The 72089-nt window shown below is 43.8% G+C and overlaps 1 protein-coding gene across 1 annotated transcript; it reads left to right on the forward strand.

Annotated features, from left to right (window-relative positions):
- The first annotated feature begins 19400 nt into the window (after window positions 1–19400).
- On the forward strand, window positions 19401–58488 carry OCIAD2 (OCIA domain containing 2). Its single transcript, XM_077477509.1, has 7 exons — window positions 19401–19584; window positions 34924–35005; window positions 36827–36880; window positions 41857–41904; window positions 44530–44686; window positions 47572–47689; window positions 57998–58488. Exons 1-6 carry the CDS (start codon window positions 19531–19533, stop codon window positions 47681–47683), a joined length of 507 nt encoding a protein of 168 aa, XP_077333635.1. The 5' UTR covers window positions 19401–19530; the 3' UTR covers window positions 47684–47689; window positions 57998–58488.
- Window positions 58489–72089: the final 13601 nt, after the last annotated feature.

The following is a 72089-nucleotide window of genomic DNA, read 5'->3' on the forward strand; positions in this document are numbered from 1 at the left end:
CACCCACCATAGCCAGCATCAGTATTAGTATTTTCTTTTGTTTTTTGTTTTTATTTCCCCTGTTTCAAGCATTGGAACCAATAAACTTTCTTGAATTGACCACTGATGTTAGTAGACACTTCTCTCACTGGTCACCAATGTAAGTAGGAACCTTCCCTGCTGACCAATGTAAGCAATATTTCCTATCCCTACTGATCACCAATGTAAAGCTAGCCATACACTTATAAAAAATCATCCAGTTCAGCAGGGACCAGATGAATTTCCATCAGTGTGTGACTATTCCCCCTGAACAGTTGACTGATCGACTTCTGTCAAGGGACATTTTGGAAAATGTTCCTTGATTAATGGCTGCATCCAATCAGCTACCCCAGCTGGCTGAGTGAAAATAAACTAATTGTGTCTGACCCGTTTAAGTGGGCACTCCTTCCAATATAAAGGGACACTTCTCCTACTGCCCGCCAATGTAAGGAGATTTTTCTTTGTCCCACTGACCGCCAATATAGGAGGGCACATCTTTTCCCACTGACCACTAATATTAGGTAAAAACATGCACTAATATTAGGGAGCGCTACTTTCACATCCCCCAGCCTGAATGAATAAAGCGGCTGTACTGCTGCCCACCAAGGGGAGGGGGGCTATGAGTGGGCAGCAACTGCAGCACAGTGAACATGTTACTTGTTCCACCCTAAAATCGGATGGAACATGTAACATGTTCCCAAAGGTGAACTTATCCTTTAAAGCAGAATAATTTGTTTAGCCCTAGCACCAACCCCCCTCCTTCTCCCACAGTTAAATAAAAAAAAACATTTTAAGTGCTCTTCTACTATTTTGTGCTGTAGGGCAGCACTTTCTCCTTTCTCATCTAGGTGGGAATGATGTTGCACTTTATTCCATGCATGCACAGACTGATGTGTTGAAGGGCTTTGCCTGGCCTTTGGGAACCAACAGACACCTTCGGCACATCTGCATATGTGTGGGTTTTTTGGCACACATGTGTGAGGATGGTACAGTTAAAGAGATGCCTTTGGCATATCTCCACACGTCCCAGACCCTCAGAGATGTTGGTGCTGGTGAGGGGCAGTGAGGCCGGCATTAAGGGTACTTTAAAGACGAACTCCAAACCCCCCAAAAAAGTACAAATACTGTAGCTGCTGACTTTGAATATTAAACCACTTCCCTGTCCAGGCACCCAGCGATAATATCTGAGGAAACTAGTGTTGATTGGCTAGGGAAACATGTCAGCGTGACATCAGCATGTCGGCTGGGGGATTGCCTGTTTGCTGCACATGTGAAGTAGGAAGATGGAAAAGGAACGACGGCTTGTAATCCAATGATTGGGACCAAAAAACCTGCATGAACGGCACTTTATACACAATGAAAAACCTCAAGGCGCCAGGATATCGGCTCATCCTGAGCATGTGTTAATCTGGTCTGATGGGTAGAGGTACAGTGAAACAACTAAGATGTAAGACATGGTGAGGGTTTCTTGAAATATGTCTATTTACACAACTGTGTTTGTTCCTGTCCCCGGTTTTCAGCCTCCCCATCTGACGGCCTTTGGAGATGTATCCACACTGTTAAAGTGACTCAATGCCTAAGCCTGCTTCTTTTGATTATTTCAGCTTCAATATAATTACTTCCCTGCTTCACCAGGTGTAATCTGTCTAGTTATTCCAAATCCAAAGGGACTGATCATAATCCATTTGTGGACAGCAATAACAATACCCTTTGTGTTTTTTGAGTACACGGCAGCTAAGAACTCACCAATTCACCTAACACCACCCACATCTATATGGGTTTTTTGACTCAATATTTTTATTCTACAACCAAGTTGCTCTGTAACTGCATCAGTACTATAATTTTGGCTTATGAGAATTGAGCTTTATACTACTATTTAAAGTGGTTGTAAACCCATTACAACCACTTTAACCTACAGGTAAGCCTAGATTAAGGCTTACCTGTAGGTGCAGGCAATATCTCCTAAACCTAAAAGGTTTAGGAGATATTGCCTGCACCTACAGGTAAGCCTAAACCTAAAAGGTTTAGGAGATATTTGCAGGAATAGCTGCACCAATGTCTATGGCACATGCACCGTAGACATCGGGCGCAGGCGCACCGAGCGTGCCATTTGTAACTGCGATCATGCCGTTAGTGGCGGCACCAGCACGCATGCACGGTAGTGACGTCATCGCGGCTCCGGCCAGTCACAGCGCCGGAGCCGCCATACCCAGAAGTCCCTCCGGGATAGATGGTGGCGTCAGAGGAGGTGAACGAGGGTCGATGCCAGGGCTTCGATCTAAGGTAAGTAATTACTAGCTCATTATGCCTTTGCCTTGCAGGGTGTATATATTTTTTTTTAAGAGGCTTTACTTCCTCTTTAAGTCTGCAATAACTAGTGCTAATGTTTTACTAAAGTGATTGTTTCAATTTAAGTACTGTGAATGTGGGTGTGAATGTAATGCGCAGCTGCGATTCCCCTTCTTTTTAACATTTGACAACATAGTCCTATTTTTAAACTACCTGTGTGGTAAACTGTTAGTCCCCTGTTTTTCATTAACTTGTATGTGCTTTTTCAATATAATTAAACTTTTTTGAATCAATCACTGTGTCCTAAAAGCTGTCCTCTTGGGAGAACTATGTTCTCTTTGTTGTTATATGCGTCTAATGCCGCGTACACACAATCAGACTCAAAAGTCTGGCGGACCTAGAAATAAGTTTTGACTCAAAATTGTCCGGCGGACAATCCGGCAGTCTGTGTGCTAGTCCGCCAGACTTTTAAATGAACGGACTTGCCCGCACACTGAGAAAAGTCTGTTCATTTTGAACGCGGCTCCAGGTAGACGGAACTAGCGCAGGAGGTCAATGTCGCCGCCTCCATCGGCGAGATTGACACCCCGCTAGCCCTGTCACCTGGTATGGACTTAAAGGGGAAGCCCTATGCTGAAAAACTGGCGTGGGGGTCCCCCCAAAGTCGATATCAGACCCTTATCCGAGCACGCAGCCTAGCTGGTCAGGAAAGGGGGGGGACGAGCAAGGGGACGAGCTAGTTCCCCCACCCCAAGGCACCTTGTCCCCATGTTGATGAGGACAAGGGCCTCTTCCTGACAACCCTGGCCGTTGGTTGTCGGGGTATGTGGGCGGGGGCTTATCGGAATCCGGGAGCCCCTTTAATAAGGGGGCCCCTAGATACCGGCCCCCCATCCTATGTGAAGGAGTATGGGGTACCATGTACCCCTACCCATTCACCTGGTAAAAAAAAGTACAAGAAAAAAAACACAACACATGTTTTTAAAATAATTTATTGCACAGCTCCGATGGTCTTCCGTCTTGGAGGGTCTTCCTGCTGGACTTCTCCACTATTTTCTGCTAGCTCCTTTACTAGCAGAGGAGTCCGGCTTTCTTCTTCGTCACCGCGCTGCCAGGCGATCAATATATTTTTCTACAGGCATTCAGTGGTGTCCTCACCCGAGCCAAATCATCCATCGGCTATCAGGTCCTGGTGTCGCTATCTTGACTAAAGGGAAACCGGCAGTGAAGCCATGTGGCTTCACAGCTGGTTTTACTTCTGCACATGCACGAAGTGCGCAGTGTTTTGTGAATGGGCCGTAGTCTTCTGGGACCTGTGAAGTGTCCTAGAAGGCTGCGGGGGAAGATAGGGGGTGAATGTTTGGCTCAGTTCGCCATGGCAAACTGAGCTGGTTGTGGGAGCGGGTACCTGTCAAAACCAGGTACCTCCCCCCCAAAAAATGTGGCAAATGTGGCAGCGGAACGGGGGGACGAGGCAGACAAGAGGAGCTCCCCTTTAAGTTCAATATTAATTTGTTATACATTACTCTAATAACAGTGTGGTCTTTATTCAAGATGTAATATTGTCAGGTTGTATATGACGATTACAGTGTTACGTTGTTTACAGTGATTGGGTTATTTCAGGTGAGGATATATAATTATGGGTTTTCATTTCTTTACAAGAGTTGCAGAGAACATTGTCCTTCACTGTATTTTACTTCCTACTCACACTCCCTACACACTGCAAGGCAGCATGACTTGCACTTTTCCTGCTGGTCCCAACGAATGCATGTATGCTCTGCCAATAACATGACTTGGAACTAGTGCTCACAGAAATCTCTTTCATGCACCCAGAGAATGAAAGAAGAAGTGTTTTCTACTTTTCATGAACGATCCCCATTTGTTTTATGTATAACTAAAAGTAATTATTTTTTATTTTTTTAGTTTTTAGTTTTGAGTGGAGAAATTGGAACACCTATAAGGGTTTTTATTGCTGTCTGTTCCCCTCTCTTTTTATCCTATTTAAGTGTAAAGAGACTTCAATTGCTCAACCTGAGTGTGTTAATTAATTGATTAAGTGAACAATCAAGGTTCACACAATGAATAGTGAATAAATAAATAAATTAATGTTCTTACTAATGATTATTTAGTGACCTGGTGCACCACACTACCCTATTACCTTCACGGTGAATCAAAATATCAATAAATACGAAAAAAAAGTAACAAAGAATCAATCAACTACTAGGTTCAAACCAATGTTCATAATATATCCAAATGTCCATAGACCATGCTATATAGGAGTGTTAGATTAATGTAGCAAAGAGTCAGTTATTATGACACAAATGGTCAAGAATCCTTTCCGATGTAGCAAGGATAGCCAAATGATACACAATGTAGCAGAGATTCTTTTTCCTTCCTCACACAAAAGCACCACACATTAATTCAATCCAGAAAATATCAGCCAAGGAAGTGAAATCTGACCAGATGGCCGCTTACCAGATCCATAGGATCTCAAATAATAGAGATCGTATGGGCATGTATGAGGGTAGATCCTCCACACTGGGCGATATTTTCTTCCAATTCCTCTGTATGGATCATCCACTCCCCTGGTATAAGCAGAAGGCGATGTCTCCTCCATGCAGTGCTCATCTAGTTACCGTACTCTCTGTTTCAAAGACCCTGAGCATGCTGTATCCCTCTCATGTAACCGTATGGGGCAGAGAAAAAACTTTATGGTGCAGTACTTTTTAAAAACCAAACCTTCTTTATTCCAATATTAAAAAAGTGATTCCACACATAACTGACATCCAATTTCTGGAAAAAATCGGTGTATCAATATAAAAAATTGCAGCTGTGGCTCAAGCCAGCCAGCTGCACCGTACGCCTGGTCCTATAGCTCTATCCGACGCGTTTCTCCATATGAGGCTTCAACTGGGAAAGGAGCACCACTTTTTTACAGAAATTGGATGTCAGTTACGTGTGGAATCACTTTTTTAATATAGTGTAATATATAGGGTTTGGAGGAAGTTACCACAGAGCACGGCAGGGGATGTGGACATTCGACACTTCCAGACATGTGGAATATAAAAATCCAGGTGGCCATTGCTATTTAGCTTTTGAACAGAACAAACAGAGGAACAGAACAAAAACATGAGGAACAGAACAGGTAAGTATAAAGCCTCTACTTTTACAGGACCTGCTTTCTTATGTTTGTTTGACACAGTGATACTTTGGGGAAGAGATATTCTAAGCATACATTTACAAAAGTAATGGAGTGGTCTTTAGGACAGTGACACAATGCATTGGTGTCGCAGTGTCTCCTGTCGTGCTTGGTATAAAGAATTACTGCTAGCACTGACAGTGATAAGAGAAAACAGTAATAATAGCAGTGAATTCTGTCCTCTTGTCCTTCTCATTGCTTCTGGTTTCATAAGGTTTGTCTTTGCAATGATGCAATGAAAGTAATACGTTTTTACAAATCCAGAGTGAAGCGTGACCATAAGTTATCTTTAAACTACAACCAGTGATATAATTGAAAGAAAAATAATGTGAAGGGAATTTGAGACTTAAAGCAAAATTATGGCCTGGTAAGGTCGTGTATCTCCATCCCTATCAATATAATAATAAAAAAGGCACCCGTGCATGGGCTAGTGGGCTGGGGGGAAGAGTTGAGACTTTAAATGAAACTCATGGTTTGCAAGCAGCAGAAGGTGGATAAATAAGCTGTTTAATAATTCATTCATATATATATATATATATATATATATATATATATATAGTAACTAAAATAGGTGATAACACTGGTGTACAATGATCAACATATATATTGCAAGTATCATATGCAAGATTGGTAGAATAAGTAATACAGGTAATAATATTAATAGAAACAATATTACTGAATAAAAAACAAGGGACCACCAATAACTGGAAGAACAGACAATTATTACACGGTAAAGCCTGCATAATCTCTGGCCTCTAAATTCCTCTAAAAAGGAATGTTCCACAAACAGGGTGCACTGTGTAAATGGGAAATCTGGTGGCTTGATGCGTTTCGTGGTTCAAGACCACTCATCAGGAGCAGACATGGCATGGTTCTGAAATTGTAGTAACATAAAAGGTCAACATAATTAAAGTGGGTACAAAAGGGGCAAATAACCCCCCCCCCCCCGGCTGGATCAAGGTACTCACCGGAGTGGCTTTTGTTGGTGGTCAGGAGCCGAAAGTAGTAATCCATCCGGGATCACCGTAACCGGGAGCTGAGACGGGCAGCCCGGCCGCGGCGACCAGACAAAGAACAGAACAAAAATATGGAGGAACAGAACAGGTAAGTGTAGCACTGACCCCCGAAGGAGCTGCTGGTTTGATTTGGGGTTACCGTTACCTCACCTGCTTGCTTCTCTGTCTTGGGGATCCCGTGGTAAATGGCCCAAAGAATGCTGACACTGAATCCTCTTTTGGGTTATTTATTTGGAAAAATAAAGTCTCTTAATGGAGGGTAGAGGGTTAGGGGTGAGTTCAGGCACTTAAATTGCAAGGTGAAAGTATTAAGAGAATCCAGAGAATAAAACTGTTCCACAACTGGATTCAACAACCCCCGGATAGACCTCTCTCACTAGGCCTAGCAGCCGGTGGGGTGCTGAGTAAAGTCTCTGCCACAGACTTGTGAGATACACTTGAGCGTTACTGAGGGATCTGGATAAATTTAAAGAACTGACATACGGTACCAGTTTCTTTCAGCCGATCCGGCAATACTATATGAGTGTTGATCCAGGCTGAGTTCTTCAACTAAGCCTCCAGGCTCCTTCAGAGAAACCAGCCTTGCGCACTGTCTTCTCCTGAAAGAGTCCTCCCCTGGGGTTCTTCAGTTGCTGGGCCTCTCCCTTTTGCTGAGATGGCACCAGACCATCCCTGGATCAGTAGGCCCCGACATTCGCTCTGGCCTATCCCTTCAGTTGCGTCACCTCGGGCCAGCCAGCCCGAGACACAGGATGCATAGTTCCGCACCCCAGGCCAGGAGGGCCATGGGACTGGGTAATGAGGACCATCAGAACCCAACAGACAGTAAATAATACATGGCATTGGTACCTTAAATACCACCCCCCAGAATGCACAGCAGGAAAACACTCCCACTGGGCTGGTTCAGAGAGATAAGGGGCATTCAATGCATCCAGCTAGACTGCATTTCTACTCTTGCCGACGGTGACAGCGACACCTGCGGTTAAGGAGAACCCAGTGCAACCCAGCTGGACTGGTACTGAAACCAGAAATTTTGAGAAATAATCCCGAAGCCCAACTGTGGCTTCAGGCAACTTAACTTTACAAAAACAATAGCGCCTGCTCGTCAGGAGCCAGCGCTACATAAGTATAAAACCTCTACTTTTGCAGGACCTGCTTTCTTATGTTTGTTTCACACAGTGATACTTTGGGGAAGAGATATTCTAAGCATACATTTACAAAAGTAATGGAGTGGTCTTTAGGACGGTGACACAATACATTGGTGTTGCAGTGTCTCCTGTCATGCTTGGTATAAAGAATTACTGCTAGCACTGACAATGATAAGAGAAAACACTAATAAGAGCAGTGAATTCTGTCCTCTTGTCCTTCTCATTGCTTCTGGTTTCAAAAGGTTTGTCTTTAGAATGATGCAATGAAAGTAATAAGTTTTTTACAAATCCAGAGTGAAGTGTGACTATAAGGCCGTGTACACACGCGCGGACTGTTCGCCCAACTTTGTCCGTCCAACAGTTTCGGCAAACAGTCCGCTCAAACTTAGCATGGACGGACATGGCCACACACGACGGACGAACAGTTTGCTGAAACCGTGCGCGATGACGTGAACGGCACGTACGACGGGACGAAAAATACGACGTCCTATACACTGCATTATAGCTTTCGGCGTGAAAATCCTTTCTGAGCATGCGCGCAACTTTGTTTGACGAACAAGCCTACACACGGGCGGACTGTTCGCTCAAACAAGGTTTCAGCGGACAGTTTTTCGGAAATTCCGAAAAACCTTGTCCGTCCAACTGTCCGCTGAAACTGTCCGCTGAAAGCCCACACACGAGCGGACTGTCCGCCCAAACACTGTTCAGCGGACAAGGTTGGGCGAACAGTCCGCCCGTGTGTACGCGGCCTTAGTCATCTTTAAACTACAACCAGTGATACAATTGAAAGAAATAGGCACGATGCAGCTTCTGTATTTTTTAAATAAGGTATTTTTTTATTTTATATATGCACAATTGCCTGTGTAAGGTAGGGTGACCAGACGTCCCCGGTTTCCGGGGACAGTCCCCGGATTGAGGCCACTATCCTCAGAGCCCCTCTGTCCCCAGTTTTGTCCCCGGATTCAGGGACAATCCTGGGCGGGTGCACCGCGAGCTGTTGCAGGGGAGAGGGGGTGCCCAGGGCCAGCCCTATCATGGGTCCCACTAGGGTGTCTCGCACAGGGAGGGGGCGAACGCCACCGTATTATAGAGAGTGGGGATCTCCCGCTTACTCAGCTGTCGGGTGAAGTCCCACCTCCTGGGCCGGCTCCTATGATAGGCAGCACACTGGTGATGTCTATCATATGAGGCGGGATTTCGCCTGAGGACAGCAGACTTGTGGGGTAAACAGGAGGTCCCTGCTCTGTATAATCCGTCTCCTCTCCTCGCTCGCTAAGCACTGATCACAGGTAAGGCTGGGCTGCTGGGCACTGAACAGATTGTACTTTAAAATGTATGGTTTTCCCTTTTATGAACAAGAATATAACGACGCTATGGAGTTGTGCTGGTATAATAATGCTATGGGGCTGGTATTAAATGATTTTCAGATATAACGTATATATCATACAATTACTCTATAAACACATACCACATACAGTACACTGCATATATCATTTGAGGAAAATATGCTTATAAAATAGTTTAGCATTTGCCAATTAAAAAAGAAAAGAAGAAAATGTCCCCGGATTTCATTAAAAAAATCTGGTCACCTTAGTGTAAGGTTTGGTGTATATAGATTGTTTCTTTATTGACCATCTAGCTATAAGTGTATAACTATGGTATTTTTGAAACAGGCTGGCTGTAGCCCAAGGCCCAAGCAGTGATCAGCATATATGACCCGCATTTATAGATGTAAAGACATTCATGTCCTAGAAGACATCTCTCAAAAATGTAGCACAACGGCAAACGTAAACTTGTAACTTCTTCTGAAACTACCAATTAGCTGGCTGTCATGTTTGATGACTAAGGAGGAGCTAAGGTTCTGGCCGTACTCAGTTCAGCCCAAACACCTGGGAAACTGTCACATGATAGCAGGTCGCCGTCCGAATGGAATTCCATGCCACAGATGACAAAGCGATATTGGTGACATCATTGACCGAACATGGCCACATGATCATATTTGGTCAGTGACATTGCCATTAAGTCCTTGATGACCCAGTGACTTCACGGTCTATATCACTGACTTGGAACACGTTCTGACCTGACATTGACCTTCATGATCTCTGTGCTCATTCCAGATCAGTGATGGAAACAGCCAGGCGTCTAACATTTTCAAAGGAAGTAAGAAATGCCAGCTTCTTACGTCTTTCATTTCAAGCAATTTTAAATGTAGTTCATGTTACTACCCCTCGTTTGTCTTTATTCCAGGGTCTTGTTTAGACTGGGAGAGAGAGAGAGAGACAGAAGTAGGGAAAACCATTTATGTTACAGGGTATATGGGTTAATAGCAGTGTTCATTTTGGCAGCTAATTTTGATTTAGTTTTAGTCTTAGGACTAAAATGGAATTTTAGTTTTAGTCCCATTTTTGTCTTCTGCAATTGTTTTAGTTTTAGTCGTATTTAATCAACTAAATCTCCAGTACATTTTAGTCAACTCTTACGTTTTAGTGGACTAAAATCTCCAGTACATTTTAGTCAACTAAAACAAATTTTAGTCATCTAAAACCAAATGGGTGTAATTAAATAAATAATGCATTAGTTACAATTTTTCTACGATTTCCAAACTCATTATATACTGCTGGAGTGAAAAATGGAATGTTATTTATTATGGTATTGAGGTATGAACATGCACTACAGACCAGTGTTAATTTTGAAGTCAAAGTTCAATTTAGTTTTAGTCTAAGCCCTTGTACACATGGTCGGAGATTCCGACGGAATGTGTCCTATTGGACCGTTTTGTCGGATATTCCGACTGTGTGTGGTCCCCATCGGACTGTTTCCGTCGGAATATCCGACGGACCAACTTTTCCAACTTGCCGGTAAAATTTTCCGACAAAATGCTCCGAACGGACATACTCCGATCATGTGTAGCCTACTCCCACGGACAAAGTGCCATGCATGCTCAGATCATTCCTAGACCAAAGCTATTGGCTACTAGCCTGAATGTAGTCCATTCATAACGAAATAACGTTATCACGTTATGTACAATCGGATTTTCCAACAACTTTGTCCGACCGTGTGTATGCAACATCACTTCCGGACCTCTTCCGGAATTAATCCGTCAGAATTACTCTGACGGATTTGGTTGTCGGAATCTCCGACCGTGTGCACAAGGGCTTAGTCTTTTGACTAAAATGGCATTTTAGTTTTAGTCCTATTTAGTCTTTTGACTAAAAGGCCATTTTAGTTTTAGTCATATTTTAGTCGACTAAAATAATATTCATTTAGTCTACTAAAATGTTTTAGTCGTTTTAGTTGACAGAATTAACACTGGTTAACAGGAGGAAAGAGTAAAGTGAGCATAAAAATAGTTTGCTGCTACTTTTTCAATGTCCAGCCAGCAGGCCCAGGATTTATTCTTGATTGGGCTGTGCTGCTGTTACAATAGAGATCAAAGGATCTAGCTGTGATGTCTGGCAGGGGTACCTGAATCACAAGATAGGCTGCACAAACTGACAAATAGAAAAAAAGGAAGGGATGATGGCGCAAAAACTAACTGAATGTCATAAAATGGATAAGTGACTAAAAAAAGGGGAGGCGCAGGGTAAATATATAATGTATATGGTGAATCCAACATAAGTTCAAATAAGTTCAAATAGGCACCGTAGGCTGCAACCTTGGGAGTAGAAGCAACTCTGAGATGACAAAGAAAAAGAGACCAGGTGTGCCAAACTAAGTGCAGTATAAAAATAACTATTTAATAAAATAAAAAGCAAGACAAATGGCTACTCACAGAAGAAGAATAAGGTAAATACAGGCATCTAATACATGATCCAGGAGGCAAGTACTTCAACGGTCCAAGGTGCTGTCCATTGATGTGGAGGTAGCTGGATACAGATGGTATGAAGGAAAAGATGCTTGTAAATAAGCTGGCGGTATAGCTATATATACGCTAAAGCAGGGGTGCCCAACCAGTGGCCCGTGGAGCCCCTGATGTGGCCCGCAACCTCCTTCTGTGGGATGGCAGATTGGCAAGCCCAGATCATGGGTTGCAGACCCGGCATCCCAGAGTATCCGTGTTAATGAAGCCGGCAAAGCAAGCAGCTGTTGAGCAGAGCTGTATAAGCTGATGCTTCCTGTACAGCGCCGTCTCTTGCCACAGGTGGAGTGATACCAAATGCACCCTGCAGGGGACAGCAACAGCAGGCGATACTTGAATGGAAAACTGTTATTAAAGGTCAGTTTATTACTAAAATTGCAGTGTTTATATGGGAATATCTGCGCAGTGGTTAATGAGCTGCTTTCAAACTGATCCGCAGGTACAGTGCACCTTCAGGTTACCTGCACTGAGGCATAGACTTCTGTTATTACCTGGGGGTTTGGTGAGCTTTCAGAAAGTGCACCACAGCTGCAGGATATAATAGAAGTCTAGGGCAAAGTGTAGCAAAGACACAGGTGCACTGTGCTGCATTAGTGTGAAAGGCCCCTTTCACACAATCAGTCCGACTCAATCGGACCCTCCATTCACCTCTATGAAACGGCAGATGTAAACAGATTTGTGTCCTCTTACACCCGCCTACCTCCAATCTGATTTGCTAAAAAATAAAATAAAATAACAGAAGGGGATCAATCCTCTTCCATCAGGGTGGGTCGGAGGTCCCATAGAGTAGAGTGGGCTGTGTCCGTATCCGCTCTACACGGACCTGTCATCCGCCTGCTCTGCTCATTGTGGCCCGCGACCGGTTACCAAGTCGCTTAAGTGGCCCTTGCTCTTCAAAAGGTTGGGCACCCCTGCTCTAAAGCAGTCCAGAAAGCCAGGAGGTACAGCATACGAGCGTACTAGGCATCAAATGGAAACCGGAAGCCGGAACTGGAAATGTGCTCCAGCCTGGAACGCAAACAACGAGGACCGGAAGTCACATAATTCAGGCAGCCAATAGGATGACGAGTTTCACAGCATCCACTGTTTCATCAGATCCGGCTAACCAGAGGGGAGAACATGACTAAATAAGCTTACTGACAATGAGTACACATTGGCCTTGGAGTCACTTTTCCTCAACAGATAACTGCCATCCTGTCCATTGGTAAGCAAAATAGCTTCTGCTGAATGCCGGGTCAGATTTTCATGAAACCACCAAATCTTCCACTCTAGGTCCTCAAGACCGTAGGTCTGCATTGGACGTGATGATGCCAAAGGATAGTACCTTTGTCAGGTAAATAGTTCTCATATGTTCCCTCTGTATGTAGTTGCTTGTCTGGAGTTCTATTGTAAATTAAACCTGCGCAAAACAAAATAAAGCTGGCAACCTTCTTAAAATACTATTTGCCTGGTTGTCTCAATCTTCAATTATTTCCCAGAGATGAAATTAGCATGCAGATTAAAAGGTCAAAATTAAATCAGAACTCCTAACCTGCATACTTGCACCAGATCAGAGTCTTAGGCAATATTAAAACCACTGTATCGGTATAACAACCAGGCAAATACATTTTTTATAAGATTCATGTCAGCAATGGTAGCGTCCATGTTCTCTCTATAAAGGTTTCATTTATTACCTCAAACTTTCTTTTTCTTAATATCTCTCAAACTCTTTAAGCAACTTGGATATAAATATTAGGAAAAAAAATGTTGGTGAGCCTTCTATCTTTTGAGGTCAGCCCAAACCCCCCTTTGCCACATAAATAAAAATGGCCTTGAATAACACAACAACACAATTTTTTTATGCTGCCCAGTGACATACACTTCCTTGCTTTTCCATATGCGCAGCCCTGACCTGTACTACTGGAATGTCCATGTCTGGTTTTTGTCCTGCTGAAGACAGTGATCCAAAAGGCAGGTACATTAATATCAGATGGTTTTGTATTGGCCTAGAACAGAGATATGCAATTAGTGGACCTCCAGCTATTGCAGAACTACAAGTCCCATGAGGCATAGCAAAACTCTGACAGCCACAAGCATGACACCCAGAGGCAGAGGCATGATGGGACTTGTAGTTTTGCAACTGCTGGAGGTCCGCTAATTGCATATCCCTGGCCTAGAACATTGCGGCAAAGGAAATGTGATGTGTAGGTCTGCATTATTCCCAGAGCTATTCCTAATGATAGAAGAAGGAAGAAGAATTAACATTTGTAACCTAATGCTGATTAATATGTTACATGTTGTAATGTTGTTATTATATGTCTGTCAATCTATTCTGTTAATTAACACATTGATACAAATTGGAAGAAAAAAAAATTATTTTTAGCAGATCATTTGCATGCATAACATGTAAAATCTCCAATTTTCACAAAGTAAACCAATGAATGATATTCTCAGCTAACATATTTGTGGCAAATGCCATGATTGATTAATGGTTGTTGCAGCACAAGGTTTAGCACAAAGGAATGTAGACAGGGATTATATTCTGCAAAGACAATGTTGGAGCCCTCTATATTAAAGCAAGCAAGTAAAGGTATGCCCCAACAAGTCATATTTGTCAACTTTGTCATGGTTGTGTTAGCTTAGAACAGTTTACATTGTTAAAGGTTTGTTTTAAATTGTCCCATATGTTGCCAAGCCCATGTCTTGAGCCAACACCCTTTTTCATAGCTGCCATACCTTATTTTGACCCTTATTTGTCAGTAGATCTCAAAAAGGGTATATATCTTTATTCTACTGTTGCACAAATCTAATTTAAACCTACACTGAAAGGGCAACAAAAGTCTATTTTATCTATAAGATAACGTTAAAAATTAAGGCTATTCACAAACCCTGAGATTATCCAAAGCCTATCCAAAGCCTGGCCTGATTTTTTTTTTCAGTATCCATAAGGGCTTGGAGCCAAGAAACAGTACTAACCTTAAGGAGTGCCATCTATAGCGAAAGTATGAATTAGCTTCATGGAGAAATGTTTTTGATAAAAAAGAGAAGATTTTACTCCTCCTCCAAACAATGGGTTCTTTGTTCTATTCCAGGGGTCTCCAAACTTTCTAAAGAAAATGTAAGTTTACTGTCCTTCAGACTTTAGGGAGCCTGAAATGTTTCCAGTGGCAGTAAACCATGCCCAGTTGGTGTCAGTGGGAAGAATAGTTTCCCATTTTTCTTGTCAGGGGAAGGAATTATACCTAATCGTCGGTGTCAGTGGAAGCAATAGTGCCCCATTGTTGGTGTTAGTGGCAGGAATAATGCCTCAAGGGCCAGATAAAGGCAAGCAAATGGCCACATCTGGCCTCAAGGCTGCAGTTTGGAGACCACTGTTGTACTCCATTTTGTTTTCAAGGCTTCCCTGTTATGGATAGATGGTGAGATCTTCTTCATTAAAGTAGTCTTATCTACATGACTAATAATCTTACTGGGGGCATGTGCAATAAATAATGACAATAGTGGATCCCACAGCTAGAGACGTTGTGTGAAAGCTACCGCCTGTTAAACATCTGACAGCAGATGGAGGTGGCAATCAAGGGAGCCCCACAACAGGCATGCTCAGTAAAGTTATACATGGAAAGAGGCATCAGTTTTCTCTTCCCTTTCTCCATTGGCACTCATATATGCATAGGGCCTAGACACTCAATAGAAACGCCCGCAAATTGGGCTTCTGACAGTGGAGCAGCTGACAGCTTGTATTGGATCAAGTAAAGAAGGCACTATCCCCATTTAGTGTTTTATTGACGAATGGAAACATGGAGACTGCCATAGCTGCCCTTCTTCTGGAAAATTGTAGTTAGTGATGCAGAATAAGTATGCAGATAAGCACTTTTCTTCAACTTACCTGATATATATAGTATTTCCATGTTGCTGAGTATTAAAATGATTTAATCAGCTTACCATTTTCAGAAGAAGGTCAGTACTGTCAGTGTATGTCTCTCTCTTGACAGGTTAAATGTATTTGTGTGAACGTTTATGATAATTTACATGAACCAGAACGTTCCCATACCTGTTATATTCCCTTTGTCTCCTCTCCAAGCAGCACCTGAAGGGCAAATCACCAGACCCAAAGCAGTTTCACATGATGGTGAGTGTACATAGTCCCTAGGTAGGTCTTGATTCTTGTGCATGGCCTGTTTGTGTGTTTAGATCTTTGGTGTGAAGCAGAACTCTACCAAGGAGAAAAAACATTACTGCAAGATGTGTCTCTGCTACAAATGTAAGAATAGGGTAAAAGATATACCCCACAACTGTCCTGGATTCCATTGAACTGTCCTGAAATTTTAACTTAATTCTGACATCCTACAGATCTGAGCCATGACTGTCATTCCAACACTCAACTCCAAACCTATGCACATAGTTCTGGTGGTGTGGTCATAGCACAGGCAGTGGCATGCGACAAAGAGCAGCATGTAGATTAGTAGGCGATCTACTGCTCTACCTCTTGCCGCTTACTATTGCTGTGGAGAAGGGAAAACCCTATATGCATCAATGCCTGGGAATGGGGGGTGGGATTGATTCACTGACCATCAATGCCTGGGAAGTCGGTTGGGAGCATGTTTCTCCCACTGACAAACAGTGCCTTGGGAAGGGGGATTTTCTTCCACCGATTCTAGTGCTGGGTTGATTTTTCCTTCTGTGGATGCTGGGAGGGGGGGCTCTTCGTCCCGCTGATATTAATGCTGGAGGGTGGATTCTTCCTCCACTGATGCTGATTGAATTATTTTTCCCACTGATGTTACTGATGGTGAATCCTTACACCCACTGATCTTGGGTATTTGTTGCTTTAGCCTCATACACATGATCGGACTTGGTACAAACTTTCCCCTGGATTTTTGTACAAAGGGCGTCGGCCGTGAACTTGTATTGCATGCACACGGCAGGACTTTTTCAGCCAACTTTCACCAAATCATGTGGTTTTTCTGCTCTTTACCGCCACCTTTGGTCAACTTCTGTATTGTTGTCTGATTTTTGCATTGGTTCTGAGCATGCGTGTTTGTACTTTGTACAAAAGTCCTATGGTTTTCTTTACACACGATCGGACTTTGCTCCATCTGACTTTTGTTGCCGGAAAGTTTGTCTGTTCTCACCGCCACAAAAAGTCAGATGAAAACCTAAAAAGTTTGTCCGATGGAGCGTACACACGGTTGGATGTTGCCTTAAAACAGCTAATTTGCATGTTTGTTGTCAAAAAGTCAGATCGTGTGTATGGGCCTTTTCATTGACAATGCCTTTGCATATTTAATGGCAGCTGCTTTACTGATGTCAGGACATGTTTTCCTCCCACTGACCAGCAGACGGCACTATGTTACATACACCTGGCGTTTGTATTTGTATCTTGTGCTGTGTGTTCTACTCCTGATCCCTGCATTCCATAAGCTGTTTTGTACACTGGACTTTCTTGTCAGAGAATTAGTGCAGGTAATCACCTCCCCATCTTGTCTTTCCCCATCTGTTAGAGCAAAGCTGGAAGTAAGGGTTTATTCACACATGTTTTGTCAAACTACATTCATCTGAATTGATCAATGCAGGTTAAATACAAGGACGCAGCAAATGCTTTTGCTGTCTATGTGTCCACTTCACACCAAGCAAATGTGTTGGGGTGCGTAAGGAAAAATTCAGACATACTGCATCTTTTTGTAGCGCAGCACATGAAATGCGCCACAACGCACTTTAGTGCATTGCAACACATATCTGCACAAAGATAAATAAAGTGTAAGCTTTGTTTCTATACGCACAGGGCCCTAAATGCCGTTACCACTTGGTACAATGTTCTGCCCCATCCAGCTGCAGTCTGCCATAGACTTTGACAGGCTGCATGTAGTGGAGCTGGGTGCTGCTGCTGTCCCTTGGAGGTACACGCTGCAAATTTTATGAAAGTGTTTTTTTTTCTCCAAAAAAATGTCTTTAACTGGTGGCCCTCCAGTTGTTGCGAAACTACAAGTCCCATCATGCCTCTGCCTGTGGGAGTCATTCTTGTAACTGTCAGACATGCAATGCCTCATGGGACTAGGGGTAGTTTTGCAACATCTGAAGGGCCGCCAGTTTGAGAACCCTGCCCTAGAGTCTCTGCTAAAAAAAAATATAGATTTATATATAATGTTTTGGGTTTCTGAGTAATTTTATAGCAAACAAATAATGATTTTTACATGTAGGAGAGAAGAACCAGAATTGTCTTGGGTGGCAAGTGGTTAAAGGGCAGACAAATATATTTTTAAAGGGCCATTTACATGGGCCGAATGTCGGGCATTTCAATAGAATAGGGCATGACCGAAAAAAAGGTCTGCAGATAGGCACCCGACCAGCGCTCCCAGCCGAAGGCTGGGAGCACTCACCAGTGTGTTCTGGCGGGGGGGCCGTCCCCCTGTCAGAACACAATAGCTCAGCGGAGGAGATCACTGTACTGACATTTGATTGTTAGTACAGCATCTCCTCCTGAGCTCTTCAGTTATTTTTTTTTTTTTTTTTCAGTCCACTGGGTTGAATGAAAAAAATTTATAGTGTGTACCAGGCTTAAGGCTGGCCATACATTATACAATTTTCTTTAGATTTACCAAAACCATATAATATGAGGTCAAACCTAAACACTTTCAATTTGTATGCAATCAGGCAGGCCCTGTTGCACTATATAGTTGAAGGTAAATCTAAAGGAAATTGAATAAGAAAATTGTATACCGTATGGCCAGCTTAAAGCCTCGTACACATGATCGACATTTGTCCGAAGGGCGCGTGCCTGGATTTTGTCTTGCATACTAACGCCACACAATTGTCAGCCAACAAACACGAACATAGTGATATACTACATGGAATTTCAGCTCTTGAGCGCTACCCTCTGGGCACCTTCTGCTAATGTTGTGTTTGGTGAGCACTGATTCCGAGCATGCATGTTTGTACTTTGGACTTTTGTGTGACGGACTTGTGTACACATGATACGAAAATCTGACAACAGACCGTTGTCCGCCAAAAATTTACTAGCCTGCTAGCCAACATTTGTTGGCCGAAAGTTGGACAACAATTGTCTGAAGGAGCTTACTAACGGTCAGATTTAGGCAAACAGTCTGTCATCACACAATCCCCTGCCGAAAATCCAATCGTGTGTACGAGGCTTAAAGAGGAAATAAACCCTGATAGGTTTTACTTCCTCTTTTGCTCCCCGCAAGGCCTGCAAATTAAAAGCATAATGGGCTAGTATGCATTGCATACTAGCCCGTTATATAACGCTTACCTGCAAATGAAGCCCACGCTGTCCCCTGTGCAGGCTGCGTCCATCTTCACCCCTCTTCTTTCCGGAGCCGCAAACTCCGGCTCTGTGGCTGGTCAGTCACGGCACACGCTGGGGGAAGAAGTGGCGCGATGGTCCATCTCTTCACAGCGCATGCGCTTATGACGACATCGGCAGGCTACAAGTGAAATATCTCCTAAAAGGCAGGCGTTTAGGAGATATTTCCACTACCTATAGGTAAGCCTTATTCTAGGCTTAACTATAGGTAAAAGTAAGACAAAAGGGTTTGCAACAACTTTAAGGCCCCTTTCACACTGAGGTGCTTGTAAACTGCGAGTAAAACACTGAGCACTTTTGAAGAGCTTTCCATTCATTTCAATGGAGAGGGGGAGGTTTTTCACCACCCTGCCAGCACACTGCTCCAGTGTGAAATAATTCATAGATTTTTAATGAAAATAGGTTTTGGAGAGCTTTTCAGGCACTTTTTTTGTGTGTAAAAGCACCTCATTGTGAAAGGGGTCTAAGTCCCCCTATATAGTATTAACTATAGATTGCTAGTATTTCCCTTGTCAGGCCCTCAGCTCAGTTTATAAGCGTCATTGAGAATGGGGCGTAGACAGCCTCCTTCACTTCCCACATGTAAACACAGGCAGCTGCCAGAGTTTAAAAATCAGTCTGTAGCTCACCATTAGCAGAGCGCAAGGAAAGGTCTTTTTATTGTCCTACAATCGTTTCATTTTTTCGAATCTACTAGAAGTATGGCAGAGCAAGTACCAACCCAGGGAACAGACCCTCTACCCACGGGCCCTAAAGTAAGTATTACTATCAATAGATGCTTCGTTCTGTTTGTATGCAGTCGTACAAAGTAGATTTAGACAAACAGGCATACTTCACATATATTTTTAAATCTGCCTGAAAAAAATGGCCTTTCCAGCCTAAAACTCTTCGTTGGATTCATTCGCTTATCTGCATCTTGTTGTCTTTGGATATTTGAGCCTCATTCACACAGGCACTGAGACCTGTAATGTGTGACTGGGCCATGTGTTTATGCGACTTGAGTCGCCAGGCGCTCTGTGCTGGCAGCGTGTTCAAGTCTTTGGGAACACAGCGGCTGCTCAGACACAGTCGCTTGTCCTAATTTGACAGGCATACAGGTGTGTGGCCCCGAATGCACATGGTCTGCGTTTTTAGGGCTGCACACCTTTTAAATTGGGGCAAGCGGCATCTTAATACATGGGCTGCTTGTACACTGTACCTGGCGGCCAATGCTGCATAAACCCACTCATGGACTATGGATCTCAGACCCGTGTGAATGAGGCCTTAAAGTAATGAAATGAATGAACAGAGTCAGTGGTAAGTGAATTTAAGCATGCTTGGGATAAACCTAGATCTATAGTTGGGAAAAGAGGGGGGGTTGAACAGGCTTGATGGATCGCTTGGTGTTTTTTGGCATCTTCTGTGTTTCTATGTTAAAATTGGGGGGGGGGGCATAATCAATTTTATAGAGCTTGGTTGGATATGCATTCAGAAGCTAACCGCCATTAATCACCTGAATGCTTCCTAAACCTGACATTGTGCAACTATTTGTGTTTAGCCTGTCGGATAGAGATGGCGATCAAGCTCCGCTGACACCTCTGACATTGATTTATCAGGGGCAATCAATAGCGACTGGCTAGTCACCATGTCTGCTGGTACCCCACAAATTTTAGCCAGATAAGGAGACTGTCTTCTAAGGGCTATGCGCCCCTGTACGGTTACTAAACTACTAACAAGTCACTACAATAATGTAAACAACGCTATGGGGGTTATTTATGAAAAGCAAATCCACTTGGTAGTGCAGTTACTAGGGATGAGCTCAGGCGTGTTCGCATTGGACCACGTGTAGAGCCCGCCAGGAAGTCGGCGCAGCGCTGCGCTAATCACAGGCAGCGAGACATTGCCCGATCTCTGCAGCCGCACATCAGGGCAATGTCTCACTGCTTGTAACTAGCGCAGCGCTGACTTCCTGGCGGGCTCTGCACCTGGTCCATGCGAACACGCCTGAGCTCATCCCTAGCAGTAACTGGAAATCTGAGGGGTATAAATGAGTGGAAGCTCTGCTGATTTTATCATCCAATCATGTGTAAGCTAAAATGCTGTGTGGTTTTTTTATTTTATTTTTTTTTTTTTTTCCCTCACATGTCCCTCTTGGATCTACAGCGATTGCACTTTCAGTACAAAGTAGATTTTCCTTTAGTAAATAACCCCCTGTGTATCATACATATAATGTCATCTGCATACAGTCTTGTGTGTACATTTGATTTCTCAGATGTACTGGGGAAAAAAGAAAACAGTTAAACTCTAAAATTTCATGTCATAATTTATGAAAAACAAACCACACTTAAGTCACGAAGGCCTTGTACAAGCATGCACTCGTACACGTAGTTTCTATTTGAGTGCAAACCTGCGGTCATGTGCTATTGTTCTCTAATTTTTATAACGGAGGGAGGGGGTTGGGGGGCGCGTGAGGGAAAATGAAGAGGCTAAAATACTACCTGTGTTTTTTTTTTAGATTATGATTCAAGTTTATGGACAATTAGATGATTAGGAAATGCAACAATGTGAACTAAAATATTGATACCAAATCTGATTTATTTATGCTAGACTCTCATAGGAATATGTTGTTGATGTTATTATTGGACCCTTTTTTTTTTGCTGATGTTTTCATATGCACAAATCTCCTAAAACGTGTTCTTTAGGCTGGGTTCACACTGCTGCGGGGGGAGATCCGGATGTGATTCGCACAGCAAATCACATCCGATCTCCGTAGCACTGCGAGTTCAGCCATACAGATAGTATGGCTGAACTCGCAGCTGTCCCGCAGCAAACTCGCACAGGACCCTTTTTTGGGTCCGCAACGGAATCGGATCGCATGGGGGTTCACACCATGCGATCCGATTCCTGTGCGAGTCGGCAGATCGCACTGCGATATGCCGACGGATCTGGGGGTGTCATTAACATAACATTGACACCCCCAGCCGTCCGCATAGGGCAGTGTGAACTGCCGGCGGGAGGTGAGCGATGCGGGAAAACGCCGCGGATTCGCGGCGTTCCCGCATCGCAATAGTGTGAACCTAGCCTTAGTAGGTATATTTCACAGGCTCTGGAAGTTCACACTTTGCTTAGAACTCTCAAGCTGCGTACACACGATTGGACTTTCCTACGGAAATGTTCGATGACAGGCTGTTGGCGGTAAATCCGACTGTGTGTATGCTCCATCAGACAATTGTTGTCAGATTTGTTTGTTGGCTAGCAGGTTTTCAAATTTTCCGCGGACAAATGTGTGTTGTCAGATTTTCCGAGCGTGTGTACACAAGTCCGTCGGAGAAAAGTCCAAAGTACAAACACGCATGCTCGGAAGCAAGGACGAGCCAGAAGCAGTTGGTCTTGTAAACTAGCGTTCATAATGGAGAATTAACGTTCGTGGCATGGCAAAATCTGAAATCTCCAAATGTAGTGCACATTCTTTTCTTTAATGGGATAATAATGAAGTTATTGCAAACAAATTTTCAAAGGCTTTTTTCTTTAGTGATATCAAAAATATTATACTTTTTTGGGTAAGTTACCACAACGCCATTATCCCCTAGTTTTTAAGATCAAAGATACAAGGTTGGTGTCCCTTGTCAATTTTATATTATATTTTTTTAAAATGTAACTGCCTACTCCCAAACTGTCATTTGAAGTAAAACGCATAGCCGAGTATTATTCTCCACTATTTTTTTTTTTTTTTTTTTTATTGTGCAATAATAAAAAAAAATAAAAAATGTAAATAAAAAATTAGACACGCTATCTGCCAATAGGACGTAACCAAAAAGTGTATTCTATGCATCCAAAAATATACCAAATCAAATCATTATTCAACCAAAAAAAAAAAAAAAATGTCAAGGCAATAACTCCAAGGACAATAATAAATAACATGTTATCTCCTCCGATTCCGCAACATGTCTGGTTGACGAACAGCCGTTCAGGAATGAACTGAAAAGAGCGAAAAGAAAAGCGAGAATCAACACTCGCCAAACTTCTACTAACACGAAATTAGCAGAAGGAGCCCAAAGGGTGGCGCTAAAAAGCTGGAAAACCACATAGTATGTCACTATGTTCGTAATTGTTGGCCAACAATTGTGTGTATGCAAGGCAAGACAACTTTGGGCCAACGCCCTTCGAACAAAATTCCACAGTTTTGTTGGTGAACAATCTGTTCGTGGGTACGTGGCTTTAGACTCACTTCTACACTCAGCAATCCAATTTAGGTGGAAGCCAGTTAACCACTTTCAGACCGGACCATTTTGCTGGTCAATGACCAGAGGTCTTTTTACAATTTGGCACTGCGCTGCTTTAACTGGTAATTGCGCGGTCATGCAATGTTGTACCCAAACAAAATTTGCGTCCTTTTCTTCCCACAAATAGAGCTTTCTTTTGATGGTATTTGATTGCCTCTGCGATTTTTATTTTTTGCGATATAAACGTAAAAAGACCGCACATTTTGAAAAAAATATGATATTTTCTACTTTTTGTTATTAGAAAAATCCAATAAACTCAATTTTAGTCATACATTTAGGCCAAAATGTATTCAGCCACATGTCTTTGGTAAAAAAAAAAAGTCAATAACTGTATATTTATTGGTTTGCGCAAAAGTTGTCACATCTACAAACTAAGGTACGTTTTCTGGAATTTACGCAGCTTTTAGTTTACGACTGCCTATCTCATTTCTTGAGGTGCTAAAATGGCAGGGCAGTACAAAACCCCCCCCAAATGACCCCATTTTGGAAAGTAGACCCCCTAAGGAAATTGATAAGAGGCATGTTGAGCCCATTGAATATTTTATTTTTTTGCCTCAAGCGATTGAATAATGACAATTTTTTTTTTTTTTTTTTTTTTACACAAAGTTGTCACTAAATGATATATTGCTCACACATGCTATGGGCATATGTGAAATGACACCCCAAAATAAATTCTGCTGCCTCTCCTGAGTAAGGGGATACCACATATGTGGGACTTTTTGGGAGCCTAGCCGCGTACGGGGCCCCGAAAACCAAGCACCGCCTTCAGGCTTTCTAAGGGCGTAAATTTTTGATTTCACTTCTCACTACCTATTACAGTTTTGAAGGCCATAAAATGCCAAGATGGCACAAAACCCCCACAAATGACCCCATTTTAGAAAGTAGACACCCCAAGCTATTTGCTGAGAGGCATGTTGAGTCCATGGAATATTTTATATTTTGCCACAAGTTGCGGGAAAATTACAAACTTTTATTTTTATTTTTTCACAAAGTTGTCACTAAATTATATATTGCTCACACATGCTATGGGCATATGTGAAATGACACCCCAAAATAAATTCTGCTGCTTCTCCTGAGTACGGGGATACCACATATGTGGGACTTTTTGGGAGCCTAGCCGCGTACGGGGCCCCGAAAACCAAGCACCGCCTTCAGGCTTTCTAAGGGCGTAAATTTTTGACTTCAATCCTCACTACCTATTACAGTTTTGAAGGCCATAAAATGCCAAGATGGCACAAACCCCCCCCCCCCCCCCAATGACCCCATTTTGGAAAGTAGACACCCCTAAATTTAGGGGTACACTAGTGAGACTCACAGGTAAAAAAGCACCTAGGCTGTCAGCGACTGTATCAAAACGCTACAAGAAAAACTGTTAGCGATCGCAGGGATCAGGCCTGACTCTGCGAACGCTGCAGTTATGCGTGTTGTGTTTTGTAAGTGACAGTGATCAATCGATACTGCACTTGGGTGGGCTGGTCTGGGCTTGGCGGAGGGGCTAAACGCAGGTGCTAGCAGGTATCTGGGCTGATCCCGCTAACCATGCGTTTTGGGAAACCTAAACTGCTGGCGACGCTAATATAGATCTGATCAGATACTATATTACTAAGGGAGGTGTATGCTTTGTGCGTGGGTGTTAGCGGTACTGGCACTAACCTGACGCTGCCTGGGGCGACGCAGACCTTATCTGACCCTCAAACTTATATCACCCGCCGGGTGATCAGGGGGTTAAACCTTTATTAGGTAATAAATGGCGGGTGCCCTGAAACTATAAAAAAAATAACTAACCAACCAGCGTCACCTGTAACAGTTATATGGTGATCACTGGTGAAAGGGTTAACTAGGGGGCAATCAGGGGGCTTTATGCGGTAGTATATGGGGGTCCCTGGCGCTATAAAAAGCTGCGGCGAACCTAAATACCTACCTGCCTAACTAGCGTCACCTGTGACACTAATACAGCGATCAGAAAAATGATCGCTTATTAGGCTGGGTTCACACTGGAGCGATGCAGGAACGCCACGAATCCGCGGCGGGTTCCCGCATCGCATGCCTCCCGGTGGCAGTTCACACTGCCCTATGCGAACTGCTGGGAGTGTCAGTGAAATGTTAATGACACCCCCAGATCAGTTCGCATATCGCAGTGCGATCTGCAAACTCGGATCGCATGGTGTGAACACCCATGCGATCCGATTCTGCTGCGGACCAAAAAAAGGGTCCCGTGCGAATTTGCGGCGGGTGCGACGCAAATTCAGCCATACTATCTGTATGGCTGAACTCGAATCGCACAGAGATCGGATGTGATTTGCAGTGCAGTGCGAATCACATCCGTTCTCATAAACCGCTGCAATGTGAACCCAGCCTTAGTGACACCGGCGACGGGGGGTGATCACGGGGTTAAACCTTTATTGGGGGGGTACCTTAGAACTAAAGGGGGCTAACCCTAACTGCCCTAACAGTTATTACAGTCACAAATGACACCAATGCAAAAAAAAAATAAAAAATGCAATTGGTGTCACTGTGACTGGGGGGGCAGGGGTGATTGGGGGGGGTGAAGGGGGGGTGAGAGTGTGCCTGGCATGTTCTACTGTGTAGTGTCGTGTTGGTGCAACTCACCGATCCTCTCTCCTCGGTGCCGGAACGAAAAATACCGACACGGAGGAGAGATTACATCACTTCCTCTGCCTGTGTTTACATTACAGGAGAGGAAGTGATGTCACGCCTCACTTCCATTCGTCAGGAGCGATCGCGAGGGGGTGGCCATGAACGAATGGCCGCCCCCTCATCCCGGATCGCTCCTGAACGGATACCGACCGCCGCTGGCACCGGGGGGGGGCCCGATCGGGCCCCCCACCCACGGGAAGGCAGGGACGTACAGGTACGCCCATATGCCTGCCCGTGCCATTCTGTCGACCTATATCGTCGTGCGGCGGTCGGCAAGTGGTTAACATGCTTAGTGTAGAACTAAAGGCAAATTTTTTATTTTCCTCCGTGTCCCATTGCAGAGATTTCCTTTCACTTCCTGTCCTGTATTCAAACAGGAAGTGAGGAAATCTCTGCAAATTAAAGAAATTCTTTGGAGACCCCCTGGTCACCAGGACCATTGTCCCTATTGGAAGATGTCCCCTTTAACTTTTCTGGGGAGGGAGAAGAACCAGAGGTAGAAGATATCAACGGAGGGAGAAGAACCGTTGGAGCTACGACAGGGCACATTCTTAATTTTTAATAAAGGACTTTATATCAACCTTAGTGGAGATCCACCTGTCTAATTACACACCTTAATATAAAAAAGGAAAAATGTTTTTGTAAATTGTGATTAACCACTTCCCGACCGACGTACGCTGATGTACGTCGGCAGAATGGCACGGGCAGGCATATTGGCATACTGGTACGTCCAATTTGAAATGCCGCCCTGCCATCGCGAGCGCGCCGCCGGCATACCTGCGATTGTCTCACGGGGCGGCTGAACTGGGAGATGTCGTTGTAAACAGCATCTCCCCGTTCTGCCTAGCAACAAGTGACGCTGATCTCTGCTCCATGTGATTGGAGCAGAGATCAGTGTTCACTAAAAGAAAGCCCAGCCCCCAACAGTTAGTAACACGCCCCTAGGAACACTTAACCCTTACACTGCCACCCACTGGTTAACCCCTTCACTGCCAGTGTCATTTACACAGGAATCATTGCATTTGTATAGCAGTGATTGCTGTATAAATGACAATGGTCCCAAAAATGTCCGCTGTGCCTGCCATAATGTCGCAGTCACAATAAAAATCGCTGATTGCCGCCATTACTAGTAAAAAAAAAAAAAATAATTTATAAAAATGCCATAAAACTATCCCCTACTTTTGTAAACGCTATAACTTTTGCCCAAACCAATCAATAATCGCTTATTGGGATTTTTTTTTTTTTTTTTTACCAAAAATATGTAGAAGAATACGTATCGGCCTAAACTGAGGGAAAAAATGTTTTTTTTATATATTTTTGGGGGATATTTATTATAACAAAAGGTAAAAAATAATGCGTTTTTTTTTTTTTTTTTTTTTGTCACTCTATTTTTGTTTATAGCGCAAAACATAAAAACCGCAGGGGTGATCAAATACCACCAAAAGAAAGCTTTATTTGTGGGGAAAAAAAAGACGTCAATTTTGTGTGGGAGCCATGTCGCACCACCGCGCAATTGTCAGTTAAAGCGACGCAATGCCGACTGGCAAAAAGTGGTCTGGTCTTAAGTCAGCAAAATGGTCCGGTCTGTAAGTGGTTAAATGAAGCCCATAAAGTCTGTACAAAAAAAAGCACTTCAAGGCAGCTCACTCGGTGGAGATTTAGAAGCAGAACTGGAATAGGAGAGAGAGCACAAAAAAGGGCCACTCTACGTGCAGTATGAAACAATTTATTTGAGCACAGGATTTACTGAACACGTAAAAGTATGTGACGGGTAGGCATATCAGCAAAATAAGCTGTCCGGTGGGGGGAGTCCAGGGAATCCAGAAGAGGGTCCATCCAAGGCAAAGACATGGAGCGGGTTGCGCCGGTGCATGCCAGCGTTTCCTGGTCCTCAGAAGCACAAGATGGCGGTGTATACACGAGTCACTTGCGGTCAGCTGGGTAGTCAGTAACAGGTGATGCATTTGCAGAGCATGCGCTCCTTTTTCAGGCCTGATGGGGGGCGGGGCATTTTGGTTATGGGCTTTATAGGTTATGCTGTCAGAGTTCCTGGGTCCTAAAGACCATAGCGGTAAAGCAGCAAGGAACTCGGAATTTATTTAACCACTTAAGCCCTGAATCATTTGGCTGCCAAAAGACCAGAGCACTTTGTGATTCGGCACTGCGTCGCTTCAACTGACAATTGTGCGTCGTGGTTCCCAAACAAAATTGATGTTGGTTCCCCCCCACAAATAGAGCTTTCTTTTGTTTGTTTTTTTGTTTTTTGCGCTGTATAAATAAATAGCGACAATTTTGAAAAAACACACAATTTTTTTACTTTTTGCTATAATAACCGCAAAAAATAGATAAAAAAAACTTTTTTTTTTTTTTTTCCTCGGCTTAGGTCGTTACATATTCTTCTAGATAATTTTTTGTAAAAAAAATTGCAATAAGCGTATATTGATTTGGTTTGCGCAAAAGTTATAGTGTCTACAAAACAAGGAGAAGGTTTTATGGCATTTTTTTTATTACCTTTTTTTTTTTTTTTTTTTGTGACTGCGACATTATGATGGACAGATCAGACACTTTTTATGTGATTTTTGAGACTATTCACATTTATACAGCGATCAGTGCAATTAAAAATGCATTGATTACTGTGTAAATGTGACTGGCAGTGAAGTGGGGGTTAACCACTAGGTGGCAATTGAAATCAGACATTGTTTTGCCAGATTTTCTTCTAGTGTGTACCCCACTTTAAGCTGACAATACATGGTTAGATTTTCCTTTTGAACTTTACCGAAAGTCTGAAATCTTTCGTCGGAGCCTTCAATGCTGCCATTTCATTCAAAGACCCTTGCTATTTAAATGGATTCTCAGACATACAGTATTAAACAGGTTTGGTTAATTGTCCAGGAAATCCATTAAATATTGCAAAACGTTACAAGAGAGAGAATATATAAATCGAGTTTTTCGTCCACAGAAACATTTGCATTCTCTTATACATTCCTATACCATGCATGATTTGTTTAAAAGAATGAATGTTCGTGATCACATCAATTCTATTGTTGGAAGAAACTTTTCCTACTGTATGTTCATTGCAATAACAATGATTTTTTTTTTCCCAACTAAGGACCACCTTAATAGTCAGAATTTCATCCATTTCGATAAGAAACAAGACATATTTTCTATCTTTCACCTTCACAATTTTTCTCATCACTACAGCTGAAACGATCGTTAGTCTGTCCCTATTAACCATTAGAAAGCCAAATGCATGTTTTGAAAACTAACATTTTTCAAAAGACATTCTAACCATGGGCAGCTTAAATTGGATGTAAACCCGATTTTCATAAAATCTTGACCTAGGCACATGTATCTGTCGTGTTTTTTTCTTATCCATCTCCAAAGCCATAAGTCCCCTTTCTGCTGTTTCGTTCCTCTGTTATCAGCATGATAACTTCTGACAAGTTCACCCAGGTGGAAGATGAAACCAGTCTGAAATGTGTGTTGGGGTGGGTGCTATAAATAGATTAGCAGAGAGCTTGTTTTGTCACAGCACATCTCTGAAAGTATCTTTGTTCTTCTGCCTATGTGGCTCTCATACAGTGTATGCCAAGACTACACTCCTCCTGCTGAATGAGGAATTAAAAATTCTACCACGATGTAAGAGTTAGCTACCATAATTTCGGTATCCTCTTCAAGAGCGGGTGGTCGGCTTTGCTTTCAGATAAAAATGATCTACGTGGTGGATTCGCCGCAAGATCACTTTTATCGGTGGCAGGAGAGGGGCCTTCCGATGCCCTCTGCCGCTTACCAGAGCCGGCAGCACCGACAGAGGTGACCAGATCCTTCTCCCTGTGTGGTATGAAGTTGAGTGAAGGGAAGATGGGCCCCCACCCAGCTCCATACGATTGTAGATCATTGTACATCAAAAGTCACGTCATCCCATAGCTCTTAAAGTAACTTTTTTTTTTTTTTTTTTTGCATTTTTGTGTAAATATGTGATCTGGGGTCTCTCACAGTTAAGAGGTCCTGCCATGTGTTTTTTTTTTTTTCCTCTCTATTACAAGGGATGTTTTACTTATGGTGTGATAAAGTATTGCCGATCGCCATTTTATTCTTTAGGGTGTTTGCATGAAAAAAAAAAAAAAAAATTATATTATATAATATAATTTTTTTTTTTTTTTTTTTTTTCATGCAAACACCCTAAAGAATAAAATGGCGGATATATATATATATATATATATTTATTATAAACCTTTTAGTTCTAGTCTAGAAAACTGGAATCATGCTGTTCCATTTGGTGTAAATGTTTAACCAGTACAATGATTATGTGGGAACTGGGTTAAATGCGGTCAGTGCCTCTTCATGTTATATTTTTCCCTTTTTACACTGTGTCGCAACCTTTTACACACTTCAGCTCACTGTAGTAAAGGGTGTGAACCTTTGTGTTCTAGTGTCCTCATACACAGAGCTGAAAGGCAAGCATTCAACCATAACCTGACACGTCATAAAGCTGACTATACGCTGAGTGAATTTCAGCAGCTTCCAAAAAATAAAAATGGACAAAATTTTGGGTGGCCTTGTTGACAGTTTGCTGTCTGGTTCAATGTGAAGTGGAAGGGTGTCAACTAAACAAGAACTGCAGCCAATGGGTGCTGCTGTTCGGGTATTCAGACAGCCGCTGGCGCCAATATACTACTTTAATTCTTCCCCACTAGGATACTTATGCCAAAAGTTGGATACACACTATATATATATATATATATATATATATATATATATATATATATATATATATATATATATATATATTTATTTTTTCAGATTTACCAAAACTATATAATATGAGGTCAAACCTAAACACTTTCTATTTGTATGCTATCTGGCAGGTCCTTGCATTACATAGTTGAAGGTAAATCTAAAGGAAACCGAACAAGAAGTTTTATAGTGTGTATCCAGCTTAACACAGACAGGAGAGTTGCAAACCAACTTTATGCACCATCTAAAAAATTACAATTAATTTCCATAAACCTGCTCATGTGCACAGGTGTACATTCCAAAGCGTAGCTCTTGAGTTTTCTGGGATTTATACAACTGCCGTATAAAACCCATGAACAGCCATTTTAATATGGATGGCAATACAGCTGCAGCTGTGTCTCCCACATAGATGTGTGCTCAGGGTGTGCCGTTGCCCCTGCTTCCCATTTCTCCTCTCCTCTCCTGAGTGGGGAAGGAGCTGGTAAATATTTCACTAACCGGCCTGCTTTTCTGAATGAACACGGTGAGCAATCTGTACTGATCACTCCAGTCTTCTTAAAGCAGAAGTAAACCCATCCATAAAACAGTTTAATTTCCGGGGCATGCCGGAAATGTAACACTCCCATTGGTTGTGCTCTCAATCAAACTGTTAAACCATCCAATGGCTGGTGTCATGACTGATCACATGTGCAGCATCATGAATGAATGAAATACTTGTATATAGCGCACAATGCTAACTGAATCGCCTCATGGTAGTATTATATTAAACGGAGGCAAAGATGGCAGCTTCCTTGGCTGAAAATGATAGGGGGGTTTAATTGCACTTTAACTGAAGCATAGTAAACTATGTTTGCTGCAGAGAAAGGGGCTGGGGAATCTCTGTCCTCAGTTTCTTTCTGTCTCAAAAGTGAGACATCAGGGGTCTGTTTTAGACCAGGGATCTCCAAACTATGGCCCTCCAGCTGTTGCTACACTGCATATCCCATGAGGCATTTGAAAACTGACATTCAAAGACACCATCCACTGTTCTGCTGATATGCACGCATTTGTGTTTGTACCCTGAGATGCACACCCTAATGCAATAGGTTAGACATACCTGTGTTCTCCCAGGTGGGAAAATATATTACATTGGATATCTGAAAGGGTCCATGTGCGTGAAGCCTTAGTGTTTAGGTCTTTCTATAAATATATATCTGGCATTCTCCCAACATCCCCAGAACAAATCTTCACTGCCTACTGGAAATATGGAAACGATGAGTCATATAAGCCATACCTTCCCATTTTGTCCCTGATTTGGATGGACTGTCCCTGTCTGGTCTAGTTTCTGAGAAGACAGCAAATGTTTGGTGGCTGGTGATGGTACTTCCGTAGATGAATCCTTAGTCTGGCGCATGATGCACCCTACCAAGCGGTTGGGTCTCTATCTTCAGGCCCACTGCAGAACCGAACCGAACCGAACCAAACCGAAAGTGATTTGCCTCTGGCCATGAGGGGCGCAGAACCCACACTACAATACAATCAGCTTGCAGTTCCCACATGCTAACATGGCCCTGCATTGGATGCAATGATGCAGAAGGACAGTCTACTACAGGAGCATGGAAGAGCACTATCTGCCAGGGGAGTGCTTTCAGGCCTGTTGCACACAGTACTGATGTTTGAGAATTTCTGGAAGTAATTTCAGGTGTTTGTGTTGCACGTGTAGCGATACCCCCGAAGGGGCTGCTTAACCACTTGCCGCCCACCTTATAACAAATTGACGGTGGCAAAGTGGTTGCATAATCCTGATCGGACGTCATATGACGTGATCAGGATTATGAGCCACTGGGCCCCCCCGGGGGCGCGCATCTCGGCGATCGTTGTTGCGGGGTGTCAGTCTGACACCCTGCAACTACGATCTCGGTAAAGAGTCTCCGACGGACCACGTGATCAGCCATGTCCAATCACCAGGATTTCCAGTCAGTGCCACAATGATGCCAATCAGTGCCCATAATGGATGCCAATCAGTGTCCACAATGGGCATCACTGATTGGCATGCATTATTGTTTGGCACTGGCATCCATTAGTATAGTATAATACAATGCTGCCTATCAGTTCCCATCTGTGCCGCCTACCCATGCCCATCAGTGTCGCCCATCAGTGTCGCCCATCAGTGTCGCCCATCAGTGCCACATATCAGTGTCCATCAATGCCACCTCATCGGTGCCACCTCATCGGTGCCCATCATTGCCCATCAGTGTAACCCCATCAGTGCCCATCAGTGAAGGAGAAAACTTACTTATTTGCAAAGTTTTGAAACTAAAACAAAAAAAACAACATTTTTTTTTTCAAAATTTTCGGTATTTTTTTAATTTGTTTAGCAAAAAATAAAAACCGTAGAGGTGATCAAATACCACCAAAAGAAAGCTCTATTTGTGGGAAATTTTGCTCAAAATTGGTCTGGGCAGGAAGGTGTTTAAGTGCCCGGTATTGAAGTGGTTAAGTATTGTTACTCTGCCTCTCAACCCTAATAGTGTAAGTGCAATAAGAAACATAAAGCCAATGTTTTGGCGAAATAACTAGTAGGGAAGAATCTGGCCTGCTATTTACCATCCTTCTAGTTGGTCATTACATTTTGTTCTATTGTCGATATGTGATCAATTGCTTTGTATTTATGGCTCCCTTTTTTAATCATATTGTATAAATAAAAAGTCTCTTATATAAATGGTTTTTGTTGAATTGTCTGTGGCTCTGTGATAATCCCCTCCTCGTTGCTCTAAATTGTTCCTGAGTAGTGGGGCCAAACAACACAGCTGGCCGAGACTATCAAGTGAAACAGACATGATTTTGTTCAACAAGGTGAGAGGATAATGGTGTCTGTATACAGTGTCCCAGAAATGGATAGCCTTATCCCTTATCCGTGTGGTAATACAAATGTCAGCAAGATGACATCTAGCAATGTTTTCTGTATACAGTGTTCAAATAACTCTTTCTGTAGTGCAGGGTCTGTTCCCTGCAGATGGGCAAAATTCCCTATCACTCAATCCTGTGATCAAGGCCCAAATGAATGCCCTAGAACAGACAGGCTCTCTTGGCAACCCAACTGGTCACCTCACACTAACGATTCACCGTCAGTGCAGGTGCGCCTCAATATGCACCTGGGATCACCTTCTCTCAGGCTGGATGTCCCGACTGGTGGAGGAGGCCGGAATCATGGAGAGAGATCATCTGAGAGACAGAACCTCTCCCTCAGGTCTGGTCTCTCTACTCCCTCCTCGCTGACTGAACTTTTTCTCAGGACACCAAATATAGTCTTTTACTTTCCTGTCAGCAGAGCATCCGGGGCTCTTTGTAGTTCCTTCTTGAAAACCAGGCTATAGAGCCACTTTGTGAGGGAACTGCATGTCCCAGAATCCTGCAGCTTAGTAAAGTCTCTCCGATTGGCTGTTGTAACTGTGCTTTTAATTGGCTTATATCTTCTTGCCCATAGGGGCACAAGAGAGGCTACTGAATGTACAGCTCTGTGTATGTCAGCTCATATTACAACAAACTCAGTAAGTGAGAAAAGGGGGTGAAAATCCCCCTTACTGCTGGCAGGCAACTCTTCCTAACTCAAGCTGGAAAGCCTGTGTACATTGTTCCGGCCAGCTTGGTATCGTGGGTTATAGAGTGAGGCACCCGCTACACACGTATACCTTATTTAGGCAAAATCTATTAAATATTCAAAGTATTTGTGCATTTGCATGTACCGGTGCAAAATACTGACCTGGAAAGCAGATTTTTCTATTTATTTATTTAATTTAATCCAGCGGGCTGAATAGAAAAAAAAAAAACAGAGGAGCTTCATGTGCTATCTATCCAATGTTAGCTCAGCGGGGAGATCGATGTACTATTGTGTTCTGACAGGGGGCCATTGGCTATAAGCGCTGGTTGGATGCCAATCTGCTGGTTTTCCAGAATCCCCTTTCATCAGAAGCTGGCAATCCAATGGATACTTTCAGACAGGCTGATGTACACAAGGGCTGAATATCAGCTAGTTTCTGTTGAACTGGTGTTCTGTCAGATTTCGTAACTGCCATCTTTGTACACCTGCACTCGCCCACACTAAGCCTACAGTTTGAAATTGCCAAGCGGACATCTATTTACACTGAAATCTTGCATTTCACACTTATTTTACCACTAACCTTCCGTGGGTGTAAAGATGTCCGTTTGGTGACTTCAGAATTTGACCCAATACACACTTCTGCAAATTTTTGTCTTCAGATTTACCAAAATTTGCACCATGTTACACTCTAAAGATGGGTGCAACATTGTGCCAAAGATTGTTATCCTTTACATGGAGACGATGTGTTTATAGCATATGCCAGCATTGCAAAGAATAGCACAATGTGCTATGATTACATACTATGAATACATCATGTATATTAATTGAAAATTTATTTATTTTTTTTCCTCCCACAGAAGTGTCCCTTTACACCTGAACAAAGGCATGAAATTAAAAAAATCATGAAGGAATGCAAAGAAGAAAGCTTTTGGTACAGAGGTAATTTATACACGTGATATAGTATGTTTAACCACTTTCAGACCGGACCAATTTGCTGGTCAAAGACCAGACCACTTTTTGCGATTCGGCACTGCGTCGCTTTAACTGACAATTGCGCGGTCGTGCGACGTGGCTCCCAAACAAAATTAACGTCCTTTTTTTTCCCACAAATAGAGCTTTCTTTTGGTGGTATTTGATCACCCCTGCGGTTTTTATTTTTTGCGCTATAAACAAAAATGGAGCGATAATTTTGAAAAAAACGCATTATTTTTTACTTTTTGTAATAATAAATATCCCCCAAAAATATATAAACATTTTTTTTCCCTCAGTTTAGGCCGATACGTATTCTTCTACATATTTTTGGTAAAAAAAAATCGCAATAAGCGATTATTGATTGGTTTGCGCAAAAGTTATAGCGTTTACAAAATAGGGATAGTTTTATAGCATTTTTATTAATAATTTTTTATTATTTTTTATTTTATTTTTACTAGTAATGGCGGCGATCTGCGATTTTTATTGTGACTGCGACATTGTGGGGGACCCATCGGACATTTTTGACACATTTTTGGGACCATTGTCATTTATACAGTAATCACTGCTATATAAATGCAGTGATTCCTGTGTAAATGACACTGGCAGTGAAAGGGTTAACCAGTGGGTGGCAGTGTAGGGGTTAAGTGTTCCTAGGGGTGTGTTACTAACTGTGGGGGGGTTGGGCTTTCATTTAGTGTACACTGATCTCTGCTCCAATCACATGGAGCAGAGATCAGCGTCACTAGTTGCTAGGCAGAATGGAAAAATGTTGTTTATACAGCATTTCCTCCATTCGGCCGCTCCGTAAGTCGATCGCGGGGATGCCCGCGGCGATCGAGTCCGCGGGTCCCGTGACCGGACTCACGGGGGTCCTGACCAGCGCGGGAGCGCGCCGCCGGCGGCGCGCTCCCGATGGCACGCCGGCAACGAATATTGGACGTACATATATGCCTGCCCGTGCCATTCTGTCGACGTACATCGTCGTGCGCTGGTCGGGAAGTGGTTAATGCATAGTTGACAATTTTCGGTAACAAACTCAATGGTCAGATCAGCCAGAGGTAAGGTTCCAGTTACTGGTAGTTACAGTGTAACTAAAGGCAAAACTCCCCCCCCCCCCCCCCCTTTTATCTATTTATTTTTGAGGTTTTTATGGCTCTCTGTTTCCCTGTTAGGGGGATTCACCCTCCTATTTTGCCTTTTTAACCAAAATTCAAAAAGAATCCTAACTTTTTGGGTTGTCACCAGAACAGAAATATATGGGAAATCCTCCATTGGTGGCAACTCACTTTGGAGGGATTCCCTCTTACTTCCTATTTTTCTAACCATGTAGTGCAAGGGCCTGCATGACTGCATAAAAATTGAATGTGCTTAGATTTGACCTCATATTATTATATATGGTTTTGGTAAATCTAAAGGAAAGTTGTACAAGAAAATTGTATAATGTATGGCCAGCCTAAGTGAGACACAGATGGCAAAATAAAGCTGATGTGGTTATAGCCCTCCCTTACTCCATCCAAAATGGGGGGGGGGGGGGGGGGGGGGAGAGAGAGAATTTTTAATTTGACTTTTTTTATTTTTATTTTTTTGTTCTACTTTAATTACTTGTGGGACTTATTTTATGGGGATAAAACCTAACAATGATTGCCAGACCAACTGGTAGGGGTCAGATGAGCTGTGGGGTATACTCCATACTGGTGATTGCATGATTGTGCAAATTAGATTTCATTGTTTATTATTACATTCCTTTGGCTATTTAATTCTTATAGATACCTCCTTTTTTCTTAACAGCTCTGCCTTTGTCTCTTGGTAGCATGCTTGCCACTCAGGGCCTCGTTTACAAAGGTGAGTAAATCATGTGCAATAAAACGTCATCATTTGTATTGGAGGGTTGTCAAGCACACATTGACTAACGGGAGGTATCCATCACATATTAAAGCTGTCCTCCACCCTGAAGTGGAAGTTCCGCTCATCTGATTTCCCCCCCGGTGCCACAATCGGCACCTCTCAGGGGGGAGGGGGGTACAGTTACCTGGATAATCCAGGTATCTGCACCCACTTCCACGACAAGACCACCGCAGATGGGGCCCCCCCCCCCCCCCCCGTTGTGTTCTGGGAAACAGACAGTTCCCAGGACACAGCGGGGACCAGCAGAGACGTGCAGCGCGACTCGCGCATGCGCAGTAGGGAACCGGGCAGTGAAGCCGCAATGCTTCACTTCCCGATTCCCTGACAGAGGATGGCGGCAGGGGCAGCAGAGAGACGAGCGATTGCTCGTCATCTGCCGCCGACATCGCTGGACCCTGGGACAGCTAAGTGTCAATTTATTAAAAGTCAGCAGCTGCAATATTTGTAGCTGCTGGCTTTTAATATTTTTTTTTTAAAGGTGCAGAACCACTTTAAGTATATTTTTGGCCAAAAAAAAAAATTGAATAAAGCCGTACATTCTTGCAATACATGCAAGTGTCATCAATGTTTTATCTGTGTGTCATCAGCCATGCCAGACCAAAGAACATATCCTCTTTATGTTATAGGGATGAGTAGGAAGGGGTGAAGTATTCTCTTGGGGGTTGATTTATAAAGCATTTGGATAGCCATTTGCCCAGCGAAAAGTGCATGTACATTCATTTTTCATGAATGGGGCAAAGAATGAGTGAAAATAGGACTACATGCTATATACAGTAGGGGGAACGAATGCACAAGCCACAAGGGGAAAAATAGATAAGAAATCAACCTAGCAATGCAGCAGCCAACATAAAAGTGGTCTCACACCAGACAATGATAAAAGGTAAAGATATGTAGCACTGACCCCGGAAAGAGCGTCTGGTTATTTATTTTTAATTTTTTTTGGGCTTACCGTTACCTTCTTGACCTTGTGTGTGTGTGTGTGTGTCTAGGGGTTTCCCGAGGTAGATGCCCCAACGAACTACAGAGATACTGGATCCACTTTAGGGATTTTTATTTGCAAAACGTTGAACAGAACACAGTCTCTCAGCAGGGAATAGAGGGTATGGGTAGGGAAGCTTAGGTACTCTTGGAACTGCTGACACTTGAATGTCTCTCACTATGCAATCCAGGGAATAGCCATTCGCAACTGGATATTACAACTATTGGATAAATCCCCTTGTGGTGAATTTAGCAACCGACAGGTGATTGAATGAAATACTTGTATAGTGCACAATGCGAACTGAATCGCCTCTAGGCGCTGTGGCGAGCTTTGATCATCAGCTAAAAGAAGAAGGTCTTAAGTTTTTTTTCCTAAAAGGATTGATTCAGATAAAGCAAAGTCTCTGCCACAGACTTGTGTAGCACTGACCCCCGAAGGAGCTACTAATTTGAGTTGGGCCTGCACTCTTCTGAGAAACCCCCTTTCAATGTAACTTCATCCCCTTGGCACAGCTGTGGTGCAATAATACAGTATAAGGTACCTGTATCGATCCCTCAGGATTCCCTGGCTCCACCTGGTGGGGAAAGGCAGTAGACCACACACTTGTACTCTTAACCAGAAATACTTTTACTGAAAGTATAACAAATAAGTGATTACAGGGATTGCACTGTTGTCCCAACGTAGAATGTCAGTACAGCATGAATCAACAGTCAGATACAATAAACAATATGCAAGTATGTTATTATCTAGACCTGGGAGCTCCCCTTACTTAGTCTACGTGAGGCCTCACTTAAAGTATTTCCTCCTCTTATCTTCTTTTTTCGCTAGCTTAAATGGTTCCTCAGGTAACTGTAATCCAAAGGGGTAAGTGAAGAAAGTTGACTCAGAATACTCCAGGTATAACTCCAAGAACTTGTAATAACACTTGGGCGTTAAAGTGAACCGGGCCTCAAGCCTACTAAAGTTGTTCAGTTTCGCTTCCATGTAACAGGTTCCAGCGAGGCCTGTGAGTAAGTCTAACTATGTGCAATAGTATTAAACGGCGGGCCGTAACCCGCTCGCCAACTGGATCAGAGTTCGGAGTGATGGCTTTGGTCCAGTAACTGCAGCTTGCTCCTGCTCAGGCTGGGCCAGATGCTCTGTGCTACTCCGACAAGCGTCTCCGAACCTCGTCAATCTGATCATCAGCTCTCAGGCTCCATCAAGTCACCTCACAAACGGTCCGGTGTGCACTCCGCAGTGACTGTCTGCAAATGTGTTCGAAAACCTTCAACAAAGTTCCGTACAGGCGGGCAGCGTGGTCCCAAGAGACCAAATATGGTCACTGCAGCTCCTTTTATCCCCCTACTCAGCATTCCCTGCATATCAGAGTATTCATGGGTAGGTCACACAGACTGGGTAACAAAGGTCAAGCCTCTTATAAAAACAAACATCACTTCCTATGAAAGTCTTTTGTGTTTTAAAATCACCATATCTGTGCATTACCAGAATGTGTCAGTAGATGGCTCCATACACTGAGCCATCGCAATGTCCACAGATTTAACATTGATATGAACATAACTACATTAATACACAATTATGTCTCTGCTACACTTGGTTGTAACTGAAGGATGAAATTAGAGAACTCTCATAGGGTACCAGTTTCTCGCAGCCGGTCCGGCGATACCGTATGTGTGGATTCACCTGGTGTCCTTTCCAGCTTAGCTTCCAGGCTCTTGCTGAGCAGCCAGCCTTGTGCATGGCCCTCTTCTGAAGGGTCCTCCCCCTGGTTGTGTTTGCAGTTGCTGGGCCTCTCCAAAACCGAGATGGCACCGGACCACCTTGGAACCCTCCTTCCGGTTACTGTGCCTCTGGGGGCTGGTCAGAAGGACCAGGACCAGGCAGTCAGAAATAATCCTCTGGACCAGAAGATTGGCACCCAATGCGTCCAACCGGACTGCATTCCAATGCCTGCCAAAGGTGACACCCACACCTATGGCCAAGCAGAACACAATACAGTTCAGCCAAAGTGATACTGAGACTACAATTAACTCTAAAACCCAACTATGGTCTTGGGAACATTTAAATTGACAAAAACATAGCGCGTGCTCTTTAGGAGCCCGGCGCTACACTTTAAAATGGCATAAAAGCCATTAATAAACTAATTGGCAAAGCATAAATCCTTTGGAGACTCCAAAAGGATAAATCCAAAGAGATAAAGTGTCCTTATGTTAATTTCTTCATCAAAATTGTATAGCCAAAGATTAGCAAACCAATGCTATAGCAATTAATTGAATAACTGTCCTTCAAACAGGTAAATGGCTAAAAATCTTCAAATATGATAAATCCAATGTGCAAAACAATCCTCAAATATAATAAATCCAATGTGCAAAATAATCTGTGAAAATTCGTAAAAAAAAAAAAGGGCAAGATTACACAATCTGTGCAAAATAACAATATACAGATATTGCAAAACCAGCAAGCTGTGCAAAATGGCAATAGTATATAATGACAGTGCAGCAATAATTGTGCAAAAGATGAAAAATCTCTGTGCAGAGTATCAGCAAAAAATAAACTAAAAAATAAATTGCACCTAGTAACGTGCAAAGAGCAAACTTTGGTGTAAACAAATGGCAGCAAGAAATCGGTGATGTCCAAAATAGTCCATAAACGTGCTCAAACAATGAATAGACAATCTTGAAAAAAAATTTAAATAAATCATAAATCCAAAATGATAGTGAAAGAGCAGGGTCCCATACACAGTGCAATGCAATCCAATTGTGTTCATCTCTTTTCAATATGTGATACAATTCATCTGCTACAGGAGTGACCCCATCCAAGCACTCTCCGGTGTATTACAATGGATAGTGTTTTTTCCCCAGCCTCACCTCAAATAAGGAATAAAAGACATCCTTATAGATACTGGCCGATCCGTTCCCAGGCTCCCCCTGATAGCACAGCTCCTGTGGGTTTCTATCCTCTGTCTGAATTATTCAGGGTCTCCAGGCACTCAGCCAAGTATTGGAGAGAAAAGGAAGGACTCCATAGTGCAGTATTAAAAACTATCAGTTTAACAAAAAGTCAAACACTTACAATTCGACAATAAACACAGCAGTAACGAATAGTGTTACCGATCCCATCCGAGATCGGACACTAACGTCACCCGGCTCTCTTCCCTAACGCGTTGCGTCACTGTCCACGTGACTTTATCAAAGGTATCATAATTTAATCTCGGTGTAAATACAGCTGTTCTGTGAAGCCATCAGCGGTTTGTTAGTGAACATACCTCACCATGAAGGCCAAGGAACACACCAGGTCAGGGATAAAGTTCTGGAGAAGTTTTTAAAGCAGGGTTAAATTAAAAATATATCCCAAGCTTTGAACATCTCAATGAGCACTGTTCCAACCTTCATCTGAAAATGGAAAGAACTGCAATCTTGCCAAGATATGGCTGTCCACCTAAATTGACAGACTGGGCAAGGAGAACATCAAATGGAGAGGCAGCTAAGAAGCCCATTGTAACTCTGGGAGAGCTGCAGAGATCCACAGCTCAGGTGGGAGAATCTGTCCACAGGACAACTATTAGTCATACACTCCACAAATCTGGCCTTTTATGAAGGAGTAGCAAGAAAACTTTTGTATTTGGTTTTGTGAGAGAGAGAGAGAGTGTTTATTTTATTTTTTCAAAATGTATTTGTTTTTATAGCAAAAAATGAAACTCAGAGGTGAACAAATGGCACCAAAATAAACCTCTATTTGTGGGGGGGGGGGGGGGGGGGATGTACATTTTATTTGGGTACAGCTTTGAATGACCGCGCAATTGTCAGTTTAAATTGAATGCAGTGCCATATAGCATAAAATGGCCTGGTCATGAAGGGGGGGATGATTAATTTCTATCTCTACTGTGTGGATTCCATAATGACAAGTAGATCATTTTTGTCTTTATTTTTTTCAGGATATCTGTTGCCAAACAAAAGGTTGGGATCCTTGCCAAAAGTTGCTTGTAAGTATACAATTTTATGCAGACTTTTTATTTATTTTTCCTCCAGTAGCTAGGTCTGCTTTCAATATACCCTTATTATTTCTTATGTCAAAATATCTATTTTGAATACTGCTTATAATCTGGAGCGGTGGTTTTTACTAGATTATAGGATCATTAATGAGCAAGGAAGGGTAGTTTTATTGATCATTTAAAAGTGGAACTTTAAACAATTGAGTGCTGTGAGTGATACTTTTTTTTTTTTTTATTTCAATTTTTTTTTTTTTTTTTTGCACTTTAGACAAAATTTTTCTTTAAGGGTCCTTTCACACGGGGCGGATCAGTTCTGATCCACCCCGTGGATATCCGTTTGCTCAGCGGGGATCACTCCGTCGATCCCCGCTGAGCAGGGAGATGACCGGTCCGTCTCTGCACACTGCGCAGGGACGGATCTGTCACAGCGCCGCTCTCCCCTATGGGAGATCGGATGACGACGGACCGCAGTGCCCGTCGTCACCCGATCCGATCCGCAGACGGATGGAAAAATAGCTTTTTCCTCCGTTACACTTTTTCGGATCGGAGCGGGTCGGATGTCAGCGGACATGTCACCGCTGACATCCGACGCTCCATAGAGCTCTATGGAGCACCCGTTCAGGTCCGCCTGAAAAACTGACAGGCGGGCCTGAACGGGACGTCAGTGTGAAAGAGGCCTTAGTTTTGGATAGTGTGAAAGGGTTATAATCTCTGTTAAATTCCTATTGCTGTCTCTGAGATTTCTTTAAACTTCCTACCCCAGGAAGGCACCACTGGAAGGTAACAGAAACTTTCTCAAACAGCAGTCCCCACTGAAAAAGTGTTCCTGTTAAGAGATTTCCCCTATCCTCTTATTCTAGTGTATTTTGCGTAAAACCTCTGCACTAAAAAACCCTTATCTATAATCCAAATTAAAGTAAAATTAACTGCTAAACTGGGTTATCAAAAAAAAAAAAGATAGATAGATAGATAGATAGATCTATATGTACTAGGGATGCACCGAAATTTCGGCCGCCGAAACATATCGGCCGAAAATGGCCCTTTCGGCAATTAGCCGGAAGGAAAAAACGGCCGATAATTGAGCCGAAAATGGGGCGGGGCAGGGGGAGCCCGCCCCCGCCCCTGGTGCCGCCCATCACGGGAGGTGTATAGCGCAGGAGAGCCGCTTCCGCCCTCTGGTTCAATAGAGCGCCGGGAACATCACAGCTTTAATTTCAATAGCTGTGTGTTCCCCCATCACGCGCCGTCGCATACAGCCCCTCCCCCTTGTTCGGGGGAACTTTGATAGACAGATCACCCATCCACATTGGACGGGGGATCTGTCTATCACATTTCCCCGGACAAGGGGGAGGGGCTGTATGCGACGGCGAACACACAGCTATTGAAATTTAAAGCTGTGATGTTCCCGGCGCTCTATTGAACCAGACGGCAGAGGCGGCTCTCCTCTCTCTTTGCTGCATCACTGGCGGCACAAGGGGACACCCCACTGGCGGCACGAGGGGACACCCCACTTATCTCTTTTACCATGTCGCCAGTCTCTGACCACCTCCTGAACCATGTCGCCAGTCTCTGACCACCTCCTGAACCATGTCGCCAGTCTCTGACCACCTCCTGAACCATGTTTTTAAACGGGGACCTGATTGGTAATTCCCCTCAGGTCTCACTTCTAACCTAATGACTTTTATTTTTTAATCGGAACAGAGGAAGAGTTCAAAAATAGTGCAATTATATATATATATATATATATATATATATATATATATATATATATATATATATATATATATATATATATATATATATATATATATATATATATATATATATATATATATATTTAAAAAAAAGCAAACTCTTATGAAATTGACAAGTGCTCAGCATGTTTCATTACAACTAGATTTCCTCAGGAGCAGTGTTTGGCAACACCACCTTGGCAACTTATACTTTCTTGGGGCCAGTTCACATCAAATGCTGTTCCGCGCACTTTTTTTTTATTTTTTATTTTTTTTCTGCACAAAATGCATGCACAGTGTTTTCCATGTAGTCCAAAGGCTTTAGATCACACCATGCAGTCAGTTTCCCATACAGAAACGGACTGGAAACTTACTGCATAGTGTGAACTAGAGCCATTGGAATACATCGAAAACCCTGTGCATGCATTTTGTGCAGAAAAAAAAGCACACGGAACTGCATCTGGTGTGAACTTGCCCTTAATGTGTTTTTTATTTTATCTTTTTTATTTTATTTTTTGTACTAAACTAGGCTTTAATAGAAAATGCCAATTGCAATGATTTTGTTATGTACTTGGGGTTCAGCTTTAGATCTAATTCTCAGATAACTGCACAATATTCCAAAATATTTTTAATGGTCATCCAATATCCATTTAGACATTGACCCAAGATGGTAGAGGCTGTTGTTGTTTTGATCACATTTGTTGATTTGGGAGCTGGACTTGTACATTGTTTGTCTCCTGTGTTATGGCCAAATCTGTTAGAATGTCAGCAGGTGAGATCTTTATCTTTGCTAATGTCCAGTTTACCTTCTTTTTGGGCACATGCAGTCCCATGTTATAGAGCACTGAATGGTAATACAATGAATTGTCACCTTTATATACAGTGGCTGGTGTCCTGGGTTTTGCTGTCGGAAAGATTTCATACATGGGAGCTTGCCAGAAAAAGTTTCAAAACACCGGTATGGATAAAATGTTTCAAGTTGGTTTTGTTCCTGGCATTAGTTGTGGATTCGGTCCAGGATTTTTGGGAAAACATCAAAAGTAGGTGGCGTAATATTATCTTTTATGGTCAAACTATTTAACCTACAGTATCTCCACAAGAGTACACCCCTCACATTTTTTGTAATTATTTATTTTCATGTGACAACGCTGAAGAAATTACCCTTTGCTACTAATGTAAAGTAGTGAGTGTACAACTTGTATAACAGTGTGAATTTGCTGCCCCCTCCAAAATAACTCAACACACAGCCATTCATGTCTAAACTGCTGGCAACAAAAGTGAGTACACCCCTAAGTGAAAATGTCCAAATTGGGCCCAAAGTGTCAATATTTTGTGTGGCCACCATTTATTTTTAAGCACTGCCTTAACCCTCTTGGACATTAAGTTCAGCAGAGCTTCACAGGTTGCCACTGGAGTCCTCGTCCACTCCTACATGACGACATCACGGAGATGGTGGATGTTGGAGAACTTGAGCTTCTTTACCTTCTGTTTGAGGATGCCCCACAGATGCTCAATAGGGTTTAGGTCTGGATACATGCTTGGCCAGTCCATCGCCTTTTATCCTCCAGCTTTTTTTTTTAGCAAGGCAGTGGTCATCTTGGAGATGTTTGGAGTCATTATCATGTTGAAATACTCCCTTGCAGCCAGCCTTTGAAGAGGGGGGGATCAGGCTCTGCTTCAGTATGTCACAGTACATATTGGCATTCGTGATTCCCTCAATGAACTGTAGCTCCTCAGTGCCAGCAGCACTCATGCAGCCCCAGACCATGACACTCCCACCATCATGCTTGACTGTAGGCAAGACACACTTGTCTTTGTACTCCTCAGCTTGTTGCTGCCACACATGCTTCACTCCATCTGAACCGAATACGTTTATCTTGGTCTCATCAGACCACAGGACATGGTTCCAGTAATACATGTCCTTAGTCTGCTTGTCTTCAGCAAACTGTTTGCAGGCTTTCTTGTGCATCATCTTTAGAAGAGGCTTCCTTCTGGGACAACAGCCATGCAGACCAATTTGATGCAGTGTGTGGCGTATGGTCTGAGCACTGACAGGCTGACCCCCCACCCCTTCAACCTCTGCAGCAATGCTGGCAGCACTCATACATCTGTTTCCCCAAAACTACCTCTGGATATCGCACTGAACACGTGCACTCAACTTCTTTGGTCGACCCATGGTGAGGCCTGTTCTGAATGGAACCTGTCCTGTTAAACTGCTGTATGGTCTTGGCCACTGTGCTACAGCTCAATTTCAGGGTCTTGGCAACCTTCTTATAGCGTAGGCCATCTTTTATGTAGAGCAACAATTTTTTTTTTTTTTTCAGTTCTTTGCCATGAGCTGCCATGTTGAACTTCCAGTGACCAGTATGAGAGTGAGAGCGATAATGCCAGATTTAACACACCCGCTCCCCATTCACACCTGAGACCTTGTGCCACATGACAATGGGGAGGGAAAATGGCTAATTGGGCCCAATTTGGACATTTTCACTTTAGTTGCCAGTGGTTTAGAGATTTAATGGCTGTGTGTTTGTTATTTTGAAGGGACAGCAAGTTTGCACTGTTATACAAGCTTTACATTCACTACTTTACATTTTAGCAAAGTGCCATTTCTTCAGTGTCACCTAAAAAGATATAATATTTACAAACTTGTGAGGGGTGAACTCCCTTTTGTGAGGTACTGTATAAGCTGATGCAAAGAGATTTTGGATTTTATTCTTATTTTTTTTTCAATCGCAAACATGTTATATATGCCTGGTCTGCGCAATAGTTTTGCGCAGAGCAGCCCAATCTCCCCCCTTCTCCATTCCCTCCCCTCTTTGGCGAGTGCCCCCCAAAGGAAACTGCTTGCTATAGGGGCACTCATGTGTGCTTGATCCCGAGCCACGCTGCTTGCGTCTATAGCGGTGTTTTTCAACTGGGGTGCCACAGAGTCCTCAGGGTTGCCGTGGCCACATCCTGGTCTGATGTGTGTGACTCTGTGTTAACTCCCATGCTGTACGACTCTGCAAATAGAGAGGGAGAACAGCCTGCATGGCTCTCTTCTCCTCCCCTCTGCGGCTAAATGTACTATTACTGGCAAAACCTAAAGCAGTGCGGGCGGGGGAAGTGCATGAACATGCAAAAAGAAAAGGAGAAAAAAAAAGAAAAAGTGTGCTCGGACGCATTACCTGGTGTGAACAAGCCCTCAGACTGGTGTGCCCAGGATTGTGCAGAGTTCTCTAAAGGGTGCTTTGACATCACAGGATTTAATTGACAACATCAGGCTCCCACTGCTGCCTCTGTTGAGGGAGAGAGCCACTGTACTCAAGCACAGTGCTGGATCGCACTCGGGCTCAGGTTAAGTATAAGGGGAGGCCGGGGGGGGGGGGGATGTGGAGATATGGATCAGAACACAGGTGTTTGTGTTTTTTTTTTTTTTTTTTTTTTTTTTTTTAACCTTTTTAATGCAGTAAGGTAAAAAAAAAAAAATTTTCTTCTTCTACCTTTTTTACTACCACTTTCAGAGTTTAAAATTTGGACATTTCTATTGTTAAAAGAATCATGCACTATATATTGGAAAATTGTATAGAATGATCTCGTGATTTGATTATGATGTAAAGCAAACTTTCAAACTGCATTTTCTGAACTTTTCTTCCCCCTCCTCCCTCCCGTTGTGCTGCCCACTCAGACCCACTCTGATGCTCTTCCACTGTATACTCACACTGTCACCAATAAACTGCAATGGTTACCTTTTACCAGGCACTTTATTCTACTTGCTACTGCATGTGCAGTAGAAACTCCTAGAATTGTATGGGGCCAAGAGCTTGATCTATCTCCCAGCCCCATAGAAGTCTATAGGGTTCTACTGCACATGCACACTTGAAAAGGGGAAAACAAAAAAGATCAAAACTTTACTCCTGTATACTGTGACCTTTCTTTTCACCAGGCACTGTCACCACCACTGTGATGAATGCAAGAAGAAATGTGCTGAGGGATGTAAGAAGAATTGCTCAAAGGACAAAGAACAGCCTACACAGCCCCCCTCTTCTACCTCCTGAACTCATGTAAGCTTACTGCTAATGACGTGACAGCTAAAAGCTCTCCTGTCATCCTCGACATACATGCATATGACCCACTAGGGCAGTGGTCATCAACCCTGTCCTCAGGGCCCACTAACGGGCCAGGTTTTATGTATTACCTTGGGGAGATGCAGACTAGAATACTGCAATCACTGAGCAGCAAATGATATCACCTGTGATGTATTTCAGTTGCCTTGCAAACCTGGCCTGTTAGTGGGCCCTGCGGACAGGAGTTGATGACCACTGCACTAGGGGAAGATGATGAAATGTGTGTATTTATTTATTTTCCCATCCAAAGCCCCAAAAAAAGTCTACTTTTGGGTAGAGTAGGAAACCCGTCGGGTTGTCACTGAAATAAGTGTTTCCATCAATTTTGGAAGATTTGTTCTTGACAACTCAAAATTTTGACTGTTCCCTACTTTTCACTCTTCAGTGACAGTGATCACCAGGTAACACTTATGCACCGTACACACGAGCGGATTTTCCGTCGGAAAAACCATCCAAGAATTCCGTTCAAGCTTGCCTTGCATACACACGGTCACACAAGATCTCAGAACTTTCGACCATCAAGAACGTGGTGACGTACAACACTAAGACGAGCTGATAAAATGAAGTTCAATGGTTCCGAGCATGCGTGATATTTTTTATTTTATTTTTTATTTGCCTGTCCGCATTGCATACAGATGAACGCATTTTCGAATAAGAACTTTTTCTGACCGAAATTAAGAACCTGCTCTCAATCTTTTGCTGGCTGGAATTCTGCCAGCAAAAGTCCGATGGAGCATACACATGGCCAGAATTTCTGACTAAAAGCTCACATCCGACTTTTGCTGGCAGAATTTCTGATCCTGTGTATGGGGCTTAAAGCCCCTTTCACACGTCTGGCCTGTTCAGATCCGCCTGTCCATATTTCAGGCGAATCCGAGTGTGTGCCAACCATTGATTTGTATGGGCAGGCGGATGTCAGCAGAGAGGTGTCTGCTGACACCCACCTGCCATCCAATCCGACAAGATCCACTCAAAACGGACGGCTGGGGATACATACGCCATCCGTCCAGCAGATGGGATCGGATGAAAACTGACATGCAGTCCGGTTTCATCCAATCTGCCCATAGAGAACAGCAGGGTTCTGACATGTCTGTCCCTGAGTCCAGTGGACTTCGTTTTAAGGTAAGTTTCACGTAATGGCTTTACCTTGCAGGTTGCAAAAAAAAAAAAGGTTTATTGCCACTTTAATAGTAATGAGCTTTTAATATTTATGTAAAACTTTTATCCCAAAAGGATTAAATCTGTTTGCTGTAATGGCTTATAAAGTTTGAGCTGGAATTTGGCTTCAATTTGTTAGTGCATCTAATGCCGCATACACACAACCTTACTTTCCGGCAGACTAGGTCCGACGGAATTGGTCTGTTAGACAATCTGATCGTGTGTGGGCTAATCTGATCATTTATTAAAATTAAAAAAATCTGACGGACCTAGAAAGAGAACATGTATCAAATCTGTCCGACTGACTCAATTCCTATCGGGAAAACCATTTGTCTTGTATGCTGGTCCGATGGACCAAATACGACACAGGGGAAGCTATTGGCTACTGAACTTCCTTTTTTATTTTATTTTTATTTTTTATTTTTTTAGTCCCGTCTTGCGTCATCACATTCAAAACGAACAGACTTAGTCTGTTCATGTGTGGCCAAGTCAGTTTATTCGGAGGTGTGTGGGAACTCCGCTGAAAAGTCCAGGAAGACCATGGTACCTAGTCTGCTGGAAAGTCCGGTTGTGTGTACACGGCATTAGTCTGCCCTGCCTTCAGACTGACAATGCTGCTGTCTAAAGTTGTCTCTATTGCTCCGTTATTCACAGCAGTGTCTAAGCCCTTGTACACATGGTCAGACATTCTGATGGAAAATGTCCGATCGGACCGTGTTGTCGGATAATCCGACCGTGTGTGGGCTCCATCGGACTGTTTCCGTCGGAATATCCGACCGACAAAGTTTTAGAGCTGGGCTATAAAATTTTCGGACAACATGGTCCGATCGGACAAAGTGCCACGCATGCTCAGATCAAATTCCTAGACCAAAGCTATTGGCTACTAGCCTGAACGTAGTCCCGTCATAACTAAATAACGTCACCACGTTCCAAACGATCAGATTTTCCGACAACTTTGTCCGACCATGTATGCAACACAAGTTTCGGACAAAATCCGATGGATTTTGTTGTCGGAATGTCCGACCGCGTGTACAAGGGCTAATACAGGAGGTGTGTTGCCGGCAAGATCACCCGGTGGAAACTGAGCCTAAAAAAAAAAAAGATTGGTAAGCTGCACTATATTACATTTTTGTTTTCAGGTTTAACCACTTGCCGACCGCCGCACGACGATATATGTCGGCAGAATGGCACGGGCAGGCATATGGGCGTATATATAAGTCCCTGCCTGCCCGCGGGTGGGGGGCCCGATCGGGCCCCCCCCCCGGTGCCTGCGGCGGTCGGCATTCCTTCGAGAGCGATCCGGGATGAGGGGGCGGCCATTCATTCATGGCCACCCCCTCGCGATCGCTCTCGACGAATGGAAATCCTCCGTGACATCACTTCCTCTCCTGTAATGTAAACACAGGAGAGGAAGTGATGTATTCTCTCCTCCGTGTCGGTATTTTTCGTTCCGGCACCGAGGAGAGAGGTTTGGTGAGTTGCACCAACACACCACACATACAGTAGAACATGCCAGGCACACTCACACCCCCCCCTTTACCCCCCGATCACCCCCCCAATTACCCCTGCCCCCCCAGTCACAGTGACACCAATTGCTTTTTTTTTTTTTTTTGCATTGGTGTCATTTGTGACTGTAATAACTGTTAGGGCAGTTAGGGTTAGCCCCCTTTAGTTCTAATGTGCCCCCCTAACCCCCCCAATAAAGGTTTAACCCCGTGATCACCCCCCGTGTCACTAAGGCTGGGTTCACATTGCAGCGGTTTATGAGAACGAATGTGATTCGCACCGCACTGCAGTGCAAATCACATCCGATCTCTGTGCGATTCGAGTTCAGCCATTCGCCGCACCCGCCACACCCGCCGCACCCGCCGCAAATTCGCACGGGACCCTTTTTTTGGCCCGCAGCAGAATCGGATCGCATGGGTGTTCACACCATGCGATCCGAGTTTGCAGATCGCACTGCGATATGCGAACTGATCTGGGGGTGTCAGTAACATTTCACTGACACTCCCAGCAGTTCGCATAGGGCAGTGTGAACTGCCGCCGGGAGGCATGCGATGCGGGAACCCGCCGCGGATTCGTGGCGTTCCCGCATCGCTCCAGTGTGAACCCAGCCTAATAAGCGATCATTTTTCTGATCGCTGTATTAGTGTCACAGGTGACGCTAGTTAGGCAGGTAGGTATTTGGGTTCGCCGCAGCTTTTTATAGCGCCAGGGACCCCCATATACTACCGCATAAAGCCCCCTGATTGCCCCCTAGTTAACCCTTTCACCAGTGATCACCATATAACTGTTACAGGTGACGCTGGTTGGTTAGTTATTTTTTTATAGTTTCAGGGCACCCGCCATTTATTACCTAGTCTCACTAGTGTACCCCTAAATTTAGGGGTGTCTACTTTCCAAAATGGGGTCATTTGGGGGGGGGTTTGTGCCATCTTGGCATTTTATGGCCTTCAAAACTGTAACGCCCTTAGAAAGCCTGAAGGCGGTGCTTGGTTTTCGGGGCCCCGTACGCGGCTAGGCTCCCAAAAAGTCCCACATATGTGGTATCCCCGTACTCAGGAGAAGCAGCAGAATTTATTTTGGGGTGTCATTTCACATATGCCCATGGCATGCGTGAGCAATATATCATTTAGTGACAACTTTGTGAAGAAAAAAAAAAAAAGTTTGTAATTTTCCCGCAACTTGTGGCAAAATATAAAATATTCCATGGACTCAACATGCCTCTCAGCAAATAGCTTGGGGTGTCTACTTTCTAAAATGGGGTCATTTGTGGGGGTTTTGTGCCATCTTGGCATTTTATGGCCTTCAAAACTGTAATAGGTAGTGAGGAGTGAAGTCAAATATTTACGCCCTTAGAAAACCTGAAGGCGGTTCTTGGCTTTCGGGGCCCCGTACGCGGCTAGGCTCCCAAAAATCCCACACGTGTGGTATCCCCGTACTCAGGAGAAGCAGCAGAATTTATTTTGGGGTGTCATTTCACATATGCCCATAGCATGTGTGAGCAATATATCATTTAGTGACAACTTTGTGTAAAAAAAAAAAAAAAAAAAAAAAAAATTATTTTTTTGTCATTATTCAATCGCTTGAGGCAAAAAAATAAAATATTCGATGGGCTCAACATGCCACTTATCAATTTTCCTTAGGGGGTCTACTTTCCAAAATGGGGTCATTTGGGGGGGTTTTGTACTGCCCTGCCATTTTAGCACCTCAAGAAATGAGATAGGCAGTCGTAAACTAAAAGCTGCGTAAATTCCAGAAAACGTACCTTAGTTTGTAGATGTGACAACTTTTGCGCAAACCAATAAATATACAATTATTGACTTTTTTTTTACCAAAGACATGTGGCTGAATACATTTTGGCCTAAATGTATGACTAAAATTGAATTTATTGGATTTTTCTAATAACAAAAAGTAGAAAATATCATTTTTTTTCAAAATTTGCGGTCTTTTTCCATTTATATCGCAAAAAATAAAAATCGCAGAGGCAATCAAATACCATCAAAAGAAAGCTCTATTTGTGGGAAGAAAAGGACGCAAATTTTGTTTGGGTACAACATTGCATGACCGCGCAATTACCAGTTAAAGCAGCGCAGTGCCAAATTGTAAAAAGACCTCTGGTCATTTACCAGCAAAATGGTCCGGTCTGAAAGTGGTTAATAAATCTTTAAGCTAAGGACACATTTAAATGGAAGAAAAAGAAGCTTTACACTTACTGTAATAGATGTATTTGCAGTAGAATGTGTCTTGAGAGAAAGGTACAGGAGATCTAGTGATAGTTGCTGATCCCTAACTTCAATAGTCCCTGGCCTGAACAAGTATGGAGGTAAGGAAGGGTTAAAATTATATCAAAACCCCTTACACCTAGGTACTTATTTTTTCCAGGATAGAGATGAAGAGCCAAATCTGTCCCCCCCCCTTATCCCTGTCCTGTTGGAGATTTTCCTTCAACTCTTGTCCACAGTGGCGGCCTGGGCGCCGTGCCCCCCACCCCCCCCCATGCAGTCAAAAAAAAAAAAGGGGGGGGGAATAAAAATGTAAAAAAAAATTATTTAAACGTCTCCCTTTAAAAAAAATATATATTTTAAAATGTCCTTATGTGCACTGTGTCCTGGCAACGGGCACAGTGCAATATGGTAAGCGCCCAGGGGCGGACTGACAACTCATGGGGCCCCCGGACAGTAGGGGATCATGGGGGCCCCCCTTGTCCCCACCCAAACACAAGCCACACCCTCACAAAGCACCACGTATATTTTGCACTGGTGCATCATATGCATTGGTGACAGAATTTCTCTACTGTATGTTCAAAATAAAGGTTTAAAGAGTTAGGAAAATAAAGAAAAATAAACTCACATTAACCACGTGCATTTACTGCGGGGCTGTGTCTCCTGTGAGCAAAATCACATACAGGTACTCGAGTCCCCAGAGAACCCCCCCCATACAGCAGGGTCCCCAGAGAGCCCCCCCCCATACAGCAGGGTCCCCAGAGAGCCCCCCCCCATACAGCAGGGTCCCCAGAGAGCCCCCCTCCATACAGCAGGGTCCCCAGAGAGCCCCCCTCCATACAGCAGGGTCCCCAGAGAGCCCCCCTCCATACAGCAGGGTCCCCAGAGAGCCCCCCTCCATACAGCAGGGTCCCCAGAGAGCCCCCCTCCATACAGCAGGGTCCCCAGAGAGCCCCCCTCCATACAGCAGGGTCCCCAGAGAGCCCCCCTCCATACAGCAGGGTCCCCAGAGAGCCCCCCTCCATACATCAGGGTCCCCAGAGAGCCCCCTCCATACATCAGGGTCCCCAGAGAGCCCCCTCCATACTTCAGGGTCCCCAGAGAGCCCCCTCCACACTTCAGGGTCCCCAGAGAGCCCCCTCCACACTTCAGGGTCCCCAGAGAGCCCCCTCCACACTTCAGGGTCCCCAGAGAGCCCCCTCCACGCAGCAGCAGGGTCCCCAGAGAGCCCCCCTCCACGCAGCAGCAGGGTCCCCAGAGAGCCCCCCTCCACGCAGCAGCAGGGTCCCCAGAGAGCCCCCCTCCACGCAGCAGCAGGGTCCCCAGAGAGCCCCCCTCCACGCAGCAGCAGGGTCCCCAGAGAGCCCCCCTCCACGCAGCAGCAGGGTCCCCAGAGAGCCCCCCTCCACGCAGCAGCAGGGTCCCCAGAGAGCCCCCCTCCACGCAGCAGCAGGGTCCCCAGAGAGCCCCCCTCCACGCAGCAGCAGGGTCCCCAGAGAGCCCCCCTCCACGCAGCAGCAGGGTCCCCAGAGAGCCCCCCTCCACGCAGCAGCAGGGTCCCCAGAGAGCCCCCCTCCACGCAGCAGCAGGGTCCCCAGAGAGCCCCCCTCCACGCAGCAGCAGGGTCCCCAGAGAGCCCCCCTCCACGCAGCAGCAGGGTCCCCAGAGAGCCCCCCTCCACGCAGCAGCAGGGTCCCCAGAGAGCCCCCCTCCACGCAGCAGCAGGGTCCCCAGAGAGCCCCCCTCCACGCAGCAGCAGGGTCCCCAGAGAGCCCCCCTCCACGCAGCAGCAGGGTCCCCAGAGAGCCCCCCTCCACGCAGCAGGGTCCCCAGACTTAAACACCCCCCCCCCCCAGGTTTCCCTGTACCTGGCTGTGCACCTCCAACCCCCAGCACGGGGAGGTGGGAGGGGCGATCGTCAGCTCCATGGTGCCTGTGGACCGCGGGATCTCCCTGGGGTTTGTATTTCTCCTTCACAGTGTATAGAGTGGAGAGGGGAGGAGCCTCTGACCCGGGCAGCAGTCGGCAACAGTGTACAAGCTGAGCAACTCACAGAAGAGTCAAACTTATAGCTGCCCGGGTCAGAGGCCCCTCCCCTCTCCACTCTATACACTGTAATGGAGAAACACAAGCCCGAGGGAGATGCCGCTGTAACGACATATTCGATCGCCTCCTCCCATCTCCCGGGCCCCTACTGAACTGAAAGCTAGAGGTGCAGGGGAGATGCTGTGTCTTGGCCGCCCCCCCGCCCCCCCCCCCCCCGCAGCGGCAGAACGGCTCCACCGCAGCACTGCCAGCAGCATAGGAGCTTCTCACGGGCCCCCTACTGGCCGCGGGCCCTCGGACGGCGTCCGAATGCCCGAATGGTCAGTCCGCCCCTGTAAGCGCCGCGTCTGTGCAATCACGAGATTGCAGACGAGGCGCTTCATTTGCCCTAAGAAAAGCACTCTGTGGCGCAGTCGATCGCGCCACAGCTTTCTGCGTGATGGACTGGCCAGGCGAGTGCATAGGCTTGCACTTAGATATGGGCAGGGCACTTTGCTGAGGATCATGTAAGCCATGGTTTTCCAACAGGGTTTCAGGGTTTTACATGTTCAGTGGTCGGCGGCACCATCACAACATCTGCTTCATGGTAGAAAACCACATTCTGGGGAAAGTACCATCATGTAAATATAAAAAAAGCTCATGCCCATTAAAATGCAAGCAATGAATAGCAACTTTCACCTATAGTTCCCAACAGAAAAATTGCAACCCCACAATGGAGATCCAACACATTGTGATAAGCTTGCAATGATTTACCTCTATCTTTGTTGGGGACTGTAGTCTGTCTAGTTGGTATTCATTGCTTGAAATGTAATGTGCATGTTTTTTTTTATATTTAAGATTAGCTAGATATAAGCTTATGAGAAGTGGGAGGGGCCAAACATGGAGGGGTGGGGTCTTGCGCCCCCCCCCATCTTAAAACTTCACCAGCCGCCACTGCTTGTCCAAGAGATCCTACAGGCGGTAAGAGGAGATCTCTTAAAAGCAAAAGGATTTACCCTATTAGACAGTTGTAACTGGAACAGGTGTCCCCCATCAAAAGATTTTCCCCTCGCCTCCTGTTCCAGTGACAGTTTAAAGATTTTGCATTTCCCACCGCTTTCTTTACTTGAGACAATGGTCAACAGGACAAACAGGCAAAGTATAAAGCTCCCTAGCAGGGACAAATAAAAACCTGATGGGTTCTAACCCTTCTACACTAGAGGTCGACCGATATTTGGCGTTTTTTAATTAATCGGCATCGGCCGATTCTGCTGATGAGAGAGGCCGATTATCACTTCAGCACACTTGCAAAAAACTTCTGTAATAGAAGTCAATGCAAGTTGCCTGAAGTGTTCTGTGGAGCACTTTGATCTTTTCTTGGCAGACTGTCCAGAGAGGAGAAAAGAGATGCAATGTTTCTTCTTCAATGAACTGAACTCTGTGTGTAGGAGTTCTCAGTTTAACCATTTTTTAAAGACTAAATCTTTTCTGACACTTGATGCTTACAAGTAAAAATCCTGTATTTTCTGCTAGAAAATAACTTGGGACCCCCAAAAATTTTATATATATTATTTTTTTATATATATATATTTATTTTTAGCAGAGACCCCAGGGAATAAAATAGCGGTTATTGCAATATTTTATGTCACACGGTATTTGCGCAGCAGTCTTTCAAATGCAATTTTTTGGGAAAAAATACACTAATGATTTTAAAAAAACTGTAAAGTTAGCCCATTTTTTTTTCCGTCCAAAAGTTTTGAGTACCTGGTTTTTGTGTATTTAATATAAGTGGCTGCTTGCAGGACTTTTTTTAACGTCCTGCCAGCGCATGGCCTTAGTGTGAAAGCACTCGGGCTCTCACACTGAGATTGCAGGGGAGCCGTTTTGCAGGAATTTTACAGGTGCTATTTTTAACCCAAAAGCACCTGAAAAACATCCCAGTGTGAAAGGTGTCTGTTAGATTTTATAAGATGGGGGGGGGGGGAGAAATCGGCCTAACATTTTGGCCCAAAAAAAATCGGCATCATATATCGGTCATCGGCCACCACAATTTCTAAATATCGGCATCTCATCGGCCAGAGGAAAAAAAACCATATCGGTAGACTTCTATTCTACACTCCATCTAAATAAGTTTTGGCCTTACATGCACATTAACGTATTTATTAAACAGGCAGGTCAGCACTGGAGCCAGGCAACTAGAATTGTTAAAACGAGAGGCTAGCAATGGCAGCTCCAAGTTTCTCTGATGACAAATTACTTTTAGGAAGCCTGTTTCAAGATCAAGCAAGATTTTAAAATTCGTTTTGGCGACTGTGCTTGGATCAGATGTAGGATGGCTGCAATTAAAGAACTTATTGTACATTTGTCAAGACAGATGGTAGTGATAGAAATAGAAGCCCATAATGCTATCCCCGCAGAACAGTACAATGAATGGATATTGATCAGTAGTGGAAGTTCATTATTCACCGCTCAAATCTGCCCTAGTGTGGGCTCATATCTGCCGTGTGTGTGTGTGTGTGTGTGTGTGTGTAAGTATCTTCTATAATGGCAAATGGAACCCTACATAAGCAAAATATAAACGCAGGTTTCCAAATACCTAACAAAAAAAGTAATATGCTATGCTTTCCCCTGCTGGACACAGTGTGTACTGCGCCTTTTCTCCTACTTCAGTAATCCAGATAGGCAGCATGGATTTTACATGTGTTTTGTCATGCAAGGTAAAATAAATGGATAAGAAAAGTTAGAGATTTTACAGTCCAAGCACAGACCTACACACACCCTAACAGAAACAAATTGTAAAATAAATTGTGGCTGCCATTTGTTGACCTATAATTATAAAAATTCCAACTGCCTGGTTGTCATGTGACCCTCTTGCTTTGATTGGGTTGCTTCATGAGACTTTCGTCTGACTTTTTATTATCAGTGTAATTTCCTCGGGGCAATGTCTCAAAGTATGATAGCCAGTGGACAATGCCAGACAACTAAGCATTTTCATAAGTAGCACAGCAATGGTAGCTCTTTCATCATAGGTTTACTTTTTAAATAAAATAAAAAAAAAAAAAAAGTTTTGCTTTCCTTGATTATCAGCTTTGTTACTCTACATTCTATATAACAGTCCATATAAATCATGCTGGTCTCTGAGACCATTTTGTCATTATTCCAAAAAATGTATTCTTTATCGGGTAGTCTGTTTACCCAAGAAAACAAACCCAGGAGCCCAGTTTGGAACTAACTATAGGTTATAGGCAATAAAATATGTTCTTGGATCAGCAAGGCCATTCTTATGCATAGTTTCTGGCAAATTTTATTTATTTATTTTTCCTTCTGTTTTTCCTAGATTTCATCACAACATGAATACAGCAACACACAAGCATTTGGTGTACCCCCTCTTATATTTTGGTATTTGTAATAAAATAAATTTAAAAAAATAACTTTTTATGTTATTCTCTTTAAAGGAACAGCATCTAAATGGTGAAGTGTGCACTTGGCGACTACTATCTTACCAATATCTTCCACATCCACTGACATTTGCCATGCACTTGCACCACCTAGTGGTTAAAATGCAATATGCAACAGAAAAATATCACCAGTGTGCTTTATAGCAGCATTACTCAAGTAATAATTCTGCTCGGCGTACGGTCACAGTAATGCCGCGTACACACGACCGGACTTTCTGGCAGAATAGGTCTGACGAATCATTCCGTCGGATATTTTCTGCCGGAAAGTCCGGTCGTGTCTACGTGGAATAACTGTTCCCTCTGGTTTTTAGTAGTAGTCTGGTGCTTATGCCTATAGACGACCATTAAATGTTTGATCTCCAGCTCCAAACACAGCCTGGGTTCTAGCTTTGTTTCACATAGTCATCTTAGTAGTTTGTCTGGTATTTTGTCTTCATGCTGGCTATTGCCAATGCAGTAATCCCATAGACCACAGGAGGTAAAAGCACATCTATCTTTGTTGGTGATCTGATATTAAAACTAAATGAGACTGACAAGTCTATGCATATCAATGGTGAGAAATGACGGCCACGCTAAATCCACTTTAGATTTCTGGGGCTGATTTGCTTTGTAATGAAAAAAACCACTGGAAGGAAATTCATTCAGCAGATATTTTTCATTCTTGGCAGTTTTCACCCCAGTGGTGCTCCTGTGCATATGATTTTCAGAAAGTGTATAATAGGATACTCCATATACGTACGTAGTGTTTATTTTTTACCAGCAGTACTTGTAAAACAAACCTTGAGTTTTGCCACAGGCACAAAAGCTTTACTATGATAGGGTACTTAAATACAGACTACTAAATTACTTGGCCTGTATGGGTCCAGCATAAAACTTTATAGGCTTGGCAGCTGGATATAGAGTTGTCAGAGGCTGGCATATAACTTCACCATGAGTACATTGGGTAGAGGGCAAGTTTAAAGTGGTTGTAAACCCTTACAAACCACTTTGACCTACAGGTAAGCCTAGATTAAGGCTTATCTGTGGGTCCAAGAAATATCTCCTAAACCTACACGGTTTAGGAGATATTTACAAAAAGACAGGCATGCGCCGTAGACAGCGGCGTGCAGGCGCATTGAGCATGCCGCTGCTAACGGCGATATGCCGTTAGTGGCGGTTCCTGTGTGGGAGTGACGGCATCGCTGTTGCGGCGCTGTGAGTGGCTGGAGCAGCGATACCCGGAAGAAGATGGACGCTTCGTGCTACAGTGGTGACATTGCTGACTCCTGTGTCAGGTAAGTGACACATAATGCTATGCATAGTAGCCCATTATGCTTTACCTTTGCAGGGAGACAAAGAGGAAGTAAACCCATTAGGGTTTACTTCCTCTTTAAGGAAGCTTTTGCATTCTCGTACAAATATACATGCACCAGCCACTTTATTAGGTACACCTTGCTAGTACTTGGTTGGACCCCCTTTTCCCTCAGAACTGCTTTAATTCTTTGTAGCATAGATTCAACAAGATTGTGGTTCATGCGGTAGCTGCAGATTTGCAGCTGCACATTGGAATGTGGTTGAACGGGAGATTCACATCATGGAAGGTGCTCTATTAGATTGAAATCTGGTGATTGTGGAGGCCATTGGAGTACAGTGACCTCATTGTTATGCTCAAGAAACCAGTGGTGAGATGATTTGAGCTTTGACATGGTGCAATGAATTCTGAATGATCGCTAAAGCATCTTAAACTGATGTTTAATAAGTTTCATTGACAAAGACCTTTAAGCTGCCTAGTAGTGAGCAATGGCACATGCCCCTCCCTTATGGTCCCCTGAGGTTCACTATACCTACCATAGATGTAAACTCCACACTAGTCCCAAATGCCAATAAATTTCTAATGTCAGAACTCTGTTTCATTGTATGTCTTAGTCGCATGCAAGCCTGTTTTTAAAGTAGTTTATCCTATCTTTAGCTGTGGTGGCTTTTTTTTTTTTTTACTTCCTTCTTCTTCTTTCCGTCACATGCTGATGCAGCCAGTAATCCACTTCCTGTTCTTAGGGTGTCTCCACTCTGGATGGAGGAGCCACAGAGACACCATCATTATTAATATAGGGAGAGGGTAGTGTTCAATTCACTAGCAGGTTTTTTTATGGGCTTGCTTAACAATTAACCACTTTCAGACCGGACCATTTTGCTGGTAAATGACCAGAGGTCTTTTTACAAATAGCTTGGGGTGTCTCCTTTCCAAAATGGGGTCACTTGAGGGGATTTTGTGCTATCTGGGCATTCCATGGCCTCCGAAACTGTGATAGGCAGTGAGGAATGAAATCAAAAATTTACACCCTTAGAAATCCTGAAGGTGGTGCTTGGATTTTGGGCTACCGTACGCGGTTAGGCTCCCAAAAGGTCTCACACTTGTGGTATCCCAGTACTCAGGAGAAGCAACAGAATGTATTTTGGGGTGTAATTTTACATATAACCATGGCATGTTTGAGCAATATATTATTTAATGACAACTTTGTGCAAAAAAAAAAAATAATAATAATGTCTTTTTTCCACAACTTTTGTCAAAATATAAAATATTCCATGGACTCGACATGCCTCTCAGCAAATAGCTTGGGGTGTCTACTTTCTAAAATGGGGTCATTTGGGGAGGTTTTGAACTGTCCTGGCATTTTATACACAACATTTAGAAGCTTATGTCACACATCACCCACTCTTCTAACCACTTGAAGAAAAAGCCCTTTCTGACACTTTTTGTTTACATGAAAAAATATTTTTTTTTGCAAGAAAATTACTTTGAACCCCCAAACATGAAGTGTTTTTTTAAAGCAAAAGCCCTACCGATTAAAATGGTGGGTGTTTAATTTTTTTTTTTCACACGGTATTTGCGCAGCGATTTTTTTTCAAACGCATTTTTTAGGGAAAAAACACACTTTTTTTTATTTTAATGCACTAAAAATCACTATATTGCCCAAATGTTTGATGAAATAAAAAATATGATCTTAGGCCGAGTACATGGATACCAAAAACGACATGCTTTAAAATTGCGCAGAAACGTGCAGCGGCGACAAACTACGTACATTTTTAAATGCCTTTACAGGTGACCACTTTAGATTTACAGAGGAGGTCTACTGCTAAAATTAGTACCCTCGATCTGACCTTCGTGGTGATACCTCACATGCATGGTGCAATTGCTGTTTACATATGACACCAGACCAACGCTTGCGTTCGACGTTGCGCCTTAGCAGGGGGGGACAGGGGTGTTTTTTTTTATTATTTATTTTGCTTTTTTATTTTATTTTTAAACTGTTCCTTTCATTTATATATATTTTTTTATTGTTATCTCAGGGAATGTAAATATCCCCTGTGATTGCAATAGGTAGTGACAGGTACTCTTTTTTTGAAAAAATTAGGGTCTATCAGACCCTAGATCTCTCCTCTGTCCTCAAAGCATCTGACCACACCAAAATCGGTGTGATAAAATGCTTTCCCAATGGCCCTGTTTACATCCCGCAAAATCTAAGTCATGAAATGCTCGTAGCTTCCGGTGTCTTAGGCCATAGAGATGATTGGAGCCATTCTGGTCTCTGATCAGCTCTATGGTCAGCTGGCGGAACCACCGGCTGCATTCTCAGGTTCCCTGTTGGGACAGGAGAGCCTGAGAAAACCATGGAAAATGGTGCGGGGGGGGGGGGGGGGACATTCCCTCCCACCGCTTGTAAAAGTAGTCTAGAGGCTAATTAGCCGCTAGGATTTCTTTTACATAAAAGCCGACCGCTGGCTGAAAAGAATGATACCAAGATGATACCTAAACCTGCAGGCATCATTCTGGTATAAGCACTCAAAGTCCAGCAACATACCAGTATGTTGCTGGAACTGGTTGGGCATATATTGTCATTTTTTTTTTTCATGCAGCCTGTGGGCTGAACGAAAAAAAAATATTGATCGGTGGGTATGCCCACCATTAGATACCTCCCTTCATCCACCCACTTCTAATGGTGGGCATACATGCACCATTTATATATCCCGAAGCATGGGGGCATCCTCCCGCAAAAGGTAGGAGCAGATCGCTCCTCCACCCCTTATGCCCCCATGCTTCGGCATATATGCTCTTTTTTAACTGTGGTGGTGAAATCACCTCCGACAGTGCTGGAGTCGCGGCTTTACGTATCGTGGGAGCAAACGCTGTTGCTGTCAAGATAAATAAATCCACGCTACAGCTGAATGGCGTACCTGAAAACAAAAAATGGTTAACAATAAAACATTTGCAGAATAGAATACAGTACAAAGGAGCAGAACAATAGAGAGAGAAAGAACAATAAAACGACAACTATTTTTGTTTTTATTATTTTATATATTTTTTTTTTTTTAAACACTTTTTTATGTAACTTTAACACTTCTGTTGTAACAGTTCCAGCGGTTTGGGTCTCTCAAAATGCGATGGCATCTTGGGAGACCCTGTGAACGTGTGCCTAGCCTGTGCAATGCTGTACCCTACTCTAAAACTCAACTAGTTCATGGTAGCGTTCAAAACATTCACCAATGCAAAGACCAGGATTGTCAGGACAGCGGGGACAACAATAACGGGTGTCACGCCTATATCCGCGCTTTCTGCAGACACAACATTTTCTTTGGGGGGCTTGTTGGGTAGGGGTACTCGGGAGGACATAAGGATAATGCCTCTCATGCAGCCGGCATACTGCATCTGGTTGGGGAACGTGAGGTGGAGCACCGCCTGGATACAGAAGGGCTCTGACGATATCCTCCTGGAATTTAAGGAAGGATCCAGTCCGTCCTGAAGCTTTGTGTAGTACATAAGCATTCAGTATAGCCAATTGGAATAAATAAACAGACACTTTTTTGTACCAGCGTCTGGCCTTACGGGCAACTAGATACGGCGCCAACAACTGGTCATTGAGGTCCACCCCTCCCATGTTAAGGTTATATTTGTGGACACAGAGGGGTTTCTCCACAATACCAGTCACCGTAGGAATTTGGACCGTCGTGTCTGCATGAAGGGAGGTAAGAACGAAAACATTCTTATTATCCCTCCACTTCATAGCGAGCAAATTATTACTGCGCAAGCAGGCTCTCTCCCCCAGCCTAAGACGGGACTCTACAAGCCGCTGGGGAAAGCCCCGGCGATTAGGTCGCACGGTGCCACATGCTCCAATCTGCTGATCAAACAAGTGACTAAACAGTGGCACGCTTGTGTAATAATTGTCCACGTACAAGTGGTACCCCTTTCCGAATAAGGGTGACACCATGTCCCACACTATCTTGCCAGCGCTTCCTATGAAGTCAGGGCAGTTCTCCGGCTCTACGTGACTATCTTTACCCTCATAAACCATGAAACTACGTGTATAGCCTGTGGCCCTGTCACAGAGCTTATACATCTTGACCCCGTATCTGGAACGCTTGTTGGGGACGTATTGTTTGAATGACAAGCGACCAGAAAACTTAATCAGGGACTCATCAACGCAGACAACTTGATGGGGAGTAAACAAGTCTGCAAAACGTTGGTTGAAGTGGTTTATGAGGGGCCGAATTTTGTAGAGCCGATCGTATTCAGGGTCTCCACGAGGACGACAGAGTTCATTGTCGCTGAAGTGCATGAACCGCAAAATCTGCTCGTATCGTGCCCTGGACATGGAAGCAGAGAACACGCGCATATGGTGAATTGGGTCAGTGGACCAATATGACCGCAACTCACTCTTTTTGGTTATGCCCATGTTGAGGGAGAGGCCCAGAAAGATTTTAAATTCGGAAACCGTAACTGGTTTCCATTGTCTGGCAAGGGCGGACTGGGGAATAGTGGCGATGTGTTGACCAGCGTACAAATTGGTTTGGTCCACAATAGATCTATAGAGATCTTCGGTGAAAAACAGTGAGTAAAAGTCAAGTGTCGTAAAATCAACTGTTTCCACGTTAATGCCAGGTTGGCCAGTGAATGGGGGAAGTACGGGTTCTGCAGAAGTGGTGGGCACCCAATTAGGATTGGCGAATTCTGCAGGAAGGGCACTATGGGTACGACGGGCCTGTCTTTGTCTTCGTGGCAGCGGGACACTACTTGTGCTTGCCACCTCGCCAGCATGAACTGCACTTATGGGACTCGCCACGTCACCACGTGTTACTGCAGTGCTGGATGTACGTCCAGGGTGTACTAGGCCGCTGGTGCTTGCCAGTTCACCAGAAGGATGAGCGGCTCTAGTACGTCTCTGCTCCATACGAGTGACCTGCGGTTCCTGCACCTGAACAACAGAATACATTCGGGATCGGGCACACCTGTCCTTAAAGTGGGATTCCGCTCTTTTTTTATTTTTTTCTTACCTGTCTCACTGGTGGGTGAGTGCTAGCTTCGATTGGCATCCACGTCCGGCGTTTATTTGACCCCCGGCACGACGAATCTTTTCTTCAGGATGACTTATAAAAACCTACTCTGGCATTTTCCATTTTAACTGTGGGCGTCTGAAGCCCACAGGCATTTACTTCCTGGTATATGATGACCTCTGGCTCCCAGCATGCTCCGCTCCATCTTGCACATGCTCAGTGAGAGCAGTGACAAGGAAAGAAAAACTCCAGGAAGTTCCCGCCCCGTTGTCAAGGCAACGAAAACCACACAGCACAGAGAACAAAGAATGAATGAAAACGAACCCACAGAAGCAATCACTTGTTTGCTTGCTACCTCGTGTGTAATGGCAGATACAGCTGCCTGCCCACTTTAAAAATGGCAAATTCGTACACGCCCTCGTCACGTGACCGGCGTCCGAACGAAATCTCGCGAGATTTCGCAATTTCAATGTCCCCCATGGATTCTTGGGAAATTTCCCAGGGACCATTGCGAGGACGATAGCCACCCCTACTCCCACGGGAGGAGAACCCGGAAGTCAGCTGAAACATCAGAAATAAAAGGTAAGTAAATAATATTTTTTTTTTTCAGGGTTCGTTTAGGTAAGTATGCTAACTGTTGATTTTAATAACATGAACTTTCATTTTTAGGTACCAAACCACTTTAACAGGGACCTCATCTCCGTCGTCAGAGCTATCTGTCATGGAGCCGCTGTCCTCTACAGGATCGTATTCTGAGCCTGAATCTGACAGATGAGTGACGTCCTCTTCACTATCTGTCATGCTCAGAAACGTGTAGGCCTCTTCACTAGTGTACCTTCGCTTTGCCATTTTGGGCTCTAAATTTAAGGGTACACTAGTGAGACTCACAGGTAAAAAAGCACCTAGCCTGTCAGCGACTGTTTCAAAACGCTACAAAAAAAACTGTTAGCGATCGCAGGGATCAAGCCTGACTCTGCGAACGCTGCAGTTATGTGTGTTGTGTTTTGTAAGTGACAGTGATCGATCGATACTGCACTTGGGTGGGCTGGGCTTGGCGGAGGGGCTAAACGCAGGTGCTAGCAGGTATCTTGGCTGATCCCGCTAACAATGCGTTTTGGGAAACCTAAAATGCTGGCAACGCTAATATAGATCTGATCAGATACTATATTACTAAGGGAGGTGTATGCTTTGCGCGTGGGTGTTAGCGGTACTGGCACTAACCTGACGCTGGGGCAACGCAGACCTTATCTGACCCTCAAACTTATATCACCCGCCGGGTGATCAGGGGGTTAAACCTTTATTAGGTAATAAATGGCGGGTGCCCTGAAACAAAAAAAAATAACTAACCAACCAGCGTCACCTGTAACAGTTATATGGTGATCACTGGTGAAAGGGTTAACTAGGGGGCAATCAGGGGGCTTTATGCGGTAGTATATGGGGGTCCCTGACGCTATAAAAAGCTGCGGCGAACCTAAATACTTACCTGCCTAACTAGCGTCACCTGTGACACTAATACAGCGATCAGAAAAACGATTGCTTATTAGTGACACTGGCGACGATCACGGGGTTAAACCTTTATTGGGGGGTACCCTAGAGCTAAAGGGGGCTAACCCTAACTGCCCTAACAGTTATTACAGTCACAAATGACACCAATGCAAAAAAAAAAAAAATGCAATTGGTGTCACTGTGACTGGGGGTGCAGGGGTGATTGGGGGGGGGGTGATCGGGGGTGAAGGGGGGGTGAAAAGTGTGCCTGGCGTGTTCTACTGTTAGTGTAGTGTTAGGTGCAACTTACAGTTCCTCTCTCCTCGGTGCCGGAACGAAAAATACCGACACGAGGAGAGATTACATCACTTCCTCTGCCTGTGTTTACATTACAGGAGAGGAAGTGATGTCACGGAGCATTTCTATTCGTCGGGAGCGATCGCGAGGGGGTGGCCATGAATGAATGGCCGCCCCCTCATCCCGGATCGCTCCCGAACGAATACCGACCGCCGCAGGCATGGGGGGGGCCCAATCGGGCCCCCCACCCGCGGGAAGGCAGGGACGTGTATATATATACGCCCATATGCCTGCCCGTGCCATTCTGTCGACGTATATCGTCGTGCGGCGGTCGGCAAGTGGTTAAAGCTGAACTCTAGATAACTTAAGTTACAACTTTTTTTTTTTTTCCCCTTCTTTTGGGATAATAGGATTTTTAAAACGGCTTACCTGTAAAATCTTTGATGTACATCAGGGGACACAAAGCCGTAGTACTTACTATGTGGGTTATATCGGCGTATCAGGTGCTGGACAATGGCACGCCCCTTAAGTTTTGTAGCCAAGCAATCAAAGTGTATAAGGAGAAGGGAGGGACCTCTGTGTTCCCTGATGTACATCAAAGAAAAGGATTTTACAGGTAAGCTGTTTTAAAAATCCTATTTTCTTTTCTTACATCAGGGGACACAGAGCCGTAGTACTTGCTACGTGGGATGTCCCATAGTAACGGCAACTAAAGGGGGGGGAGACGCAACAAAAAAGTCAGACGACTTATTCTGCAGCATGCTGTGCCCAAAGGCAGATTCCTCCTGACCCTTAACATTGGTAAATGTATGAACTGAAGACCATGTAGCGGCTTTACAGATCTAAGCTGCAGAGGCCTGATGATGCACCACCCAGGAGGTACTAATCGCCCTGGTAGAGTGTGCCTTAATATGAAAAGGAGGAACCTTCCTCTTTAAACCATAAGCCTGCACAATGACTTGATGAATCCACTTAGCAATAGTGGATCTAGATGCTGGCTGTCTTCTCATTGGACCATCCGGCAGAACAAACAAAATATCTGTTTACGAACTTGAACGGTCGCTCTTAAATACACTCTGACCACCCTTACTACATCAAGGGAATGTAGTAACCTCTCTTCCCTAGATTGAGGCTCTGGGAAGAATGAAGGAAGAACAATATCTTGGTTTAAGTGAAAACCTGTCACTACCTTTGGCAGGAATTCAGGATAAGGGTGTAAAACCACCTTATCCTTATGCATAATCAGATATGGCTCCTTACAAGATAGAGCCGCTCGTTCAGAAACTCTTCTGGCAGAAGAAATGGCAACCAAAAAGACTATCTTTTTAACAGAACCAAGGGAATTTCCCGTAAAGGTTCAAAAGGCTGCTTTTGTAAAGCTAACAGAACAAATTCACATCTAGAGGATTTAGGGGTGTCTTGATCGGAGGACTTATCAGTGTTACCCCCTGCCTTGATGGTATTCAAGGCCAGATTCATCTCTAATCCCATCTGTAGGAAATAAAGAATTCTACCTATAACATATTTCCTGGGTTGCCAACCCTTGGATCCGCACCAGGCAACCTATGCCTTCCAGACTCTATAGTAAATGATTCTGGAAGCTGGCTTCCTGGCATTAATCAAGGTAGATATGACTGAAGGAGATAATCCACGATCCCTTAGGATGTGGGTCTCAATAGCCAGACCGTCAAATTTAGCGTCTGTAAGGTAGGGTGGAATAGCAGACCCTTTGAAAGAAGGTCCGGCCTTAATGGCAGAGTTCAGGGAACTCCTACTGCCATCCTTATGATCTTGGCAAACCAAGGCCTTCTGGGCCACGAGAATCACCTCCTTTTGATCCTGAGAAGAAGACGTGGAAGTAGCAGAACTGGAGGAAAGGCATAGATCAGAGAAAACTGATCCCATGGTAAGACTAATGTGTCTGTTCCGCAAGCTAGCGGATCCCTTGTCCTTGACACAAAGTTGTCGACCTTGTTGTTGAATCTGGACGTGAACAGGTCCATGTCCAGAGTACCCCATCTCTGACATATTGCAAGAAAGATGTCGGGGTGAAGAGACCACTCACCTGGAAACAATTGTTGGCGGCTCAAGTAGTCCGCCTGACAATTCTCTATCCCAGGAATGAAAACTGCCGATAGGCAAGGGACGTTGTGTTCTGCCCAAGACAAAGCGTAATTCACCTCTCTCTGGGCTGCACGACTCCTCGTACCCCCTTGGTGATTGACGTAAGCCACAGCCGTGGCATTGTCGGACTGAATTCTGACCAGACAGCCCTTCAGTCTGACCGTCCAGGGTCTTAAAGCCAGACTGATTGCCCGAATTTCCAAAATATTGATAGGCAAGGTCCTTTCCAACCTGGACCACTTTCCCTGGACAGAATCCTCTTCCAGGACCGCTCCCCAGCCTAAAAGACAAACGCGATTTGCCCAAAAAAAGTTTCTTTTTTTTTTTTTAATAAGAAAAAAGAGGCAGCTGGCTGGCATTCAAGGAGTCAAAAACTGACAATCTGGGGGCCCAGGAAGTGATCAGAACCCCCCCTTCATACCTGAGGGTCTGAGCTGGCTTGAACAGAGGAGAGTGAAAGCTTCTGCTGTTTCCAGTGTCAGAATGGTGAGTGCTCAATACAGCCTCCAGTGGCGACACATAGACATGACAACACAATACATGGAAGGAGAGATTCCTGAGAAAATCTCCCCTACCTTTCCTCGCCGCAGGGTTTTATCGGAGATAAAAAACCCAATCTTCGCCCTTCACGGTAGGCTCCAAGACCTTGAAAGGAAACCTTCAGGAACAGGGGTACACTCAGGTAATCCCGCAATCCTGGACCTGTGAGAAGCCCCTGCCAGTAAACTTTTATTGGCCTTACTACCAAAAAGTACTGGATGCCAGGGCCCATCTTAAAAGCATTCGCAAGCAAAACCTTGCATCTTTGGATGACGAGGTCCAGGTACCATTCATTTAGTCCATTACGGAGACATCAGAACGGATCCGGTCAGGATTGCTGGCTCTCAAAGGATTACTGCCTGTGGAGCTCAGTACAAACATTCTTACACGTGCCCAACACCTTAGATACTGGCAAAAAAAACTGAGGACTCCCAGTAGTGGGAGGGGTTATATGGGGGAAGTTCACACCTTAAGGGGTTACCAGTGTCCAGCCCCTGATATGCCGATATAACCCACGTAGTAAATACTACGGCTCTGTGTCCCCGATGTAAGAAAAGAAAAAAGGTTTTACATTTAAATGAAAACTGACAATTGAAAACCCTATTGGTTTGTCTTAACCCTCTAGATACCACTTTTGCTGGACAGCTTGGTCTTAAAGGTTAAACAAATAATAAAAAAAAAACACCTTCAGCTAGCCATACAATATACAATTTTCTTTCAATTTACCTTCAACTATATTGGTGTAAGGCCCTGCCTGATGAGTGTTTTAGGTTTGATATTATATGGGTTTTGGTCAATCTAAAAAGGAAAATTGTATAATGTATAGCCAGCCGTACTGTCGAGATCAACAGGTGAAAAAAACAAGGCTTCCACCACATTTGAGGCATGCTAAATCAAATATATATTAAAGTTTTTTTGAGTTTTAATGGTGATTTTTAAGATGTTGGTGTAATTTGGGATTTGTTGGAAACAGTGGTGCCATCCTTTGGACATCACTGCAGTAGCCACCTTCACTGGGCACCATAAGACAAATACTGGATCTTCTAATTTAGAAACCAGTATTTTTTTATGTTTGTTAGACATTGTATGTGTGTTGCAGAATTCAATTTAAAGGTACAATTATTCTTTAACGTACAAAGTCAATCAACTGTGTTGTACTCTTTAAATCATAATGACAACACAAACTATCCAAATGACCCTGATCAAAAGTTTACATACCCTGGTGATTTTGGCCTGATAACATGCACACAAGTTGACACAAAGGGGTTTGGTTTGAATGGCTATTAAAGGTAACCATCCTCCCCTGTGATCTGTTTGCTAGTAATTAGAGTGTGTGTGTATAAAAGGTCAGTGAGTTTCTGGACTCCTGATAGACTCTTGCATCTTTCATCCAGTGCTGCACTGACATTTCTGGATTCTGAGTCATGGGGAAAGCAAAAGAATAGTCAAAGGATCTGCGGGAAAAGGTAGTTGAACTGTATAAAACAGAAAGGGATATAAAAAGCTATCCAAGGAAGTGAGAATGCCAATCAGCAGTGTTCAAACTCTAATCAAGAAGTAGAAAATTAAGGGTTCTGTTGAAACCAAACCATGGTCAGGTAGACCAACTAAAATTTCAACCCCAACTGCAAGGAAAATTGTTTGGGATGCAGAGAAAAACTCCCATATAACTTCAGGTGAAATACAGGACTCTGAAAACATGGGGTGTGGCTGTTTCAGGATGCACAATAAGGAGGCAGAAAGATGAGCTGTATGGTCGAGTCGCCAGAAGAAAGCCATTACTACGCAAAGTATCCCATTTACAAGATGCCAAACAGCACCGAGACAAACCTTCTGGCACAAAGTCATTTGGAGTGATGAGACCAAAATTAGGCTTTTTGGCCACAACCATAAACGCTACATTTGGAGAGGAGTCAACTGGGCCTATGATGAAAGGTTCACCATTCCTACTGTTAAACACGGAGGTGGATCGCTGATGTTTTGGGCCTGTGTGAGCTACAAAAGGCACAGGAAATTTGGTCAAAATTGATGGCAAGATGAATGCGGTAGGTTATCAAACAATACTGGAGGAACTCTGTGTTCTAGGAGATGTTCATTCACAGGTGTTTTTTGCCATTCTGTCACCAGTGTGGGGGGAGCTGTTCCCACAATGCCTCCAATCGTTAACAACGTCTACCTATAGTAAGAGTGTTGGGACTATAGGTTTTTTGTTCCCTCTCTTCCTGTTATAGTAACTACTATTTACGGTTAACCCTTCCTTCCTGCCCAGGCCAATTTTCAGCGCTGTAACATTTTGAAACACAATTGAGCGGTCATGCAATACTGTACCCATATGAAATGCATATTCCCCCCCAAATGGAGCTTTGTTTTGGTACCATTTGATCACCTCTGTGGTTTTTTTTTTGTGCTATAAGCAAAAGAGCGACAAGTTTGAAAAAAATAAATAAAACATTTGCATTAATATTCCAATTTAAAATTTTGGCCGATATGTATTTAGTGTGTGTGTATGTATGTGTGTGTATATATATATATATATATATATATATATATATATATATACACATATATATATAATTTGACACAACAGGGTAATAATAAGCATATATTGGTCTGAGCAAAAGTTATAATGCCTACAAAATAGGGGATATATTTATGGCATTTGTATTTTTTTACTAGTAATGGCGGCAATCTGCGATTTTTTTTTTTTTTTTTTTTTTTTTTTTTAATTGTGACTTTCACATTGCTGGAGACATATGGGACACTTGACACTATTTTGGGACCATGCACATTTACACATGCTATAAATATGCAATTACTTTATAAATGTTACTGGCAGGGAAGGAGTTAACACTAGGGGACAATCAAGGGGTTAAATGTGTTACCTAGGGAGTGATTCCAACTGGGGGGGGGGGGGGGGGAATGGGACTAACTAGGGGCAGAGACCGCTCCGTGTTTATACTTAGCATGAACACATGATCTGTCTCCTCTCCCGACAGGACGTGGATCTGAGTGTTTACACACACACACACATCCACAGTCCTGTTCTGTAACGAGCGATCGCAAGTGCCCAGCAGACATCGTGCCCCCAATACCGCTAGGAAACCATGACGCTCGCCCAGGATGGGAGATCCTATCTGCGGTAAATTTACACTTTATTATTAGACGTTATCCAGTGTACAGCTGCTCCTGCTGAGTGAAAATTATCCATGAAACACG

Source organism: Lithobates pipiens, unplaced genomic scaffold, assembly GCF_037356315.1.
Source record: "Lithobates pipiens isolate NorthernLeopardFrog02 unplaced genomic scaffold, aLitPip1_a1.2 Scaffold_13, whole genome shotgun sequence".
In the NCBI taxonomy this organism is placed as follows: Eukaryota; Metazoa; Chordata; class Amphibia; order Anura; family Ranidae; genus Lithobates; species Lithobates pipiens.

What these genes read in the sequence shown, in the direction of transcription:
- OCIAD2 (XM_077477509.1), top strand. Translation starts at nt 19,531, where the DNA reads ATGGCAGAGCAAGTACCAACCCAGGGAACAGACCCTCTACCCACGGGC. An exon ending in TCAGGGCCTCGTTTACAAAG is followed by an intron (nt 36,881 to 41,856) that starts GTGAGTAAATCA and finishes TATTTTTTTCAG; the next exon opens with GATATCTGTTGCCAAACAAA. An exon ending in TTTTTGGGAAAACATCAAAA is followed by an intron (nt 44,687 to 47,571) that starts GTAGGTGGCGTA and finishes TCTTTTCACCAG; the next exon opens with GCACTGTCACCACCACTGTG.